This window comes from Schistocerca serialis, chromosome 8 (assembly GCF_023864345.2).
Source record: "Schistocerca serialis cubense isolate TAMUIC-IGC-003099 chromosome 8, iqSchSeri2.2, whole genome shotgun sequence".
In the NCBI taxonomy this organism is placed as follows: domain Eukaryota; kingdom Metazoa; phylum Arthropoda; class Insecta; order Orthoptera; family Acrididae; genus Schistocerca; species Schistocerca serialis.
Genome location: NC_064645.1, coordinates 54,376,349 through 54,448,437, shown reverse-complemented (window position 1 = coordinate 54,448,437; position 72,089 = coordinate 54,376,349).

The window sequence follows — 72,089 nt, the reverse complement described above, 5'->3', positions numbered from 1 at the left end:
TCGAAATTTGTGACATAAGCACGAGACATGTAGGTGATGAATGACACCACATGTATATGCTGTAACAGTGTGAATGTGGGACGTTCAAGAGATATGGTCAATACTGCATCGGCAAAATGTAGCTTCGAGACTACCTAACATCAGACTGTGACATGTGAATGCAAGAGGAAGCAGTAACGTTATTTCCAAGCGGAGAATACAGGACATCTGCAGTTATACAGAGTGAGTAATCGAAATTTGTGACATAAGCACGAGACATGTAGGTGATGAATGACACCACATGTATATGCTTTAACAGTGTAAATGTGGGACGTTCTAGAGATATGGTCAATACTGCATCGGCAAAATGTAGCTGTGAGACTACCTAACATCAGACTGTGACATGTGTATGCAAGAGGAAGCAGTAACGTTATTTCCAAGCGGAGAATACAGGACATCTGCAGTTATACAGAGTGAGTAATCGAAATTTGTGACATAAGCACGAGACATGTAGGTGATGAATGACACCACATGTATATGCTTTAACAGTGTAAATGTGGGACGTTCTAGAGATATGTTCAATACTGCATCGGCAAAATGTAGCTTCGAGACTACCTAACATCAGACTGTGACGTGTGTATGCAAGAGGAAGCAGTAACGTTATTTCCAAGCGGAGAATACAGGACATCTGCAGTTATACAGAGTGAGTAATCGAAATTTGTGACATAAGCACGAGACATGTGGGTGATGAATGACACCACATGTATACGCTTTAACAGTGTAAATGTGGGACGTTCTAGAGATATGGTCAATACTGCATCGGCAAAATGTAGCTTCGAGACTACCTAACATCAGACTGTGACATGTGTATGCAAGAGGAAGCAGTAACGTCATTTCCAACCGGAGAATACAGGACATCAGCAGTTACACAGAGTGAGTAATCGAAATTTGTGACATAAGCACGAGACATGTAGGTGATGAATGACACCACATGTATATGCTTTAACAGTGTAAATGTGGGACGTTCTAGAGATATGGTCAATACTGCATCGGCAAAATGTAGCTGTGAGACTACCTAACATCAGACTGTGACATCTGTATGCAAGAGGAAGCAGTAACGTTATTTCCAAGTGGAGAATACAGGACATCTGCAGTTATACAGAGTGAGTAATCGAAATTTGTGACATAAGCACGAGACATGTAGGTGATGAATGACACCACATGTATATGCTTTAACAGTGTAAATGTGGGACGTTCTAGAGATATGGTCGATACTGCATCGGCAAAATGTAGCTTCGAGACTACCTAACATCAGACTGTGACATGTGTATGCAAGAGGAAGCAGTAACGTTATTTCCAAGCGGAGAATACAGGACATCTGCAGTTATACAGAGTGAGTAATCGAAATTTGTGACATAAGCACGAGACATGTAGGTGATGAATGACACCACATGTATATGCTTTAACAGTGTAAATGTGGGACGTTCTAGAGATATGGTCAATACTGCATCGGCAAAATGTAGCTGTGAGACTACCTAACATCAGACTGTGACATCTGTATGCAAGAGGAAGCAGTAACGTTATTTCCAAGCGGAGAATACAGGACATCTGCAGTTATACAGAGTGAGTAATCGAAATTTGTGACATAAGCACGAGACATGTAGGTGATGAATGACACCACATGTATATGCTTTAACAGTGTAAATGTGGGACTTTCTAGAGATATGGTCAATACTGCATCGGCAAAATGTAGTTTCGAGACTACCTAACATCAGACTGTGACATGTGTATGCAAAAGGAAGCAGTAACGTTATTTCCAAGCGGAGAATACAGGACATCTGCAGTTATACAGAGTGAGTAATCGAAATTTGTGACATAAGCACGAGACATGTAGGTGATGAATGACACCACATGTATATGCTTTAACAGTGTAAATGTGGGACGTTCTAGAGATATGGTCAATACTGCATCGGCAAAATGTAGCTGTGAGACTACCTAACATCAGACTGTGCCATCTGTATGCAAGAGGAAGCAGTAACGTCATTTCCAACCGGAGAATACAGGACATCTGCAGTTATACAGAGTGAGTAATCGAAATTTGTGACATAAGCACGAGACATGTAGGTGATGAATGACACCACATGTATATGCTTTAACAGTGTAAATGTGGGACGTTGTCGAGATATGGTCAATACTGCATCGGCAAAATGTAGCTGTGAGACTACCTAACATCAGACTGTGACATGTGTATGCAAGAGGAAGCAGTAACGTTATTTCCAAGCGGAGAATACAGGACATCTGCAGTTATACAGAGTGAGTAATCGCAATTTGTGACATAAGCACGAGACATGTAGGTGATGAATGACACCACATGTATATGCTTTAACAGTGTAAATGTGGGACGTTCTAGAGATATGGTCAATACTGCATCGGCAAAATGTAGCTTCGAGACTACCTAACATCAGACTGTGACATCTGTATGCAAGAGGAAGCAGTAACGTTATTTCCAAGCGGAGAATACAGGACATCTGCAGTTATACAGAGAGAGGATTCGAAATTTGTGACATAAGCACGAGACATGTAGGTGATGAATGACACCACATGTATATGCTTTAACAGTGTAAATGTGGGACGTTCTAGAGATATGGTCAATACTGCATCGGCAAAATGTAGCTGCGAGACTACCTAACATCAGACTGTGACATCTGTATGCAAGAGGAAGCAGTAACGTTATTTCCAAGCGGAGAATACAGGACATCTGCAGTTATACAGAGTGAGTAATCGTAATTTGTGACATAAGCACGAGACATGTAGGTGATGAATGACACCACATGTATATGCTTTAACAGTGTAAATGTGGGACGTTCTAGAGATATGGTCAATACTGCATCGGCAAAATGTAGCTGTGAGACTACCTAACATCAGACTGTGACATGTGTATGCAAGAGGAAGCAGTAACGTTATTTCCAAGCGGAGAATACAGGACATCTGCAGTTATACAGAGTGAGTAATCGCAATTTGTGACATAAGCACGAGACATGTAGGTGATGAATGACACCACATGTATACGCTTTAACAGTGTAAATGTGGGACGTTCTAGAGATATGGTCAATACTGCATCGGCAAAATGTAGCTTCGAGACTACCTAACATCAGACTGTGACATCTGTATGCAAGAGGAAGCAGTAACGTTATTTCCAAGCGGAGAATACAGGACATCTGCAGTTATACAGAGTGAGTAATCGAAATTTGTGACATAAGCACGAGACATGTAGGTGATGAATGACACCACATGTATATGCTTTAACAGTGTAAATGTGGGACGTTCTAGAGATATGGTCAATACTGCATCGGCAAAATGTAGCTTCGAGACTACCTAACATCAGACTGTGACATCTGTATGCAAGAGGAAGTAGTAACGTTATTTCCAACCGGAGAATACAGGACATCTGCAGTTATACAGAGTGAGTAATCGAAATTTGTGACATAAGCACGAGACATGTAGGTGATGAATGACACCACATGTATATGCTTTAACAGTGTAAATGTGGGACGTTCTAGAGATATGGTCAATACTGCATCGGCAAAATGTAGCTGTGAGACTACCTAACATCAGACTGTGACATCTGTATGCAAGAGGAAGCAGTAACGTTATTTCCAAGCGGAGAATACAGGACATCTGCAGTTATACAGAGTGAGTAATCGAAATTTGTGACATAAGCACGAGACATGTAGGTGATGAATGACACCACATGTATATGCTTTAACAGTGTAAATGTGGGACGTTGTCGAGATATGGTCAATACTGCATCGGCAAAATGTAGCTTCGAGACTACCTAACATCAGACTGTGACATCTGTATGCAAGAGGAAGCAGTAACGTTATTTCCAAGCGGAGAATACAGGACATCTGCAGTTATACAGAGTGAGTAATCGAAATTTGTGACATAAGCACGAGACATGTAGGTGATGAATGACACCACATGTATATGCTTTAACAGTGTAAATGTGGGACGTTCTAGAGATATGGTCAATACTGCATCGGCAAAATGTAGCTTCGAGACTACCTAACATCAGACTGTGACATGTGTATGCAAGAGGAAGCAGTAACGTTATTTCCAAGCGGAGAATCCAGGACATCTGCAGTTATACAGAGTGAGTAATCGAAATTTGTGACATAAGCACGAGACATGTAGGTGATGAATGACACCACATGTATATGCTTTAACAGTGTAAATGTGGGACGTTCTAGAGATATGGTCAATACTGCATCGGCAAAATGTAGCTTCGAGACTACCTAACATCAGACTGTGACATGTGTATGCAAGAGGAAGCAGTAACGTTATTTCCAAGCGGAGAATCCAGGACATCTGCAGTTATACAGAGTGAGTAATCGAAATTTGTGACATAAGCACGAGACATGTAGGTGATGAATGACACCACATGTATATGCTTTAACAGTGTAAATGTGGGACGTTCTAGAGATATGGTCAATACTGCATCGGCAAAATGTAGCTTCGAGACTACCTAACATCAGACTGTGACATGTGTATGCAAGAGGAAGCAGTAACGTTATTTCCAAGCGGAGAATACAGGACATCTGCAGTTATACAGAGTGAGTAATCGAAATTTGTGACATAAGCACGAGTCATGTAGGTGATGAATGACACCACATGTATATGCTTTAACAGTGTAAATGTGGGACGTTCTAGAGATATGGTCAATACTGCATCGGCAAAATGTAGCTTCGAGACTACCTAACACCAGACTGTGACATCTGTATGCAAGAGGAAGCAGTAACGTTATTTCCAAGCGGAGAATACAGGACATCTGCAGTTATACAGAGTGAGTAATCGAAATTTGTGACATAAGCACAAGACATGTAGGTGATGAATGACACCACATGTATATGCTTTAACAGTGTAAATGTGGGACGTTCTAGAGATATGGTCAATACTGCATCGGCAAAATGTAGCTTCGAGACTACCTAACATCAGACTGTGACATGTGTATGCAAGAGGAAGCAGTAACGTTATTTCCATGCGGAGAATACAGGACATCTGCAGTTATACAGAGTGAGTAATCGAAATTTGTGACATAAGCACGAGACATGTAGGTGATGAATGACACCACATGTATATGCTTTAACAGTGTAAATGTGGGACGTTCTAGAGATATGGTCAATACTGCATCGGCAAAATGTAGCTTCGAGACTACCTAACATCAGACTGTGACATGTGTATGCAAGAGGAAGCAGTAACGTTATTTCCAAGCGGAGAATACAGGACATCTGCAGTTATACAGAGTGAGTAATCGAAATTTGTGACATAAGCACGAGACATGTAGGTGATGAATGACACCACATGTATATGCTTTAACAGTGTAAATGTGGGACGTTCTAGAGATATGGTCAATACTGCATCGGCAAAATGTAGCTTCGAGACTACCTAACATCAGACTGTGACATGTGTATGCAAGAGGAAGCAGTAACGTTATTTCCAAGCGGAGAATACAGGACATCTGCAGTTATACAGAGTGAGTAATCGAAATTTGTGACATAAGCACGAGACATGTAGGTGATGAATGACACCACATGTATATGCTTTAACAGTGTAAATGTGGGACGTTCTAGAGATATGGTCAATACTGCATCGGCAAAATGTAGCTTCGAGACTACCTAACATCAGACTGTGACATGTGTATGCAAGAGGAAGCAGTAACGTTATTTCCAAGCGGAGAATACAGGACATCTGCAGTTATACAGAGTGAGTAATCGAAATTTGTGACATAAGCACGAGACATGTAGGTGATGAATGACACCACATGTATATGCTTTAACAGTGTAAATGTGGGACGTTCTAGAGATATGGTCAATACTGCATCGGCAAAATGTAGCTTCGAGACTACCTAACATCAGACTGTGACATGTGTATGCAAGAGGAAGCAGTAACGTTATTTCCAAGCGGAGAATACAGGACATCTGCAGTTATACAGAGTGAGTAATCGAAATTTGTGACATAAGCACGAGACATGTAGGTGATGAATGACACCACATGTATATGCTTTAACAGTGTAAATGTGGGACGTTCTAGAGATATGGTCAATACTGCATCGGCAAAATGTAGCTTCGAGACTACCTAACATCAGACTGTGACATGTGTATGCAAGAGGAAGCAGTAACGATATTTCCAAGCGGAGAATACAGGACATCTGCAGTTATACAGAGTGAGTAATCGAAATTTGTGACATAAGCACGAGACATGTAGGTGATGAATGACACCACATGTATATGCTTTAACAGTGTAAATGTGGGACGTTCTAGAAATATGGTCAATACTGCATCAGCAAAATGTAGCTTCGAGACTACCTAACATCAGACTGTGACATGTGTATGCAAGAGGAAGCAGTAACGTTATTTCCAAGCGGAGAATACAGGACATCTGCAGTTATACAGAGTGAGTAATCGCAATTTGTGACATAAGCACGAGACATGTAGGTGATGAATGACACCACATGTATACGCTTTAACAGTGTAAATGTGGGACGTTCTAGAGATATGGTCAATACTGCATCGGCAAAATGTAGCTTCGAGACTACCTAACATCAGACTGTGACATCTGTATGCAAGAGGAAGCAGTAACGTTATTTCCAAGCGGAGAATACAGGACATCTGCAGTTATACAGAGTGAGTAATCGAAATTTGTGACATAAGCACGAGACATGTAGGTGATGAATGACACCACATGTATATGCTTTAACAGTGTAAATGTGGGACGTTCTAGAGATATGGTCAATACTGCATCGGCAAAATGTAGCTTCGAGACTACCTAACATCAGACTGTGACATCTGTATGCAAGAGGAAGTAGTAACGTTATTTCCAACCGGAGAATACAGGACATCTGCAGTTATACAGAGTGAGTAATCGAAATTTGTGACATAAGCACGAGACATGTAGGTGATGAATGACACCACATGTATATGCTTTAACAGTGTAAATGTGGGACGTTCTAGAGATATGGTCAATACTGCATCGGCAAAATGTAGCTGTGAGACTACCTAACATCAGACTGTGACATCTGTATGCAAGAGGAAGCAGTAACGTTATTTCCAAGCGGAGAATACAGGACATCTGCAGTTATACAGAGTGAGTAATCGAAATTTGTGACATAAGCACGAGACATGTAGGTGATGAATGACACCACATGTATATGCTTTAACAGTGTAAATGTGGGACGTTGTAGAGATATGGTCAATACTGCATCGGCAAAATGTAGCTTCGAGACTACCTAACATCAGACTGTGACATCTGTATGCAAGAGGAAGCAGTAACGTTATTTCCAAGCGGAGAATACAGGACATCTGCAGTTATACAGAGTGAGTAATCGAAATTTGTGACATAAGCACGAGACATGTAGGTGATGAATGACACCACATGTATATGCTTTAACAGTGTAAATGTGGGACGTTCTAGAGATATGGTCAATACTGCATCGGCAAAATGTAGCTTCGAGACTACCTAACATCAGACTGTGACATGTGTATGCAAGAGGAAGCAGTAACGTTATTTCCAAGCGGAGAATCCAGGACATCTGCAGTTATACAGAGTGAGTAATCGAAATTTGTGACATAAGCACGAGACATGTAGGTGATGAATGACACCACATGTATATGCTTTAACAGTGTAAATGTGGGACGTTCTAGAGATATGGTCAATACTGCATCGGCAAAATGTAGCTTCGAGACTACCTAACATCAGACTGTGACATGTGTATGCAAGAGGAAGCAGTAACGTTATTTCCAAGCGGAAAATACAGGACATCTGCAGTTATACAGAGTGAGTAATCGAAATTTGTGACATAAGCACGAGACATGTAGGTGATGAATGACACCACATGTATATGCTTTAACAGTGTAAATGTGGGACGTTCTAGAGATATGGTCAATACTGCATCGGCAAAATGTAGCTTCGAGACTACCTAACATCAGACTGTGACATGTGTATGCAAGAGGAAGCAGTAACGTTATTTCCAAGCGGAGAATACAGGACATCTGCAGTTATACAGAGTGAGTAATCGAAATTTGTGACATAAGCACGAGTCATGTAGGTGATGAATGACACCACATGTATATGCTTTAACAGTGTAAATGTGGGACGTTCTAGAGATATGGTCAATACTGCATCGGCAAAATGTAGCTTCGAGACTACCTAACATCAGACTGTGACATCTGTATGCAAGAGGAAGCAGTAACGTTATTTCCAAGCGGAGAATACAGGACATCTGCAGTTATACAGAGTGAGTAATCGAAATTTGTGACATAAGCACGAGACATGTAGGTGATGAATGACACCACATGTATATGCTTTAACAGTGTAAATGTGGGACGTTCTAGAGATATGGTCAATACTGCATCGGCAAAATGTAGCTTCGAGACTACCTAACATCAGACTGTGACATGTGTATGCAAGAGGAAGCAGTAACGTTATTTCCAAGCGGAGAATACAGGACATCTGCAGTTATACAGAGTGAGTAATCGAAATTTGTGACATAAGCACGAGACATGTAGGTGATGAATGACACCACATGTATATGCTTTAACAGTGTAAATGTGGGACGTTCTAGAGATATGGTCAATACTGCATCGGCAAAATGTAGCTGTGAGACTACCTAACATCAGACTGTGACATCTGTATGCAAGAGGAAGCAGTAACGTTATTTCCAAGCGGAGAATACAGGACATCTGCAGTTATACAGAGTGAGTAATCGAAATTTGTGACATAAGCACGAGACATGTAGGTGATGAATGACACCACATGTATATGCTTTAACAGTGTAAATGTGGGACGTTCTAGAGATATGGTCAATACTGCATCGGCAAAATGTAGCTTCGAGACTACCTAACATCAGACTGTGACATGTGTATGCAAGAGGAAGCAGTAACGTTATTTCCAAGCGGAGAATACAGGACATCTGCAGTTATACAGAGTGAGTAATCGAAATTTGTGACATAAGCACGAGACATGTAGGTGATGAATGACACCACATGTATATGCTTTAACAGTGTAAATATGGGACGTTCTAGAGATATGGTCAATACTGCATCGGCAAAATGTAGCTTCGAGACTACCTAACATCAGACTGTGACATGTGTATGCAAGAGGAAGCAGTAACGTTATTTCCAAGCGGAGAATACAGGACATCTGCAGTAATACAGAGTGAGTAATCGAAATTTGTGACATAAGCACGAGACATGTAGGTGATGAATGACACCACATGTATATGCTTTAACAGTGTAAATGTGGGACGTTCTAGAGATATGGTCAATACTGCATCGGCAAAATGTAGCTTCGAGACTACCTAACATCAGACTGTGACATGTGTATGCAAGAGGAAGCAGTAACGTTATTTCCAAGCGGAGAATACAGGACATCTGCAGTTATACAGAGTGAGTAATCGAAATTTGTGACATAAGCACGAGACATGTAGGTGATGAATGACACCACATGTATATGCTTTAACAGTGTAAATGTGGGACGTTCTAGAGATATGGTCAATACTGCATCGGCAAAATGTAGCTTCGAGACTACCTAACATCAGACTGTGACATGTGTATGCAAGAGGAAGCAGTAACGATATTTCCAAGCGGAGAATACAGGACATCTGCAGTTATACAGAGTGAGTAATCGAAATTTGTGACATAAGCACGAGACATGTAGGTGATGAATGACACCACATGTATATGCTTTAACAGTGTAAATGTGGGACGTTCTAGAAATATGGTCAATACTGCATCAGCAAAATGTAGCTTCGAGACTACCTAACATCAGACTGTGACATCTGTATGCAAGAGGAAGCAGTAACGTTATTTCCAACCGGAGAATACAGGACATCTGCAGTTATACAGAGTGAGTAATCGAAATTTGTGACATAAGCACGAGACATGTAGGTGATGAATGACACCACATGTATATGCTTTAACAGTGTAAATGTGGGACGTTCTAGAGATATGGTCAATACTGCATCGGCAAAATGTAGCTTCGAGACTACCTAACATCAGACTGTGACATGTGTATGCAAGAGGAAGCAGTAACGTTATTTCCAAGCGGAGAATACAGGACATCTGCAGTTATACAGAGTGAGTAATCGAAATTTGTGACATAAGCACGAGACATGTAGGTGATGAATGACACCACATGTATATGCTTTAACAGTGTAAATGTGGGACGTTCTAGAGATATGGTCAATACTGCATCGGCAAAATGTAGCTTCGAGACTACCTAACATCAGACTGTGACATCTGTATGCAAGAGGAAGCAGTAACGTTATTTCCAAGCGGAGAATACAGGACATCTGCAGTTATACAGAGTGAGTAATCGAAATTTGTGACATAAGCACGAGACATGTAGGTGATGAATGACACCACATGTATATGCTTTAACAGTGTAAATGTGGGACGTTCTAGAGATATGGTCAATACTGCATCGGCAAAATGTAGCTTCGAGACTACCTAACATCAGACTGTGACATGTGTATGCAAGAGGAAGCAGTAACGTTATTTCCAAGCGGAGAATACAGGACATCTGCAGTTATACAGAGTGAGTAATCGAAATTTGTGACATAAGCACGAGACATGTAGGTGATGAATGACACCACATGTATATGCTTTAACAGTGTAAATGTGGGACGTTCTAGAGATATGGTCAATACTGCATCGGCAAAATGTAGCTTCGAGACTACCTAACATCAGACTGTGACATGTGTATGCAAGAGGAAGCAGTAACGTTATTTCCAAGCGGAGAATACAGGACATCTGCAGTTATACAGAGTGAGTAATCGAAATTTGTGACATAAGCACGAGACATGTAGGTGATGAATGACACCACATGTATATGCTTTAACAGTGTAAATGTGGGACGTTCTAGAGATATGGTCAATACTGCATCGGCAAAATGTAGCTTCGAGACTACCTAACATCAGACTGTGACATCTGTATGCAAGAGGAAGCAGTAACGTTATTTCCAACCGGAGAATACAGGACATCTGCAGTTATACAGAGTGAGTAATCGAAATTTGTGACATAAGCACGAGACATGTAGGTGATGAATGACACCACATGTATATGCTTTAACAATGTAAATGTGGGACGTTCTAGAGATATGGTCAATACTGCATCGGCAAAATGTAGCTTCGAGACTACCTAACATCAGACTGTGACATCTGTATGCAAGAGGAAGCAGTAACGTTATTTCCAAGCGGAGAATACAGGACATCTGCAGTTATACAGAGTGAGTAATCGAAATTTGTGACATAAGCACGAGACATGTAGGTGATGAATGACACCACATGTATATGCTTTAACAGTGTAAATGTGGGACGTTCTAGAGATATGGTCAATACTGCATCGGCAAAATGTGGCTGTGAGACTACCTAACATCAGACTGTGACATGTGTATGCAAGAGGAAGCAGTAACGTTATTTCCAAGCGGAGAATACAGGACATCTGCAGTTATACAGAGTGAGTAATCGCAATTTGTGACATAAGCACGAGACATGTAGGTGATGAATGACACCACATGTATATGCTTTAACAGTGTAAATGTGGGATGTTCTAGAGATATGGTCAATACTGCATCGGCAAAATGTAGCTTCGAGACTACCTAACATCAGACTGTGACATCTGTATGCAAGAGGAAGCAGTAACGTTATTTCCAAGCGGAGAATACAGGACATCTGCGGTTATACAGAGTGAGTAATCGAAATTTGTGACATAAGCACGAGACATGTAGGTGATGAATGACACCACATGTATATGCTTTAACAGTGTAAATGTGGGACGTTCTAGAGATATGGTCAATACTGCATCGGCAAAATGTAGCTGTGAGACTACCTAACATCAGACTGTGACATGTGTATGCAAGAGGAAGCAGTAACGTTATTTCCAAGCGGAGAATACAGGACATCTGCAGTTATACAGAGTGAGTAATCGAAATTTGTGACATAAGCACGAGACATGTAGGTGATGAATGACACCACATGTATATGCTTTAACAGTGTAAATGTGGGACGTTCTAGAGATATGGTCAATACTGCATCGGCAAAATGTAGCTTCGAGACTACCTAACATCAGACTGTGACATCTGTATGCAAGAGGAAGCAGTAACGTTATTTCCAACCGGAGAATACAGGACATCTGCAGTTATACAGAGTGAGTAATCGAAATTTGTGACATAAGCACGAGACATGTAGGTGATGAATGACACCACATGTATATGCTTTAACAGTGTAAATGTGGGACGTTCTAGAGATATGGTCAATACTGCATCGTCAAAATGTAGCTGTGAGACTACCTAACATCAGACTGTGACATGTGTATGCAAGAGGAAGCAGTAACGTTATTTCCAACCGGAGAATACAGGACATCTGCAGTTATACAGAGTGAGTAATCGCAATTTGTGACATAAGCACGAGACATGTAGGTGATGAATGACACCACATGTATATGCTTTAACAGTGTAAATGTGGGACGTTCTAGAGATATGGTCAATACTGCATCGGCAAAATGTAGCTTCGAGACTACCTAACATCAGACTGTGACATCTGTATGCAAGAGGAAGCAGTAACGTTATTTCCAAGCGGAGAATACAGGACATCTGCAGTTATACAGAGTGAGTAATCGGAATTTGTGACATAAGCACGAGACATGTAGGTGATGAATGACACCACATGCATATGCTTTAACAGTGTAAATGTGGGACGTTCTAGAGATATGGTCAATACTGCATCGGCAAAATGTAGCTGTGAGACTACCTAACATCAGACTGTGACATCTGTATGCAAGAGGAAGCAGTAACGTTATCTCCAAGCGGAGAATACAGGACATCTGCAGTTATACAGAATGAGTAATCGAAATTTGTGACATAAGCACGAGACATGTAGGTGATGAATGACACCACATGTATATGCTTTAACAGTGTAAATGTGGGACGTTCTAGAGATATGGTCAATACTGCATCGGCAAAATGTAGCTTCGAGACTACCTAACATCAGACTGTGACATCTGTATGCAAGAGGAAGCAGTATCGTTATTTCCAACCGGAGAATACAGGACATCTACAGTTATACAGAGTGAGTAATCGAAATTTGTGACATAAGCACGAGACATGTAGGTGATGAATGACACCACATGTATATGCTTTAACAGTGTAAATGTGGGACGTTCTAGAGATATGGTCAATACTGCATCGGCAAAATGTAGCTGTGAGACTACCTAACATCAGACTGTGACATGTGTATGCAAGAGGAAGCAGTAACGTTATTTCCAAGCGGAGAATACAGGACATCTGCAGTTATACAGAGTGAGTAATCGCAATTTGTGACATAAGCACGAGACATGTAGGTGATGAATGACACCACATGTATATGCTTTAACAGTGTAAATGTGGGACGTTCTAGAGATATGGTCAATACTGCATCGGCAAAATGTAGCTTCGACACTACCTAACATCAGACTGTGACATCTGTATGCAAGAGGAAGCAGTAACGTTATTTCCAACCGGAGAATACAGGACATCTGCAGTTATACAGAGTGAGTAATCGAAATTTGTGACATAAGCACGAGACATGTAGGTGATGAATGACACCACATGTATATGCTTTAACAGTGTAAATGTGGGACGTTCTAGAGATATGGTCAATACTGCATCGGCAAAATGTAGCTGTGAGACTACCTAACATCAGACTGTGACATCTGTATGCAAGAGGAAGCAGTAACGTTATTTCCAAGCGGAGAATACAGGACATCTGCAGTTATACAGAGTGAGTAATCGAAATTTGTGACATAAGCACGAGACATGTAGGTGATGAATGACACCACATGTATATGCTTTAACAGTGTAAATGTGGGACGTTCTAGAGATATGGTCAATACTGCATCGGCAAAATGTAGCTGTGAGACTACCTAACATCAGACTGTGACATGTGTATGCAAGAGGAAGCAGTAACGTTATTTCCAAGCGGAGAATACAGGACATCTGCTGTTATACAGAGTGAGTAATCGAAATTTGTGACATAAGCACGAGACATGTAGGTGATGAATGACACCACATGTATATGCTTTAACAGTGTAAATGTGGGACGTTCTAGAGATATGGTCAATACTGCATCGGCAAAATGTAGCTTCGAGACTACCTAACATCAGACTGTGACATCTGTATGCAAGAGGAAGCAGTAACGTTATTTCCAAGCGGAGAATACAGGACATCTGCAGTTATACAGAGTGAGTAATCGAAATTTGTGACATAAGCACGAGACATGTAGGTGATGAATGACACCACATGTATATGCTTTAACAGTGTAAATGTGGGACGTTCTAGAGATATGGTCAATACTGCATTGGCAAAATGTAGCTGTGAGACTACCTAACATCAGACTGTGACATGTGTATGCAAGAGGAAGCAGTAACGTTATTTCCAAGCGGAGAATACAGGACATCTGCAGTTATACAGAGTGAGTAATCGAAATTTGTGACATAAGCACGAGACATGTAGGTGATGAATGACACCACATGTATATGCTTTAACAGTGTAAATGTGGGACGTTCTAGAGATATGGTCAATACTGCATCGGCAAAATGTAGCTTCGAGACTACCTAACATCAGACTGTGACATCTGTATGCAAGAGGAAGCAGTAACGTTATTTCCAAGCGGAGAATACAGGACATCTGCAGTTATACAGAGTGAGTAATCGAAATTTGTGACATAAGCACGAGACATGTAGGTGATGAATGACACCACATGTATATGCTTTAACAGTGTAAATGTGGGACATTTTAGAGATATGGTCAATACTGCATCGGCAAAATGTAGCTGTGAGACTACCTAACATCAGACTGTGACATGTGTATGCAAGAGGAAGCAGTAACGTTTTTTCCAAGCGGAGAATACAGGACATCTGCAGTTATACAGAGTGAGTAATCGAAATTTGTGACATAAGCACGAGACATGTAGGTGATGAATGACACCACATGTATATGCTTTAACAGTGTAAATGTGGGACATTCTAGAGATATGGTCAATACTGCATCGGCAAAATGTAGCTGTGAGACTACCTAACATCAGACTGTGACATGTGTATGCAAGAGGAAGCAGTAACGTTATTTCCAAGCGGAGAATACAGGACATCTGCAGTTATACAGAGTGAGTAATCGCAATTTGTGACATAAGCACGAGACATGTAGGTGATGAATGACACCACATGCATATGCTTTAACAGTGTAAATGTGGGACGTTCTAGAGATATGGTCAATACTGCATCGGCAAAATGTAGCTTCGAGACTACCTAACATCAGACTGTGACATCTGTATGCAAGAGGAAGCAGTAACGTTATTTCCAAGCGGAGAATACAGGACATCTGCAGTTATACAGAGTGAGTAATCGAAATTTGTGACATAAGCACGAGACATGAAGGTGATGAATGACACCACATGTATATGCTTTAACAGTGTAAATGTGGGACGTTCTAGAGATATGGTCAATACTGCATCGGCAAAGTGTAGCTGTGAGACTACCTAACATCAGACTGTGACATGTGTATGCAAGAGGAAGCAGTAACCTTATTTCCAAGCGGAGAATACAGGACATCTGCAGTTATACAGAGTGAGTAATCGAAATTTGTGACATAAGCACGAGACATGTAGGTGATGAATGACACCACATGTATATGCTTCAACAGTGTAAATGTGGGACGTTCTAGAGATATGGTCAATACTGCATCGGCAAAATGTAGCTTCGACACTACCTAACATCAGACTGTGACATCTGTATGCAAGAGGAAGCAGTAACGTTATTTCCAACCGGAGAATACAGGACATCTGCAGGTATACAGAGTGAGTAATCGAAATTTGTGACATAAGCACGAGACATGTAGGTGATGAATGACACCACATGTATATGCTTTAACAGTGTAAATGTGGGACGTTCTAGAGATATGGTCGATACTGCATCGGCAAAATGTAGCTTCGAGACTACCTAACATCAGACTGTGACATCTGTATGCGAGAGGAAGCAGTAACGTTATTTCCAAGCGGAGAATACAGGACATCTGCAGTTATACAGAGTGAGTAATCGCAATTTGTGACATAAGCACGAGACATGTAGGTGATGAATGACACCACATGTATATGCTTTAACAGTGTAAATGTGGGACGTTCTAGAGATATGGTCAATACTGCATCGGCAAAATGTAGCTGTGAGACTACCTAACATCAGACTGTGACATGTGTATGCAAGAGGAAGCAGTAACGTTATTTCCAAGCGGAGAATACAGGACATCTGCAGTTATACAGAGTGAGTAATCGCAATTTGTGACATAAGCACGAGACATGTAGGTGATGAATGACACCACATGTATATGCTTTAACAGTGTAAATGTGGGACGTTCTAGAGATATGATCAATACTGCATCGGCAAAATGTAGCTTCGAGACTACCTAACATCAGACTGTGACATCTGTATGCAAGAGGAAGCAGTAACGTTATTTCCAAGCGGAGAATACAGGACATCTGCAGTTATACAGAGTGAGTAATCGAAATTTGTGACATAAGCACGAGACATGTAGGTGATGAATGACACCACATGTATATGCTTTAACAGTGTAAATGTGTCACGTTCTAGAGATATGGTCAATACTGCATCGGCAAAATGTAGCTGTGAGACTACCTAACATCAGACTGTGACATCTGTATGCAAGAGGAAGCAGTAACGTTATTTCCAACCGGAGAATACAGGACATCTGCAGTTATACAGAGTGAGTAACCGAAATTTGTGACATAAGCACGAGACATGTAGGTGATGAATGACACCACATGTATATGCTTTAACAGTGTAAATGTGGGATGTTCTAGAGATATGGTCAATACTGCATCGGCAAAATGTAGCTTCGAGACTACCTAACATCAGACTGTGACATCTGTATGCAAGAGGAAGCAGTAACGTTATTTCCAAGCGGAGAATACAGGACATCTGCAGTTATACAGAGTGAGTAATCGAAATTTGTGACATAAGCACGAGACATGTAGGTGATGAATGACACCACATGTATATGCTTTAACAGTGTAAATGTGGGACGTTCTAGAGATATGGTCAATACTGCATCGGCAAAATGTAGCTGTGAAACTACCTAACATCAGACTGTGACATGTGTATGCAAGAGGAAGCAGTAACATTATTTCCAAGCGGAGAATACAGGACATCTGCAGTTATACAGAGTGAGTAATCGAAATTTGTGACATAAGCACGAGACATGTAGGTGATGAATGACACCACATGTATATGCTTTAACAGTGTAAATGTGGGACGTTCTAGAGATATGGTCAATACTGCATCGGCAAAATGTAGCTGTGAGACTACCTAACATCAGACTGTGACATCTGTATGCAAGAGGAAGCAGTAACGTTATTTCCAACCGGAGAATACAGGACATCTGCAGTTATACAGAGTGAGTAATCGAAATTTGTGACATAAGCACGAGACATGTAGGTGATGAATGACACCACATGTATATGCTTTAACAGTGTAAATGTGGGACGTTCTAGAGATATGGTCAATACTGCATCGGCAAAATGTAGCTGTGAGACTACCTAACATCAGACTGTGACATCTGTCTGCAAGAGGAAGCAGTAACATTATTTCCAAGCGGAGAATACAGGACATCTGCAGTTATACAGAGTGAGTAATCGAAATTTGTGACATAAGCACGAGACATGTAGGTGATGAATGACACCACATGTATATGCTTTAACAGTGTAAATGTGGGACGTTCTAGAGATATGGTCAATACTGCATCGGCAAAATGTAGCTGTGAGACTACCTAACATCAGACTGTGACATCTGTATGCAAGAGGAAGCAGTAACATTATTTCCAAGCGGAGAATACAGGACATCTGCAGTTATACAGAGTGAGTAATCGAAATTTGTGACATAAGCACGAGACATGTAGGTGATGAATGACACCACATGTATATGCTTTAACAGTGTAAATGTGGGACGTTCTAGAGATATGGTCAATACTGCATCGGCAAAATGTAGCTGTGAGACTACCTAACATTAGACTGTGACATCTGTATGCAAGAGGAAGCAGTAACGTTATTTCCAACCGGAGAATACAGGACATCTGCAGTTATACATAGTGAGTAATCGAAATTTGTGACATAAGCACGAGACATGTAGGTGATGAATGACACCACATGTATATGCTTTAACAGTGTAAATGTGGGACGTTCTAGAGATATGGTCAATACTGCATCGGCAAAATGTAGCTTCGAGACTACCTAACATCAGACTGTGACATCTGTATGCAAGAGGAAGCAGTAACGTTATTTCCAACCGGAGAATACAGGACATCTGCAGTTATACAGAGTGAGTAATCGAAATTTGTGACATAAGCACGAGACATGTAGGTGATGAATGACACCACATGTATATGCTTTAACAGTGTAAATGTGGGACGTTCTAGAGATATGGTCAATACTGCATCGGCAAAATGTAGCTGTGAGACTACCTAACATCAGACTGTGACATCTGTATGCAAGAGGAAGCAGTAACGTTATTTCCAACCGGAGAATACACGACATCTGCAGTTATACAGAGTGAGTAATCGAAATTTGTGACATAAGCACGAGACATGTAGGTGATGAATGACACCACATGTATATGCTTTAACAGTGTAAATGTGGGACGTTCTAGAGATATGGTCAATACTGCATCGGCAAAATGTAGCTGCGAGACTACCTAACATCAGACTGTGACATCTGTATGCAAGAGGAAGCAGTAACATTATTTCCAAGCGGAGAATACAGGACATCTGCAGTTATACAGAGTGAGTAATCGAAATTTGTGACATAAGCACGAGACATGTAGGTGATGAATGACACCACATGTATATGCTTTAACAGTGTAAATGTGGGACGTTCTAGAGATATGGTCAATACTGCATCGGCAAAATGTAGCTGTGAGACTACCTAACATCAGACTGTGACATCTGTATGCAAGAGGAAGCAGTAACGTTATTTCCAACCGGAGAATACAGGACATCTGCAGTTATACAGAGTGAGTAATCGAAATTTGTGACATAAGCACGAGACATGTAGGTGATGAATGACACCACATGTATATGCTTTAACAGTGTAAATGTGGGACGTTCTACAGATATGGTCAATACTGCATCGGCAAAATGTAGCTGTGAGACTACCTAACATCAGACTGTGACATCTGTATGCAAGAGGAAGCAGTAACGTTATTTCCAACCGGAGAATACAGGACATCTGCAGTTATACAGAGTGAGTAATCGAAATTTGTGACATAAGCACGAGACATGTAGGTGATGAATGACACCACATGTATATGCTTTAACAGTGTAAATGTGGGACGTTCTAGAGATATGGTCAATACTGCATCGGCAAAATGTAGCTGTGAGACTACCTAACATCAGACTGTGACATCTGTATGCAAGAGGAAGCAGTAACGTTAATTCCAACCGGAGAATACAGGACATCTGCAGTTATACAGAGTGAGTAATCGAAATTTGTGACATAAGCACGAGACATGTAGGTGATGAATGACACCACATGTATATGCTTTAACAGTGTAAATGTGGGACGTTCTAGAGATATGGTCAATACTGCATCGGCAAAATGTAGCTGCGAGACTACCTAACATCAGACTGTGACATCTGTATGCAAGAGGAAGCAGTAACGTTATTTCCAACTGGAGAATACAGGACATCTGCAGTTATACAGAGTGAGTAATCGAAATTTGTGACATAAGCACGAGACATGTAGGTGATGAATGACACCACATGTATATGCTTTAACAGTGTAAATGTGGGACGTTCTAGAGATATGGTCAATACTGCATCGGCAAAATGTAGCTGTGAGACTACCTAACATCAGACTGTGACATCTGTATGCAAGAGGAAGCAGTAACGTTATTTCCAACCGGAGAATACAGGACATCTGCAGTTATACAGAGTGAGTAATCGAAATTTGTGACATAAGCACGAGACATGTAGGTGATGAATGACACCACATGTGTATGCTTTAACAGTGTAAATGTGGGACGTTCTAGAGATATGGTCAATACTGCATCGGCAAAATGTAGCTGTGAGACTACCTAACATCAGACTGTGACATCTGTAAGCAAGAGGAAGCAGTAACGTTATTTCCAACCGGAGAATACAGGACATCTGCAGTTATACAGAGTGAGTAATCGAAATTTGTGACATAAGCACGAGACATGTAGGTGATGAATGACACCACATGTATATGCTTTAACAGTGTAAATGTGGGACGTTCTAGAGATATGGTCAATACTGCATCGGCAAAATGTAGCTGTGAGACTACCTAACATCAGACTGTGACATCTGTATGCAAGAGGAAGCAGTAACGTTAATTCCAAGCGGAGAATACAGGACATCTGCAGTTATACAGAGTGAGTAATCGAAATTTGTGACATAAGCACGAGACATGTAGGTGATGAATGACACCACATGTATATGCTTTAACAGTGTAAATGTGGGACGTTCTAGAGATATGGTCAATACTGCATCGGCAAAATGTAGCTGTGAGACTACCTAACATCAGACTGTGACATCTGTATGCAAGAGGAAGCAGTAACGTTATTTCCAACCGGAGAATACAGGACATCTGCAGTTATACAGAGTGAGTAATCGAAATTTGTGACATAAGCACGAGACATGTAGGTGATGAATGACACCACATGTATATGCTTTAACAGTGTAAATGTGGGACGTTCTACAGATATGGTCAATACTGCATCGGCAAAATGTAGCTGTGAGACTACCTAACATCAGACTGTGACATCTGTATGCAAGAGGAAGCAGTAACGTTATTTCCAACCGGAGAATACAGGACATCTGCAGTTATACAGAGTGAGTAATCGAAATTTGTGACATAAGCACGAGACATGTAGGTGATGAATGACACCACATGTATATGCTTTAACAGTGTAAATGTGGGACGTTCTAGAGATATGGTCAATACTGCATCGGCAAAATGTAGCTGTGAGACTACCTAACATCAGACTGTGACATCTGTATGCAAGAGGAAGCAGTAACGTTAATTCCAACCGGAGAATACAGGACATCTGCAGTTATACAGAGTGAGTAATCGAAATTTGTGACATAAGCACGAGACATGTAGGTGATGAATGACACCACATGTATATGCTTTAACAGTGTAAATGTGGGACGTTCTAGAGATATGGTCAATACTGCATCGGCAAAATGTAGCTGCGAGACTACCTAACATCAGACTGTGACATCTGTATGCAAGAGGAAGCAGTAACGTTATTTCCAACTGGAGAATACAGGACATCTGCAGTTATACAGAGTGAGTAATCGAAATTTGTGACATAAGCACGAGACATGTAGGTGATGAATGACACCACATGTATATGCTTTAACAGTGTAAATGTGGGACGTTCTAGAGATATGGTCAATACTGCATCGGCAAAATGTAGCTGTGAGACTACCTAACATCAGACTGTGACATCTGTATGCAAGAGGAAGCAGTAACGTTATTTCCAACCGGAGAATACAGGACATCTGCAGTTATACAGAGTGAGTAATCGAAATTTGTGACATAAGCACGAGACATGTAGGTGATGAATGACACCACATGTGTATGCTTTAACAGTGTAAATGTGGGACGTTCTAGAGATATGGTCAATACTGCATCGGCAAAATTTAGCTGTGAGACTACCTAACATCAGACTGTGACATCTGTAAGCAAGAGGAAGCAGTAACGTTATTTCCAACCGGAGAATACAGGACATCTGCAGTTATACAGAGTGAGTAATCGAAATTTGTGACATAAGCACGAGACATGTAGGTGATGAATGACACCACATGTATATGCTTTAACAGTGTAAATGTGGGACGTTCTAGACATATGGTCAATACTGCATCGGCAAAATGTAGCTGTGAGACTACCTAACATCAGACTGTGACATCTGTATGCAAGAGGAAGCAGTAACGTTAATTCCAAGCGGAGAATACAGGACATCTGCAGTTATACAGAGTGAGTAATCGAAATTTGTGACATAAGCACGAGACATGTAGGTGATGAATGACACCACATGTATATGCTTTAACAGTGTAAATGTGGGACGTTCTAGAGATATGGTCAATACTGCATCGGCAAAATGTAGCTGCGAGACTACCTAACATCAGACTGTGACATCTGTATGCAAGAGGAAGCAGTAACGTTATTTCCAACCGGAGAATACAGGACATCTGCAGTTATACAGAGTGAGTAATCGAAATTTGTGACATAAGCACGAGACATGTAGGTGATGAATGACACCACATGTATATGCTTTAACAGTGTAAATGTGGGACGTTCTAGAGATATGGTCAATACTGCATCGGCAAAATGTAGCTGCGAGACTACCTAACATCAGACTGTGACATCTGTATGCAAGAGGAAGCAGTAACGTTATTTCCAACCGGAGAATACAGGACATCTGCAGTTATACAGAGTGAGTAATCGAAATTTGTGACATAAGCACGAGACATGTAGGTGATGAATGACACCACATGTATATGCTTTAACAGTGTAAATGTGGGACGTTCTAGAGATATGGTCAATACTGCATCGGCAAAATGTAGCTGTGAGACTACCTAACATCAGACTGTGACATCTGTATGCAAGAGGAAGCAGTAACGTTATTTCCAACCGGAGAATACAGGACATCTGCAGTTATACAGAGTGAGTAATCGAAATTTGTGACATAAGCACGAGACATGTAGGTGATGAATGACACCACATGTATATGCTTTAACAGTGTAAATGTGGGACATTCTAGAGATATGGTCAATACTGCATCGGCAAAATGTAGCTGTGAGACTACCTAACATCAGACTGTGACATCTGTATGCAAGAGGAAGCAGTAACGTTATTTCCAAGCGGAGAATACAGGACATCTGCAGTTATACAGAGTGAGTAATCGAAATTTGTGACATAAGCACGAGACATGTAGGTGATGAATGACACCACATGTATATGCTTTAACACTGTAAATGTGGGACGTTCTAGAGATATGGTCAATACTGCATCGGCAAAATGTAGCTGTGAGACTACCTAACATCAGACTGTGACATGTGTATGCAAGAGGAAGCAGTAACGTTAATTCCAAGCGGAGAATACAGGACATCTGCAGTTATACAGAGTGAGTAATCGAAATTTGTGACATAAGCACGAGACATGTAGGTGATGAATGACACCACATGTATATGCTTTAACAGTGTAAATGTGGGACGTTCTAGAGATATGGTCAATACTGCATCGACAAAATGTAGCTGTGAGACTACCTAACATCAGACTGTGACATCTGTATGCAAGAGGAAGCAGTAACATTATTTCCAAGCGGAGAATACAGGACATCTGCAGTTATACAGAGTGAGTAATCGAAATTTGTGACATAAGCACGAGACATGTAGGTGATGAATGACACTACATGTATATGCTTTAACAGTGTAAATGTGGGACGTTCTAGAGATATGGTCAATACTGCATCGGCAAAATGTAGCTGTGAGACTACCTAACATCAGACTGTGACATGTGTATGCAAGAGGAAGCAGTAACATTATTTCCAAGCGGAGAATACAGGACATCTGCAGTTATACAGAGTGAGTAATCGAAATTTGTGACATAAGCACGAGACATGTAGGTGATGAATGACACCACATGTATATGCTTTAACAGTGTAAATGTGGGACGTTCTAGAGATATGGTCAATACTGCATCGGCAAAATGTAGCTGCGAGACTACCTAACATCAGACTGTGACATCTGTATGCAAGAGGAAGCAGTAACATTATTTCCAAGCGGAGAATACAGGACATCTGCAGTAATACAGAGTGAGTAATCGAAATTTGTGACATAAGCACGAGACATGTAGGTGATGAATGACACCACATGTATATGCTTTAACAGTGTAAATGTGGGACGTTCTAGAGATATGGTCAATACTGCATCGGCAAAATGTAGCTGTGAGACTACCTAACATCAGACTGTGACATCTGTATGCAAGAGGAAGCAGTAACGTTAATTCCAAGCGGAGAATACAGGACATCTGCAGTTATACAGAGTGAGTAATCGAAATTTGTGACATAAGCACGAGACATGTAGGTGATGAATGACACCACATGTATATGCTTTAACAGTGTAAATGTGGGACGTTCTAGAGATATGGTCAATACTGCATCGGCAAAATGTAGCTGTGAGACTACCTAACATCAGACTGTGACATCTGTATGCAAGAGGAAGCAGTAACGTTAATTCCAACCGGAGAATACAGGACATCTGCAGTTATACAGAGTGAGTAATCGAAATTTGTGACATAAGCACGAGACATGTAGGTGATGAATGACACCACATGTATATGCTTTAACAGTGTAAATGTGGGACGTTCTAGAGATATGGTCAATACTGCATCGGCAAAATGTAGCTGCGAGACTACCTAACATCAGACTGTGACATCTGTATGCAAGAGGAAGCAGTAACGTTATTTCCAACTGGAGAATACAGGACATCTGCAGTTATACAGAGTGAGTAATCGAAATTTGTGACATAAGCACGAGACATGTAGGTGATGAATGACACCACATGTATATGCTTTAACAGTGTAAATGTGGGACATTCTAGAGATATGGTCAATACTGCATCGGCAAAATGTAGCTGTGACACTACCTAACATCAGACTGTGACATCTGTATGCAAGAGGAAGCAGTAACGTTATTTCCAACCGGAGAATACAGGACATCTGCAGTTATACAGAGTGAGTAATCGAAATTTGTGACATAAGCACGAGACATGTAGGTGATGAATGACACCACATGTATATGCTTTAACAGTGTAAATGTGGGACGTTCTAGAGATATGGTCAATACTGCATCGGCAAAATGTAGCTGTGAGACTACCTAACATCAGACTGTGACATCTGTATGCAAGAGGAAGCAGTAACGTTATTTCCAACCGGAGAATACAGGACATCTGCAGTTATACAGAGTGAGTAATCGAAATTTGTGACATAAGCACGAGACATGTAGGTGATGAATGACACCACATGTATATGCTTTAACAGTGTAAATGTGGGACGTTCTAGAGATATGGTCAATACTGCATCGGCAAAATGTAGCTGTGAGACTACCTAACATCAGACTGTGACATCTGTATGCAAGAGGAAGCAGTAACGTTAATTCCAAGCGGAGAATACAGGACATCTGCAGTTATACAGAGTGAGTAATCGAAATTTGTGACATAAGCACGAGACATGTAGGTGATGAATGACACCACATGTATATGCTTTAACAGTGTAAATGTGGGACGTTCTAGAGATATGGTCAATACTGCATCGGCAAAATGTAGCTGCGAGACTACCTAACATCAGACTGTGACATCTGTATGCAAGAGGAAGCAGTAACGTTATTTCCAACCGGAGAATACAGGACATCTGCAGTTATACAGAGTGAGTAATCGAAATTTGTGACATAAGCACGAGACATGTAGGTGATGAATGACACCACATGTATATGCTTTAACAGTGTAAATGTGGGACGTTCTAGAGATATGGTCAATACTGCATCGGCAAAATGTAGCTGTGAGACTACCTAACATCAGACTGTGACATCTGTATGCAAGAGGAAGCAGTAACGTTAATTCCAAGCGGAGAATACAGGACATCTGCAGTTATACAGAGTGAGTAATCGAAATTTGTGACATAAGCACGAGACATGTAGGTGATGAATGACACCACATGTATATGCTTTAACAGTGTAAATGTGGGACGTTCTAGAGATATGGTCAATACTGCATCGGCAAAATGTAGCTGTGAGACTACCTAACATCAGACTGTGACATCTGTATGCAAGAGGAAGCAGTAACATTATTTCCAAGCGGAGAATACAGGACATCTGCAGTTATACAGAGTGAGTAATCGAAATTTGTGACATAAGCACGAGACATGTAGGTGATGAATGACACCACATGTATATGCTTTAACAGTGTAAATGTGGGACGTTCTAGAGATATGGTCAATACTGCATCGGCAAAATGTAGCTGTGAGACTACCTAACATCAGACTGTGACATGTGTATGCAAGAGGAAGCAGTAACATTATTTCCAAGCGGAGAATACAGGACATCTGCAGTTATACAGAGTGAGTAATCGAAATTTGTGACATAAGCACGAGACATGTAGGTGATGAATGACACCACATGTATATGCTTTAACAGTGTAAATGTGGGACGTTCTAGAGATATGGTCAATACTGCATCGGCAAAATGTAGCTGTGAGACTACCTAACATCAGACTGTGACATCTGTATGCAAGAGGAAGCAGTAACGTTATTTCCAACCGGAGAATACAGGACATCTGCAGTTATACAGAGTGAGTAATCGAAATTTGTGACATAAGCACGAGACATGTAGGTGATGAATGACACCACATGTATATGCTTTAACAGTGTAAATGTGGGACGTTCTAGAGATATGGTCAATACTGCATCGGCAAAATGTAGCTGTGAGACTACCTAACATCAGACTGTGACATCTGTATGCAAGAGGAAGCAGTAACATTATTTCCAAGCGGAGAATACAGGACATCTGCAGTTATACAGAGTGAGTAATCGAAATTTGTGACATAAGCACGAGACATGTAGGTGATGAATGACACCACATGTATATGCTTTAACAGTGTAAATGTGGGACGTTCTAGAGATATGGTCAATACTGCATCGGCAAAATGTAGCTGTGAGACTACCTAACATCAGACTGTGACATGTGTATGCAAGAGGAAGCAGTAACATTATTTCCAAGCGGAGAATACAGGACATCTGCAGTTATACAGAGTGAGTAATCGAAATTTGTGACATAAGCACGAGACATGTAGGTGATGAATGACACCACATGTATATGCTTTAACAGTGTAAATGTGGGACGTTCTAGAGATATGGTCAATACTGCATCGGCAAAATGTAGCTGCGAGACTACCTAACATCAGACTGTGACATCTGTATGCAAGAGGAAGCAGTAACGTTATTTCCAACCGGAGAATACAGGACATCTGCAGTTATACAGAGTGAGTAATCGAAATTTGTGACATAAGCACGAGACATGTAGGTGATGAATGACACCACATGTATATGCTTTAACAGTGTAAATGTGGGACGTTCTAGAGATATGGTCAATACTGCATCGGCAAAATGTAGCTGTGAGACTACCTAACATCAGACTGTGACATCTGTATGCAAGAGGAAGCAGTAACGTTATTTCCAACCGGAGAATACAGGACATCTGCAGTTATACAGAGTGAGTAATCGAAATTTGTGACATAAGCACGAGACATGTAGGTGATGAATGACACCACATGTATATGCTTTAACAGTGTAAATGTGGGACGTTCTAGAGATATGGTCAATACTGCATCGGCAAAATGTAGCTGTGAGACTACCTAACATCAGACTGTGACATCTGTATGCAAGAGGAAGCAGTAACGTTAATTCCAAGCGGAGAATACAGGACATCTGCAGTTATACAGAGTGAGTAATCGAAATTTGTGACATAAGCACGAGACATGTAGGTGATGAATGACACCACATGTATATGCTTTAACAGTGTAAATGTGGGACGTTCTAGAGATATGGTCAATACTGCATCGGCAAAATGTAGCTGTGAGACTACCTAACATCAGACTGTGACATCTGTATGCAAGAGGAAGCAGTAACATTATTTCCAAGCGGAGAATACAGGACATCTGCAGTTATACAGAGTGAGTAATCGAAATTTGTGACATAAGCACGAGACATGTAGGTGATGAATGACACCACATGTATATGCTTTAACAGTGTAAATGTGGGACGTTCTAGAGATATGGTCAATACTGCATCGGCAAAATGTAGCTGTGAGACTACCTAACATCAGACTGTGACATGTGTATGCAAGAGGAAGCAGTAACATTATTTCCAAGCGGAGAATACAGGACATCTGCAGTTATACAGAGTGAGTAATCGAAATTTGTGACATAAGCACGAGACATGTAGGTGATGAATGACACCACATGTATATGCTTTAACAGTGTAAATGTGGGACGTTCTAGAGATATGGTCAATACTGCATCGGCAAAATGTAGCTGTGAGACTACCTAACATCAGACTGTGACATCTGTATGCAAGAGGAAGCAGTAACGTTATTTCCAACCGGAGAATACAGGACATCTGCAGTTATACAGAGTGAGTAATCGAAATTTGTGACATAAGCACGAGACATGTAGGTGATGAATGACACCACATGTATATGCTTTAACAGTGTAAATGTGGGACGTTCTAGAGATATGGTCAATACTGCATCGGCAAAATGTAGCTGTGAGACTACCTAACATCAGACTGTGACATCTGTATGCAAGAGGAAGCAGTAACGTTAATTCCAAGCGGAGAATACAGGACATCTGCAGTTATACAGAGTGAGTAATCGAAATTTGTGACATAAGCACGAGACATGTAGGTGATGAATGACACCACATGTTTATGCTTTAACAGTGTAAATGTGGGACGTTCTAGAGATATGGTCAATACTGCATCGGCAAAATGTAGCTGTGAGACTACCTAACATCAGACTGTGACATCTGTATGCAAGAGGAAGCAGTAACGTTATTTCCAACCGGAGAATACAGGACATCTGCAGTTATACAGAGTGAGTAATCGAAATTTGTGACATAAGCACGAGACATGTAGGTGATGAATGACACCACATGTATATGCTTTAACAGTGTAAATGTGGGACGTTCTAGAGATATGGTCAATACTGCATCGGCAAAATGTAGCTGCGAGACTACCTAACATCAGACTGTGACATCTGTATGCAAGAGGAAGCAGTAACGTTATTTCCAACCGGAGAATACAGGACATCTGCAGTTATACAGAGTGAGTAATCGAAATTTGTGACATAAGCACGAGACATGTAGGTGATGAATGACACCACATGTATATGCTTTAACAGTGTAAATGTGGGACGTTCTAGAGATATGGTCAATACTGCATCGGCAAAATGTAGCTGTGAGACTACCTAACATCAGACTGTGACATCTGTATGCAAGAGGAAGCAGTAACGTTATTTCCAACCGGAGAATACAGGACATCTGCAGTTATACAGAGTGAGTAATCGAAATTTGTGACATAAGCACGAGACATGTAGGTGATGAATGACACCACATGTATATGCTTTAACAGTGTAAATGTGGGACGTTCTAGAGATATGGTCAATACTGCATCGGCAAAATGTAGCTGTGAGACTACCTAACATCAGACTGTGACATCTGTATGCAAGAGGAAGCAGTAACGTTAATTCCAAGCGGAGAATACAGGACATCTGCAGTTATACAGAGTGAGTAATCGAAATTTGTGACATAAGCACGAGACATGTAGGTGATGAATGACACCACATGTATATGCTTTAACAGTGTAAATGTGGGACGTTCTAGAGATATGGTCAATACTGCATCGGCAAAATGTAGCTGTGAGACTACCTAACATCAGACTGTGACATCTGTATGCAAGAGGAAGCAGTAACATTATTTCCAAGCGGAGAATACAGGACATCTGCAGTTATACAGAGTGAGTAATCGAAATTTGTGACATAAGCACGAGACATGTAGGTGATGAATGACACCACATGTATATGCTTTAACAGTGTAAATGTGGGACGTTCTAGAGATATGGTCAATACTGCATCGGCAAAATGTAGCTGTGAGACTACCTAACATCAGACTGTGACATGTGTATGCAAGAGGAAGCAGTAACATTATTTCCAAGCGGAGAATACAGGACATCTGCAGTTATACAGAGTGAGTAATCGAAATTTGTGACATAAGCACGAGACATGTAGGTGATGAATGACACCACATGTATATGCTTTAACAGTGTAAATGTGGGACGTTCTAGAGATATGGTCAATACTGCATCGGCAAAATGTAGCTGTGAGACTACCTAACATCAGACTGTGACATCTGTATGCAAGAGGAAGCAGTAACGTTATTTCCAACCGGAGAATACAGGACATCTGCAGTTATACAGAGTGAGTAATCGAAATTTGTGACATAAGCACGAGACATGTAGGTGATGAATGACACCACATGTATATGCTTTAACAGTGTAAATGTGGGACGTTCTAGAGATATGGTCAATACTGCATCGGCAAAATGTAGCTGTGAGACTACCTAACATCAGACTGTGACATCTGTATGCAAGAGGAAGCAGTAACGTTAATTCCAAGCGGAGAATACAGGACATCTGCAGTTATACAGAGTGAGTAATCGAAATTTGTGACATAAGCACGAGACATGTAGGTGATGAATGACACCACATGTATATGCTTTAACAGTGTAAATGTGGGACGTTCTAGAGATATGGTCAATACTGCATCGGCAAAATGTAGCTGTGAGACTACCTAACATCAGACTGTGACATCTGTATGCAAGAGGAAGCAGTAACGTTATTTCCAACCGGAGAATACAGGACATCTGCAGTTATACAGAGTGAGTAATCGAAATTTGTGACATAAGCACGAGACATGTAGGTGATGAATGACACCACATGTATATGCTTTAACAGTGTAAATGTGGGACGTTCTAGAGATATGGTCAATACTGCATCGGCAAAATGTAGCTGCGAGACTACCTAACATCAGACTGTGACATCTGTATGCAAGAGGAAGCAGTAATGTTATTTCCAACCGGAGAATACAGGACATCTGCAGTTATACAGAGTGAGTAATCGAAATTTGTGACATAAGCACGAGACATGTAGGTGATGAATGACACCACATGTATATGCTTTAACAGTGTAAATGTGGGACGTTCTAGAGATATGGTCAATACTGCATCGGCAAAATGTAGCTGTGAGACTACCTAACATCAGACTGTGACATCTGTATGCAAGAGGAAGCAGTAACGTTATTTCCAACCGGAGAATACAGGACATCTGCAGTTATACAGAGTGAGTAATCGTAATTTGTGACATAAGCACGAGACATGTAGGTGATGAATGACACCACATGTATATGCTTTAACAGTGTAAATGTGGGACGTTCTAGAGATATGGTCAATACTGCATCGGCAAAATGTAGCTGTGAGACTACCTAACATCAGACTGTGACATCTGTATGCAAGAGGAAGCAGTAACGTTATTTCCAACCGGAGAATACAGGACATCTGCAGTTATACAGTGAGTAATCGAAATTAGTGACATAAGCACGAGACATGTAGGTGATGCATGACACCACATGTATATGCTTTAACAGTGTAAATGTGGGACGTTCTAGAGATATGGTCAATACTGCATCGGCAAAATGTAGCTGTGAGACTACCTAACATCAGACTGTGACATCTGTATGCAAGAGGAAGCAGTAACGTTAATTCCAAGCGGAGAATACAGGACATCTGCAGTTATACAGAGTGAGTAATCGAAATTTGTGACATAAGCACGAGACATGTAGGTGATGAATGACACCACATGTATATGCTTTAACAGTGTAAATGTGGGACGTTCTAGAGATATGGTCAATACTGCATCGGCAAAATGTAGCTGTGAGACTACCTAACATCAGACTGTGACATGTGTATGCAAGAGGAAGCAGTAACATTATTTCCAAGCGGAGAATACAGGACATCTGCAGTTATACAGAGTGAGTAATCGAAATTTGTGACATAAGCACGAGACATGTAGGTGATGAATGACACCACATGTATATGCTTTAACAGTGTAAATGTGGGACGTTCTAGAGATATGGTCAATACTGCATCGGCAAAATGTAGCTGCGAGACTACCTAACATCAGACTGTGACATCTGTATGCAAGAGGAAGCAGTAACGTTATTTCCAACCGGAGAATACAGGACATCTGCAGTTATACAGAGTGAGTAATCGAAATTTGTGACATAAGCACGAGACATGTAGGTGATGAATGACACCACATGTATATGCTTTAACAGTGTAAATGTGGGACGTTCTAGAGATATGGTCAATACTGCATCGGCAAAATGTAGCTTCGAGACTACCTAACATCAGACTGTGACATCTGTATGCAAGAGGAAGCAGTAACGTTATTTCCAAGCGGAGAATACAGGACATCTGCAGTTATACAGAGTGAGTAATCGAAATTTGTGACATAAGCACGAGACATGTAGGTGATGAATGACACCACATGTATATGCTTTAACAGTGTAAATGTGGGACGTTCTAGAGATATGGTCAATACTGCATCGGCAAAATGTAGCTGTGAGACTACCTAACATCAGACTGTGACATGTGTATGCAAGAGGAAGCAGTAACATTATTTCCAAGCGGAGAATACAGGACATCTGCAGTTATACAGAGTGAGTAATCGCAATTTGTGACATAAGCACGAGACATGTAGGTGATGAATGACACCACATGTATATGCTTTAACAGTGTAAATGTGGGACGTTCTAGAGATATGGTCAATACTGCATCGGCAAAATGTAGCTTCGAGACTACCTAACATCAGACTGTGACATCTGTATGCAAGAGGAAGCAGTAACGTTATTTCCAAGCGGAGAATACAGGACATCTGCAGTTATACAGAGTGAGTAATCGAAATTTGTGACATAAGCACGAGACATGTAGGTGATGAATGACACCACATGTATATGCTTTAACAGTGTAAATGTGGGACGTTCTAGAGATATGGTCAATACTGCATCGGCAAAATGTAGCTTCGAGACTACCTAACATTAGACTGTGACATCTGTATGCAAGAGGAAGCAGTAACGTTATTTCCAAGCGGAGAATACAGGACATCTGCAGTTATACAGAGTGAGTAATCGAAATTTGTGACATAAGCACCAGACATGTAGGTGATGAATGACACCACATGTATATGCTTTAACAGTGTAAATGTGGGACGTTCTAGAGATATGGTCAATACTGCATCGGCAAAATGTAGCTGTGAGACTACCTAACATCAGACTGTGACATGTGTATGAAAGAGGAAGCAGTAACGTTATTTCCAAGCGGAGAATACAGGACATCTGCAGTTATACAGAGTGAGTAATCGAAATTTGTGACATAAGCACGAGACATTTAGGTGATGAATGACACCACATGTATATGCTTTAACAGTGTAAATGTGGGACGTTCTAGAGATATGGTCAATACTGCATCGGCAAAATGTAGCTGTGAGACTACCTAACATCAGACTGTGACATGTGTATGCAAGAGGAAGCAGTAACGTTATTTCCAAGCGGAGAATACAGGACATCTGCAGTTATACAGAGTGAGTAATCGCAATTTGTGACATAAGCACGAGACATGTAGGTGATGAATGACACCACATGTATATGCTTTAACAGTGTAAATGTGGGACGTTCTAGAGATATGGTCAATACTGCATCGGCAAAATGTAGCTGTGAGACTACCTAACATCAGACTGTGACATGTGTATGCAAGAGGAAGCAGTAACGTTATTTCCAAGCGGAGAATACAGGACATCTGCAGTTATACAGAGTGAGAATTCGCAATTTGTGACATAAGCACGAGACATGTAGGTGATGAATGACACCACATGTATATGCTTTAACAGTGTAAATGTGGGACGTTCTAGAGATATGATCAATACTGCATCGGCAAAATGTAGCTTCGAGACTACCTAACATCAGACTGTGACATCTGTATGCAAGAGGAAGCAGTAACGTTATTTCCAAGCGGAGAATACAGGACATCTGCAGTTATACAGAGTGAGTAATCGAAATTTGTGACATAAGCACGAGACATGTAGGTGATGAATGACACCACATGTATATGCTTTAACAGTGTAAATGTAGGACGTTCTAGAGATATGGTCAATACTGCATCGGCAAAATGTAGCTGTGAGACTACCTATCATCAGACTGTGACATCTGTATGCAAGAGGAAGCAGTAACGTTATTTCCAAGCGGAGAATACAGGACATCTGCAGTTATACAGAGTGAGTAATCGAAATTTGTGACATAAGCACAAGACAAGTAGGTGATGAATGACACCACATGTATATGCTTTAACAGTGTAAATGTGGGACGTTCTAGAGATATGGTCAATACTGCATCTTCAAAATGTAGCTCTGAGACTACCTAACATCAGACTGTGACATCTGTATGCAAGAGGAAGCAGTAACGTTATTTCCAACCGGAGAATACAGGACATCTGCAGTTATACAGAGTGAGTAATCGAAATTTGTGACATAAGCACGAGACATGTAGGTGATGAATGACACCACATGTATATGCTTTAACAGTGTAAATGTGGGACGTTCTAGAGATATGGTCAATACTGCATCGGCAAAATGTAGCTGTGAGACTACCTAACATCAGACTGTGACATCTGTATGCAAGAGGAAGCAGTAACGTTATTTCCAACCGGAGAATACAGGACATCTGCAGTTATACAGAGTGAGTAATCGCAATTTGTGACATAAGCACGAGACATGTAGGTGATGAATGACACCACATGTATATGCTTTAACAGTGTAAATGTGGGACGTTCTAGAGATATGGTCAATACTGCATCGGCAAAATGTAGCTGTGAGACTACCTAACATCAGACTGTGACATGTGTATGCAAGAGGAAGCAGTAACGTTATTTCCAAGCGGAGAATACAGGACATCTGCAGTTATACAGAGTGAGTAATCGAAATTTGTGACATAAGCACGAGACATGTAGGTGATGAATGACACCACATGTATATGCTTTAACAGTGTAAATGTGGGACGTTCTACAGATATGGTCAATACTGCATCGGCAAAATGTAGCTGTGAGACTACCTAACATCAGACTGTGACATGTGTATGCAAGAGGAAGCAGTAACGTTATTTCCAAGCGGATAATACAGGACATCTGCAGTTATACAGAGTGAGTAATCGAAATTTGTGACATAAGCACGAGACATGTAGGTGATGAATGACACCACATGTATATGCTTTAACAGTGTAAATGTGGGACGTTCTAGAGATATGGTCAATACTGCATCGCCAAAATGTAGCTTCGAGACTACCTAACATCAGACTGTGACATCTGTATGCAAGAGGAAGCAGTAACGTTATTTCCAAGCGGAGAATACAGGACATCTGCAGTTATACAGAGTGAGTAATCGAAATTTGTGACATAAGCACGAGACATGTAGGTGATGAATGACCCCACATGTATATGCTTTAACAGTGTAAATGTGGGACGTTCTAGAGATATGGTCAATACTGCAACGGCAAAATGTAGCTGTGAGACTACCTAACATCAGACTGTGACATCTGTATGCAAGAGGAAGCAGTAACGTTATTTCCAACCGAAGAATACAGGACATCTGCAGTTATACAGAGTGAGTAATCGAAATTTGTGACATAAGCACGAGACATGTAGGTGATGAATGACACCACATGTATATGCTTTAACAGTGTAAATGTGGGACGTTCTAGAGATATGGTCAATACTGCATCGGCAAAATGTAGCTTCGAGACTACCTAACATCAGACTGTGACATCTGTATGCAAGAGGAAGCAGTAACGTTATTTCCAAGCGGAGAATACAGGACATCTGCAGTTATACAGAGTGAGTAATCGAAATTTGTGACATAAGCACGAGACATGTAGGTGATGAATGACACCACATGTATATGCTTTAACAGTGTAAATGTGGGACGTTCTAGAGATATGGTCAATACTTCATCGGCAAAATGTAGCTGTGAGACTACCTAACATCAGACTGTGACATGTGTATGCAAGAGGAAGCAGTAACGTTATGTCCAAGCGGAGAATACAGGACATCTGCAGTTATACAGAGTGAGTAATCGAAATTTGTGACATAAGCACGAGACATTTAGGTGATGAATGACACCACATGTATATGCTTTAACAGTGTAAATGTGGGACGTTCTAGAGATATGGTCAATACTGCATCGGCAAAATGTAGCTGTGAGACTACCTAACATTAGACTGTGACATGTGTATGCAAGAGGAAGCAGTAACGTTATTTCCAAGCGGAGAATACAGGACATCTGCAGTTATACAGAGTGAGTAATCGAAATTTGTGACATAAGCACGAGACATGTAGGTGATGAATGACACCACATGTATATGCTTTAACAGTGTAAATGTGGGACGTTCTAGAAATATGGTCAATACTGCATCGGCAAAATGTAGCTGTGAGACTACCTAACATCAGACTGTGACATCTTTATGCAAGAGGAAGCAGTAACGTTATTTCCAAGCGGAGAATACAGGACATCTGCAGTTATACAGAGTGAGTAATCGAAATTTGTGACATAAGCACGAGACATGTAGGTGATTAATGATACCACATGTATATGCTTTAACAGTGTAAGTGTGGGACGTTCTAGAGATATGGTCAATACTGCATCGGCAAAATGTAGCTTCGAGACTACCTAACATCAGACTGTGACATCTGTATGCAAGAGGAAGCAGTAACGTTATTTCCAAGCGGAGAATACAGGACATCTGCAGTTATACAGAGTGAGTAATCGAAATTTGTGACATAAGCACGAGACATGTAGGTGATGAATGACACCACATGTATATGCTTTAACAGTGTAAATGTGAGACGTTCTAGAGATATGGTCAATACTGCATCGGCAAAATGTAGCTGTGAGACTACCTAACATCAGACTGTGACATCTGTATGCAAGAGGAAGCAGTAACGTTATTTCCAAGCGGAGAATACAGGACATCTGCAGTTATACAGAGTGAGTAATCGAAATTTGTGACGTAAGAACGAGACATGTAGGTGATGAATGACACCACATGTATATGCTTTAACACTGTAAATGTGGGACGTTCAGAGATATGGTCAATACTGCATCGGCAAAATGTAGCTGTGAGACTACCTAACATCAGACTGTGACATCTGTATGCAAGAGGAAGCAGTAACGTTATTTCCAAGCGGAGAATACAGGACATCTGCAGTTATACAGAGTGAGTAATCGAAATTTGTGACATAAGCACGAGACATGTAGGTGATGAATGACACCACATGTATATGCCTTAACAGTGTAAATGTGGGACGTTCTAGAGATATGGTCAATACTGCATCAGCAAAATGTAGCTGTGAGACTACCTAACATCAGACTGTGACATCTGTATGCAAGAGGAAGCAGTAACGTTATTTCCAAGCGGAGAATACAGGACATCTGCAGTTATACAGAGTGAGTAATGGAAATTTGTGACATAAGCACGAGACATGTAGGTGATGAATGACACCACATGTATATGCTTTAACAGTGTAAATGTGGGACGTTCTAGAGATATGGTCAATACTGCATCGGCAAAATGTAGCTGTGAGACTACCTAACATCAGACTGTGACATCTGTATGCAAGAGGAAGCAGTAACGTTATTTCCAAGCGGAGAATACAATACATCTGCAGTTATACAGAGTGAGTAATCGAAATTTGTGACATAAGCACGAGACATGTAGGTGATGAATGACACCACATGTATATGCTTTAACACTGTAAATGTGGGACGTTCTAGAGATATGGTCAATACTGCATCGGCAAAATGTAGCTGTGAGACTACCTAACATCAGACTGTGACATCTGTATGCAAGAGGAAGCAGTAACGTTATTTCCAAGCGGAGAATACAGGACATCTGCAGTTATACAGAGTGAGTAATCGAAATTTGTGACATAAGCACGAGACATGTAGGTGATGAATGACACCACATGTATATGCTTTAACAGTGTAAATGTGGGACGTTCTAGAGATATGGTCAATACTGCATCGGCAAAATGTAGCTGTGAGACTACCTAACATCAGACTGTGACATCTGTATGCAAGAGGAAGCAGTAACGTTATTTCCAAGCGGAGAATACAATACATCTGCAGTTATACAGAGTGAGTAATCGAAATTTGTGACATAAGCACGAGACATGTAGGTGATGAATGACACCACATGTATATGCTTTAACAGTGTAAATGTGGGACGTTCTAGAGATATGGTCAATACTGCATCGGCAAAATGTAGCTGTTAGACTGCCTAACATCAGACTGTGACATCTGTCTGCAAGAGGAAGCAGTAACGTTATTTCCAAGCGGAGAATACAGGACATCTGCAGTTATACAGAGTGAGTAATCGAAATTTGTGACATAAGCACGAGACATGTAGGTGATGAATGACACCACATGTATATGCTTTAACAGTGTAAATGTGGGACGTTCTAGAGATATGGTCAATACTGCATCGGCAAAATGTAGCTGTGAGACTACCTAACATCAGACTGTGACATCTGTATGCAAGAGGAAGCAGTAACGTTATTTCCAAGCGGAGAATACAGGACATCTGCAGTTATACAGAGTGAGTAATCGAAATTTGTGACATAAGCACGAGACATGTAGGTGATGAATGACACCACATGTATATGCTCTAACAGTGTAAATGTGGGACGTTCTAGAGATATGGTCAATACTGCATCGGCAAAATGTAGCTGTGAGACTACCTAACATCAGACTGTGACATGTGTATGCAAGAGGAAGCAGTAACGTTACTTCCAAGCGGAGAATACAGGACATCTGCAGTTATACAGAGTGAGTAATCGAAATTTGTGACATAAGCACGAGACATGTAGGTGATGAATGACACCACATGTATATGCTTTAACAGTGTAAATGTGGGACGTTCTAGAGATATGGTCAATACTGCATCGGCAAAATGTAGCTGTGAGACTACCTAACATCAGACTGTGACATCTGTATGCAAGAGGAAGCAGTAACGTTACTTCCAAGCGGAGAATACAGGACATCTGCAGTTATACAGAGTGAGTAATCGAAATTTGTGACATAAGCACGAGACATGTAGGTGATGAATGATACCACATGTATATGCTTTAACAGTGTAAATGTGGGACGTTCTAGAGATATGGTCAATACTGCATCGGCAAAATGTAGCTGTGAGACTACCTAACATCAGACTGTGACATCTGTATGCAAGAGGAAGCAGTAACGTTATTTCCAAGCGGAGAATACAATACATCTGCAGTTATACAGAGTGAGTAATCGAAATTTGTGACATAAGCACGAGACATGTAGGTGATGAATGACACCACATGTATATGCTCTAACAGTGTAAATGTGGGACGTTCTAGAGATATGGTCAATACTGCATCGGCAAAATGTAGCTGTGAGACTACCTAACATCAGACTGTGACATCTGTATGCAAGAGGAAGCAGTAACGTTATTTCCAAGCGGAGATTACAGGACATCTGCAGTTATACAGAGTGAGTAATCGAAATTTGTGACATAAGCACGAGACATGTAGGTGATGAATGACACCACATGTATATGCTTTAACAGTGTAAATGTGGGACGTTCTAGAGATATGGTCAATACTGCATCGGCAAAATGTAGCTGTGAGACTACCTAACATCAGACTGTGACATGTGTATGCAAGAGGAAGCAGTAACGTTACTTCCAAGCGGAGAATACAGGACATCTGCAGTTATACAGAGTGAGTAATCGAAATTTGTGACATAAGCACGAGACATGTAGGTGATGAATGACACCACATGTATATGCTTTAACACTGTAAATGTGGGACGATCTAGAGATATGGTCAATACTGCATCGGCAAAATGTAGCTGTGAGACTACCTAACATCAGACTGTGACATCTGTATGCAAGAGGAAGCAGTAACGTTATTTCCAACCGGAGAATACAGGACATCTGCAGTTATACAGAGTGAGTAATCGAAATTTGTGACATAAGCACGAGACATGTAGGTGATGAATGACACCACATGTACATGCTTTAACAGTGTAAATGTGGGACGTTCTAGAGATATGGTCAATACTGCATCGGCAAAATGTAGCTGTGAGACTACCTAACATCAGACTGTGACATGTGTATGCAAGAGGAAGCAGTAACGTTATTTCCAAGCGGAGAATACAGGACATCTGCAGTTATACAGAGTGAGTAATCGAAATTTGTGACATAAGCACGAGACATGTAGGTGATGAATGACACCACATGTATATGCTTTAACACTGTAAATGTGGGACGTTCTAGAGATATGGTCAATACTGCATCGGCAAAATGTAGCTGTGAGACTACCTAACATCAGACTGTGACATCTGTATGCAAGAGGAAGCAGTAACGTTATTTCCAAGCGGAGATTACAATACATCTGCAGTTATACAGAGTGAGTAATCGAAATTTGTGACATAAGCACGAGACATGTAGGTGATGAATGACACCACATGTATATGCTTTAACACTGTAAATGTGGGACGTTCTAGAGATATGGTCAATACTGCATCGGCAAAATGTAGCTGTGAGACTACCTAACATCAGACTGTGACATCTGTATGCAAGAGGAAGCAGTAACGTTATTTCCAAGCGGAGAATACAGGACATCTGCAGTTATACAGAGTGAGTAATCGAAATTTGTGACATAAGCACGAGACATGTAGGTGATGAATGACACCACATGTATATGCTTTAACAGTGTAAATGTGGGACGTTCTAGAGATATGGTCAATACTGCATCGGCAAAATGTAGCTGTGAGACTACCTAACATCAGACTGTGACATCTGTATGCAAGAGGAAGCAGTAACGTTATTTCCAAGTGGAGATTACAATACATCTGCAGTTATACAGAGTGAGTAATCGAAATTTGTGACATAAGCACGAGACATGTAGGTGATGAATGACACCACATGTATATGCTTTAACAGTGTAAATGTGGGACGTTCTAGAGATATGGTCAATACTGCATCGGCAAAATGTAGCTGTGAGGCTACCTAACATCAGACTGTGACATCTGTATGCAAGAGGAAGCAGTAACGTTATTTCCAAGCGGAGAATACAATACATCTGCAGTTATACAGAGTGAGTAATCGAAATTTGTGACATAAGCACGAGACATGTAGGTGATGAATGACACCACATGTATATGCTTTAACACTGTAAATGTGGGACGTTCTAGAGATATGGTCAATACTGCATCGGCAAAATGTAGCTGTGAGACTACCTAACATCAGACTGTGACATCTGTATGCAAGAGGAAGCAGTAACGTTATTTCCAAGCGGAGAATACAATACATCTGCAGTTATACAGAGTGAGTAATCGAAATTTGTGACATAAGCACGAGACATGTAGGTGATGAATGACACCACATGTATATGCTTTAACAGTGTAAATGTGGGACGTTCTAGAGATATGGTCAATACTGCATCGGCAAAATGTAGCTGTGAGACTACCTAACATCAGACTGTGACATCTGTATGCAAGAGGAAGCAGTAACGTTATTTCCAAGCGGAGATTACAATACATCTGCAGTTATACAGAGTGAGTAATCGAAATTTGTGACATAAGCACGAGACATGTAGGTGATGAATGACACCACATGTATATGCTTTAACACTGTAAATGTGGGACGTTCTAGAGATATGGTCAATACTGCATCGGCAAAATGTAGCTGTGAGACTACCTAACATCAGACTGTGACATCATTATGCAAGAGGAAGCAGTAACGTTATTTCCAAGCGGAGAATACAGGACATCTGCAGTTATACAGAGTGAGTAATCGAAATTTGTGACATAAGCACGAGACATGTAGGTGATGAATGACACCACATGTATATGCTTTAACAGTGTAAATGTGGGACGTTCTAGAGATATGGTCAATACTGCATCGGCAAAATGTAGCTGTGAGACTACTTAACATCAGACTGTGACATCTGTATGCAAGAGGAAGCAGTAACGTTATTTCCAAGCGGAGAATACAATACATCTGCAGTTATACAGAGTGAGTAATCGAAATTTGTGACATAAGCACGAGACATGTAGGTGATGAATGACACCACATGTATATGCTTAAACAGTGTAAATGTGGGACGTTCTAGAGATATGGTCAATACTGCATCGGCAAAATGTAGCTGTGAGACTACCTAACATCAGACTGTGACATCTGTATGCAAGAGGAAGCAGTAACGTTATTTCCAAGCGGAGAATACAGGACATCTGCAGTTATACAGAGTGAGTAATCGAAATTTGTGACATAAGCACGAGACATGTAGGTGATGAATGACACCACATGTATATGCTTTAACAGTGTAAATGTGGGACGTTCTAGAGATATGGTCAATACTGCATCGGCAAAATGTAGCTTCGAGACTACCTAACATCAGACTGTGACATCTGTATGCAAGAGGAAGCAGTAACGTTATTTCCAAGCGGAGAATACAGGACATCTGCAGTTATACAGAGTGAGTAATCGAAATTTGTGACATAAGCACGAGACATGTAGGTGATGAATGACACCACATGTATATGCTCTAACAGTGTAAATGTGGGACGTTCTAGAGATATGGTCAATACTGCATCGGCAAAATGTAGCTGTGAGACTACCTAACATCAGACTGTGACATCTGTATGCAAGAGGAAGCAGTAACGTTATTTCCAAGCGGAGAATACAGGACATCTGCAGTTATACAGAGTGAGTAATCGAAATTTGTGACATAAGCACGAGACATGTAGGTGATGAATGACACCACATGCATATGCTTTAACAGTGTAAATGTGGGACGTTCTAGAGATATGGTCAATACTGCATCGGCAAAATGTAGCTGTGAGACTACCTAACATCAGACTGTGACATGTGTATGCAAGAGGAAGCAGTAACGTTACTTCCAAGCGGAGAATACAGGACATCTGCAGTTATACAGAGTGAGTAATCGAAATTTGTGACATAAGCACGAGACATGTAGGTGATGAATGACACCACATGTATATGCTTTAACACTGTAAATGTGGGACGTTCTAGAGATATGGTCAATACTGCATCGGCAAAATGTAGCTGTGAGACTACCTAACATCAGACTGTGACATCTGTATGCAAGAGGAAGCAGTAACGTTATTTCCAAGCGGAGAATACAGGACATCTGCAGTTATACAGAGTGAGTAATCGAAATTTGTGACATAAGCACGAGACATGTAGGTGATGAATGACACCACATGTATATGCTTTAACAGTGTAAATGTGGGACGTTCTAGAGATATGGTCAATACTGCATCGGCAAAATGTAGCTGTGAGACTACCTAACATCAGACTGTGACATCTGTATGCAAGAGGAAGCAGTAACGTTATTTCCAAGCGGAGATTACAATACATCTGCAGTTATACAGAGTGAGTAATCGAAATTTGTGACATAAGCACGAGACATGTAGGTGATGAATGACACCACATGTATATGCTTTAACACTGTAAATGTGGGACGTTCTAGAGATATGGTCAATACTGCATCGGCAAAATGTAGCTGTGAGACTACCTAACATCAGACTGTGACATCTGTATGCAAGAGGAAGCAGTAACGTTATTTCCAAGCGGAGAATACAATACATCTGCAGTTATACAGAGTGAGTAATCGAAATTTGTGACATAAGCACGAGACATGTAGGTGATGAATGACACCACATGTATATGCTTTAACAGTGTAAATGTGGGACGTTCTAGAGATATGGTCAATACTGCATCGGCAAAATGTAGCTGTGAGACTACCTAACATCAGACTGTGACATCTGTATGCAAGAGGAAGCAGTAACGTTATTTCCAAGCGGAGAATACAGGACATCTGCAGTTATACAGAGTGAGTAATCGAAATTTGTGACATAAGCACGAGACATGTAGGTGATGAATGACACCACATGTATATGCTTTAACACTGTAAATGTGGGACGTTCTAGAGATATGGTCAATACTGCATCGGCAAAATGTAGCTGTGAGACTACCTAACATCAGACTGTGACATCTGTATGCAAGAGGAAGCAGTAACGTTATTTCCAAGCGGAGAATACAGGACATCTGCAGTTATACAGAGTGAGTAATCGAAATTTGTGACATAAGCACGAGACATGTAGGTGATGAATGACACCACATGTATATGCTTTAACAGTGTAAATGTGGGACGTTCTAGAGATATGGTCAATACTGCATCGGCAAAATGTAGCTGTGAGACTACCTAACATCAGACTGTGACATCTGTATGCAAGAGGAAGCAGTAACGTTATTTCCAAGCGGAGAATACAGGACATCTGCAGTTATACAGAGTGAGTAATCGAAATTTGTGACATAAGCACGAGACATGTAGGTGATGAATGACACCACATGTATATGCTTTAACAGTGTAAATGTAGGACGTTCTAGAGTTATGGTCAATACTGCATCGGCAAAATGTAGCTGTGAGACTACCTAACATCAGACTGTGACATCTGTATGCAAGAGGAAGCAGTAACGTTATTTCCAAGCGGAGAATACAATACATCTGCAGTTATACAGAGTGAGTAATCGAAATTTGTGACATAAGCACGAGACATGTAGGTGATGAATGACACCACATGTATATGCTTTAACACTGTAAATGTGGGACGTTCTAGAGATATGGTCAATACTGCATCGGCAAAATGTAGCTGTGAGACTACCTAACATCAGACTGTGACATCTGTATGCAAGAGGAAGCAGTAACGTTATTTCCAAGCGGAGAATACAGGACATCTGCAGTTATACAGAGTGAGTAATCGAAATTTGGACATAAGCACGAGACATGTAGGTGATGAATGACACCACATGTATATGCTTTAACACTGTAAATGTGGGACGTTCTAGAGATATGGTCAATACTGCATCGGCAAAATGTAGCTGTGAGACTACCTAACATCAGACTGTGACATCTGTATGCAAGAGGAAGCAGTAACGTTATTTCCAAGCGGAGAATACAGGACATCTGCAGTTATACAGAGTGAGTAATCGAAATTTGTGACATAAGCACGAGACATGTAGGTGATGAATGACACCACATGTATATGCTTTAACACTGTAAATGTGGGACGTTCTAGAGATATGGTCAATACTGCATCGGCAAAATGTAGCTGTGAGACTACCTAACATCAGACTGTGACATCTGTATGCAAGAGGAAGCAGTAACGTTATTTCCAAGCGGAGAATACAGGACATCTGCAGTTATACAGAGTGAGTAATCGAAATTTGTGACATAAGCACGAGACATGTAGGTGATGAATGACACCACATGTATATGCTGTAACAGTGTAAATGTGGGACGTTCTAGAGATATGGTCAATACTGCATCGGCAAAATGTAGCTGTGAGACTACCTAACATCAGACTGTGACATCTGTATGCAAGAGGAAGCAGTAACGTTATTTCCAAGCGGAGAATACAGGACATCTGCAGTTATACAGAGTGAGTAATCGAAATTTGTGACATAAGCACGAGACATGTAGGTGATGAATGACACCACATGTATATGCTTTAACAGTGTAAATGTAGGACGTTCTAGAGATATGGTCAATACTGCATCGGCAAAATGTAGCTGTGAGACTACCTAACATCAGACTGTGACATCTGTATGCAAGAGGAAGCAGTAACGTTATTTCCAAGCGGAGAATACAATACATCTGCAGTTATACAGAGTGAGTAATCGAAATTTGTGACATAAGCACGAGACATGTAGGTGATGAATGACACCACATGTATATGCTTTAACAGTGTAAATGTGGGACGTTCTAGAGATATGGTCAATACTGCATCGGCAAAATGTAGCTGTGAGACTACCTAACATCAGACTGTGACATCTGTATGCAAGAGGAAGCAGTAACGTTATTTCCAACCGGAGAATACAGGACATCTGCAGTTATACAGAGTGAGTAATCGAAATTTGTGACATAAGCACGAGACATGTAGGTGATGAATGACACCACATGTATATGCTTTAACAGTGTAAATGTGGGACGTTCTAGAGATATGGTCAATACTGCATCGGCAAAATGTAGCTGTGAGACTACCTAACATCAGACTGTGACATCTGTATGCAAGAGGAAGCAGTAACGTTATTTCCAAGCGGAGAATACAGGACATCTGCAGTTATACAGAGTGAGTAATCGAAATTTGTGACATAAGCACGAGACATGTAGGTGATGAATGACACCACATGTATATGCTTTAACAGTGTAAATGTGGGACGTTCTAGAGATATGGTCAATACTGCATCGGCAAAATGTAGCTGTGAGACTACCTAACATCAGACTGTGACATCTGTATGCAAGAGGAAGCAGTAACGTTATTTCCAAGCGGAGAATACAGGACATCTGCAGTTATACAGAGTGAGTAATCGAAATTTGTGACATAAGCACGAGACATGTAGGTGATGAATGACACCACATGTATATGCTTTAACACTGTAAATGTGGGACGTTCTAGAGATATGGTCAATACTGCATCGGCAAAATGTAGCTGTGAGACTACCTAACATCAGACTGTGACATCTGTATGCAAGAGGAAGCAGTAACGTTATTTCCAAGCGGAGAATACAGGACATCTGCAGTTATACAGAGTGAGTAATCGAAATTTGTGACATAAGCACGAGACATGTAGGTGATGAATGACACCACATGTATATGCTTTAACACTGTAAATGTGGGACGTTCTAGAGATATGGTCAATACTGCATCGGCAAAATGTAGCTGTGAGACTACCTAACATCAGACTGTGACATCTGTATGCAAGAGGAAGCAGTAACGTTATTTCCAAGCGGAGAATACAGGACATCTGCAGTTATACAGAGTGAGTAATCGAAATTTGTGACATAAGCACGAGACATGTAGGTGATGAATGACACCACATGTATATGCTTTAACACTGTAAATGTGGGACGTTCTAGAGATATGGTCAATACTGCATCGGCAAAATGTAGCTGTGAGACTACCTAACATCAGACTGTGACATCTGTATGCAAGAGGAAGCAGTAACGTTATTTCCAAGCGGAGAATACAGGACATCTGCAGTTATACAGAGTGAGTAATCGAAATTTGTGACATAAGCACGAGACATGTAGGTGATGAATGACACCACATGTATATGCTTTAACAGTGTAAATGTGGGACGTTCTAGAGATATGGTCAATACTGCATCGGCAAAATGTAGCTGTGAGACTACCTAACATCAGACTGTGACATCTGTATGCAAGAGGAAGCAGTAACGTTATTTCCAAGCGGAGAATACAGGACATCTGCAGTTATACAGAGTGAGTAATCGAAATTTGTGACATAAGCACGAGACATGTAGGTGATGAATGACACCACATGTATATGCTTTAACACTGTAAATGTGGGACGTTCTAGAGATATGGTCAATACTGCATCGGCAAAATGTAGCTGTGAGACTACCTAACATCAGACTGTGACATCTGTATGCAAGAGGAAGCAGTAACGTTATTTCCAACCGGAGAATACAGGACATCTGCAGTTATACAGAGTGAGTAATCGAAATTTGTGACATAAGCACGAGACATGTAGGTGATGAATGACACCACATGTATATGCTTTAACAGTGTAAATGTGGGACGTTCTAGAGATATGGTCAATACTGCATCGGCAAAATGTAGCTGTGAGACTACCTAACATCAGACTGTGACATCTGTATGCAAGAGGAAGCAGTAACGTTATTTCCAAGCGGAGAATACAATACATCTGCAGTTATACAGAGTGAGTAATCGAAATTTGTGACATAAGCACGAGACATGTAGGTGATGAATGACACCACATGTATATGCTTTAACAGTGTAAATGTGGGACGTTCTAGAGATATGGTCAATACTGCATCGGCAAAATGTAGCTGTGAGACTACCTAACATCAGACTGTGACATCTGTATGCAAGAGGAAGCAGTAACGTTATTTCCAAGCGGAGAATACAGGACATCTGCAGTGATACAGAGTGAGTAATCGAAATTTGTGACATAAGCACGAGACATGTAGGTGATGAATGACACCACATGTATATGCTGTAACAGTGTAAATGTGGGACGTTCTAGAGATATGGTCAATACTGCATCGGCAAAATGTAGCTATGAGACTACCTAACATCAGACTGTGACATCTGTATGCAAGAGGAAGCAGTAACGTTATTTCCAAGCGGAGATTACAATACATCTGCAGTTATACAGAGTGAGTAATCGAAATTTGTGACATAAGCACGAGACATGTAGGTGATGAATGACACCACATGTATATACTTTAACAGTGTAAATGTGGGACGTTCTAGAGATATGGTCAATACTGCATCGGCAAAATGTAGCTGTGAGACTACCTAACATCAGACTGTGACATCTGTATGCAAGAGGAAGCAGTAACGTTATTTCCAAGCGGAGAATACAATACATCTGCAGTTATACAGAGTGAGTAATCGAAATTTGTGACATAAGCACGAGACATGTAGGTGATGAATGACACCACATGTATATGCTTTAACAGTGTAAATGTGGGACGTTCTAGAGATATGGTCAATACTGCATCGGCAAAATGTAGCTGTGAGACTACCTAACATCAGACTGTGACATCTGTATGCAAGAGGAAGCAGTAACGTTATTTCCAAGCGGAGAATACAGGACATCTGCAGTTATACAAAGTGAGTAATCGAAATTTGTGACATAAGCACGAGACATGTAGGTGATGAATGACACCACATGTATATGCTTTAACAGTGTAAATGTGGGACGTTCTAGAGATATGGTCAATACTGCATCGGCAAAATGTAGCTGTGAGACTACCTAACATCAGACTGTGACATCTGTATGCAAGAGGAAGCAGTAACGTTATTTCCAAGCGGAGAATACAATACATCTGCAGTTATACAGAGTGAGTAATCGAAATTTGTGACATAAGCACGAGACATGTAGGTGATGAATGACACCACATGTATATGCTTTAACACTGTAAATGTGGGACGTTCTAGAGATATGGTCAATACTGCATCGGCAAAATGTAGCTGTGAGACTACCTAACATCAGACTGTGACATCTGTATGCAAGAGGAAGCAGTAACGTTATTTCCAAGCGGAGAATACAGGACATCTGCAGTTATACAGAGTGAGTAATCGAAATTTGTGACATAAGCACGAGACATGTAGGTGATGAATGACACCACATGTATATGCTTTAACACTGTAAATGTGGGACGTTCTAGAGATATGGTCAATACTGCATCGGCAAAATGTAGCTGTGAGACTACCTAACATCAGACTGTGACATCTGTATGCAAGAGGAAGCAGTAACGTTATTTCCAAGCGGAGAATACAATACATCTGCAGTTATACAGAGTGAGTAATCGAAATTTGTGACATAAGCACGAGACATGTAGGTGATGAATGACACCACATGTATATGCTTTAACACTGTAAATGTGGGACGTTCTAGAGATATGGTCAATACTGCATCGGCAAAATGTAGCTGTGAGACTACCTAACATCAGACTGTGACATCTGTATGCAAGAGGAAGCAGTAACGTTATTTCCAAGCGGAGAATACAGGACATCTGCAGTTATACAGAGTGAGTAATCGAAATTTGTGACATAAGCACGAGACATGTAGGTGATGAATGACACCACATGTATATGCTTTAACAGTGTAAATGTGGGACGTTCTAGAGATATGGTCAATACTGCATCGGCAAAATGTAGCTGTGAGACTACCTAACATCAGACTGTGACATCTGTATGCAAGAGGAAGCAGTAACGTTATTTCCAACCGGAGAATACAGGACATCTGCAGTTATACAGAGTGAGTAATCGAAATTTGTGACATAAGCACGAGACATGTAGGTGATGAATGACACCACATGTATATGCTTTAACAGTGTAAATGTGGGACGTTCTAGAGATATGGTCAATACTGCATCGGCAAAATGTAGCTGTGAGACTACCTAACATCAGACTGTGACATCTGTATGCAAGAGGAAGCAGTAACGTTATTTCCAAGCGGAGAATACAATACATCTGCAGTTATACAGAGTGAGAAATCGAAATTTGTGACATAAGCACGAGACATGTAGGTGATGAATGACACCACATGTATATGCTTTAACAGTGTAAATGTGGGACGTTCTAGAGATATGGTCAATACTGCATCGGCAAAATGTAGCTGTGAGACTACCTAACATCAGACTGTGACATCTGTATGCAAGAGGAAGCAGTAACGTTATTTCCAAGCGGAGAATACAGGACATCTGCAGTTATACAAAGTGAGTAATCGAAATTTGTGACATAAGCACGAGACATGTAGGTGATGAATGACACCACATGTATATGCTTTAACAGTATAAATGTGGGACGTTCTAGAGATATGGTCAATACTGCATCGGCAAAATGTAGCTGTGAGACTACCTAACATCAGACTGTGACATCTGTATGCAAGAGGAAGCAGTAACGTTATTTCCAAGCGGAGAATACAGTACATCTGCAGTTATACAGAGTGAGTAATCGAAATTTGTGACATAAGCACGAGACATGTAGGTGATGAATGACACCACATGTATATGCTTTAACAGTGTAAATGTGGGACGTTCTAGAGATATGGTCAATACTGCATCGGCAAAATGTAGCTGTGAGACTACCTAACATCAGACTGTGACATCTGTATGCAAGAGGAAGCAGTAACGTTATTTCCAAGCGGAGAATACAGGACATCTGCAGTTATACAGAGTGAGTAATCGAAATTTGTGACATAAGCACGAGACATGTAGGTGATGAATGACACCACATGTATATGCTTTAACAGTGTAAATGTGGGACGTTCTAGAGATATGGTCAATACTGCATCGGCAAAATGTAGCTGTGAGACTACCTAACATCAGACTGTGACATCTGTATGCAAGAGGAAGCAGTAACGTTATTTCCAAGCGGAGATTACAATACATCTGCAGTTATACAGAGTGAGTAATAGAAATTTGTGACATAAGCACGAGACATGTAGGTGATGAATGACACCACATGTATATGCTTTAACAGTGTAAATGTGGGACGTTCTAGAGATATGGTCAATACTGCATCGGCAAAATGTAGCTGTGAGACTATCTAACATCAGACTGTGACATCTGTATGCAAGAGGAAGCAGTAACGTTATTTCCAAGCGGAGATTACAATACATCTGCAGTTATACAGAGTGAGTAATCGAAATTTGTGACATAAGCACGAGACTTGTAGGTGATGAATGACACCACATGTATATGCTTTAACACTGTAAATGTGGGTCGTTCTAGAGATATGGTCAATACTGCATCGGCAAAATGTAGCTGTGAGACTACCTAACATCAGACTGTGACATCTGTATGCAAGAGGAAGCAGTAACGTTATTTCCAAGCGGAGAATACAATACATCTGGAGTTATACAGAGTGAGTAATCGAAATTTGTGACATAAGCACGAGACATGTAGGTGATGAATGACACCACATGTATATGCTTTAACAGTGTAAATGTGGGACGTTCTAGAGGTATGGTCAATACTGCATCGGCAAAATGTAGCTGTGAGACTACCTAACATCAGACTGTGACATCTGTATGCAAGAGGAAGCAGTAACGTTATTTCCAAGCGGAGAATACAGGACATCTGCAGTTATACAGAGTGAGTAATCGAAATTTGTGACATAAGCACGAGACATGTAGGTGATGAATGACACCACATGTATATGCTTTAACCGTGTAAATGTGGGACGTTCTAGAGATATGGTCAATACTGCATCGGCAAAATGTAGCTGTGAGACTACCTAACATCAGAATGTGACATCTGTATGCAAGAGGAAGCAGTAACGTTATTTCCAAGCGGAGAATACAGGACATCTGCAGTTATACAGAGTGAGTAATCGAAATTTGTGACATAAGCACGAGACATGTAGGTGATGAATGACACCACATGTATATGCTTTAACACTGTAAATGTGGGACGTTCTAGAGATATGGTCAATACTGCATCGGCAAAATGTAGCTGTGAGACTACCTAACATCAGACTGTGACATCTGTATGCAAGACGAAGCAGTAACGTTATTTCCAAGCGGAGAATACAGGACATCTGCAGTTATACAGAGTGAGTAATCGAAATTTGTGACATAAGCACGAGACATGTAGGTGATGAATGACACCACATGTATATGCTTTAACACTGTAAATGTGGGACGTTCTAGAGATATGGTCAATACTGCATCGGCAAAATGTAGCTGTGAGACTACCTAACATCAGACTGTGACATCTGTATGCAAGAGGAAGCAGTAACGTTATTTCCAAGCGGAGAATACAGGACATCTGCAGTTATACAGAGTGAGTAATCGAAATTTGTGACATAAGCACGAGACATGTAGGTGATGAATGACACCACATGTATATGCTTTAACAGTGTAAATGTGGGACGTTCTAGAGATATGGTCAATACTGCATCGGCAAAATGTAGCTGTGAGACTACCTAACATCAGACTGTGACATCTGTATGCAAGAGGAAGCAGTAACGTTATTTCCAAGCGGAGAATACAATACATCTGCAGTTATACAGAGTGAGTAATCGAAATTTGTGACATAAGCACGAGACATGTAGGTGATGAATGACACCACATGTATATGCTTTAACAGTGTAAATGTGAGACGTTCTAGAGATATGGTCAATACTGCATCGGCAAAATGTAGCTGTGAGACTACCTAACATCAGACTGTGACATCTGTATGCAAGAGGAAGCAGTAACGTTATTTCCAAGCGGAGAATACAATACATCTGCAGTTATACAGAGTGAGTAATCGAAATTTGTGACATAAGCACGAGACATGTAGGTGATGAATGACACCACATGTATATGCTTTAACAGTGTAAATGTGGGACGTTCTAGAGATATGGTCAATACTGCATCCGCAAAATGTAGCTGTGAGACTACCTAACATCAGACTGTGACATCTGTATGCAAGAGGAAGCAGTAACGTTATTTCCAAGCGGAGAATACAGGACATCTGCAGTTATACAGAGTGAGTAATCGAAATTCGTGACATAAGCACGAGACATGTAGGTGATGAATGACACCACATGTATATGCTTTAACAGTGTAAATGTGGGACGTTCTAGAGATATGGTCAATACTGCATGGGCAAAATGTAGCTGTGAGACTACCTAACATCAGACTGTGACATCTGTATGCAAGAGGAAGCAGTAACGTTATTTCCAAGCGGAGAATACAATACATCTGCAGTTATACAGAGTGAGTAATCGAAATTTGTGACATAAGCACGAGACATGTAGGTGATGAATGACACCACATGTATATGCTTTAACAGTGTAAATGTGGGACGTTCTAGAGATATGGTCAATACTGCATCGGCAAAATGTAGCTGTGAGACTACCTAACATCAGACTGTGACATCTGTATGCAAGAGGAAGCAGTAACGTTATTTCCAACCGGAGAATACAGGACATCTGCAGTTATACAGAGTGAGTAATCGAAATTTGTGACATAAGCACGAGACATGTAGGTGATGAATGACACCACATGTATATGCTTTAACAGATTAAATGTGGGACGTTCTAGAGATATGGTCAATACTGCATCGGCAAAATGTAGCTGTGAGACTACCTAACATCAGACTGTGACATCTGTATGCAAGAGGAAGCAGTAACGTTATTTCCAAGCGGAGAATACAGGACATCTGCAGTTATACAGAGTGAGTAATCGAAATTTGTGACATAAGCACGAGACATGTAGGTGATGAATGACACCACATGTATATGCTTTAACACTGTAAATGTGGGACGTTCTAGAGATATGGTCAATACTGCATCGGCAAAATGTAGCTGTGAGACTACCTAACATCAGACTGTGACATCTGTATGCAAGAGGAAGCAGTAACGTTATTTCCAAGCGGAGAATACAGGACATCTGCAGTTATACAGAGTGAGTAATCGAAATTTTTGACATAAGCACGAGACATGTAGGTGATGAATGACACCACATGTATATGCTTTAACAGTGTAAATGTGGGACGTTCTAGAGATATGGTCAATACTGCATCGGCAAAATGTAGCTGTGAGACTACCTAACATCAGACTGTGACATCTGTATGCAAGAGGAAGCAGTAACGATATTTCCAAGCGGAGAATACAGGACATCTGCAGTTATACAGAGTGAGTAATCGAAATTTGTGACATAAGCACGAGACATGTAGGTGATGAATGACACCACATGTATATGCTTTAACAGTGTAAATGTGGGACGTTCTAGAGATATGGTCAATACTGCATCGGCAAAATGTAGCTGTGAGACTACCTAACATCAGACTGTGACATCTGTATGCAAGAGGAAGCAGTAACGTTATTTCCAAGCGGAGAATACAGGACATCTGCAGTTATACAGAGTGAGTAATCGAAATTTGTGACATAAGCACGAGACATGTAGGTGATGAATGACACCACATGTATATGCTTTAACAGTGTAAATGTGGGACGCTCTAGAGATATGGTCAATACTGCATCGGCAAAATGTAGCTGTGAGACTACCTAACATCAGACTGTGACATCTGTATGCAAGAGGAAGCAGTAACGTTATTTCCAAGCGGAGAATGCAGGACATCTGCAGTTATACAGAGTGAGTAATCGAAATTTGTGACATAAGCACGAGACATGTAGGTGATGAATGACACCACATGTATATGCTTTAACAGTGTAAATGTGGGACGTTCTAGAGATATGGTCAATACTGCATCGGCAAAATGTAGCTGTGAGACTACCTAACATCAGACTGTGACATCTGTATGCAAGAGGAAGCAGTAACGTTATTTCCAAGCGGAGAATACAATACATCTGCAGTTATACAGAGTGAGTAATCGAAATTTGTGACATAAGCACGAGACATGTAGGTGATGAATGACACCACATGTATATGCTTTAACAGTGTAAATGTGGGACGTTCTAGAGATATGGTCAATACTGCATCGGCAAAATGTAGCTGTGAGACTACCTAACATCAGACTGTGACATCTGTATGCAAGAGGAAGCAGTAACGTTATTTCCAAGCGGAGAATACAGGACATCTGCAGTTATACAGAGTGAGTAATCGAAATTTGTGACATAAGCACGAGACATGTAGGTGATGAATGACGCCACATGTATATGCTTTAACACTGTAAATGTGGGACGTTCTAGAGATATGGTCAATACTGCATCGGCAAAATGTAGCTGTGAGACTACCTAACATCAGACTGTGACATCTGTATGCAAGAGGAAGCAGTAACGTTATTTCCAAGCGGAGATTACAATACATCTGCAGTTATACAGAGTGAGTAATCGAAATTTGTGACATAAGCACGAGACATGTAGGTGATGAATGACACCACATGTATATGCTTTAACAGTGTAAATGTGGGACGTTCTAGAGATATGGTCAATACTGCATCGGCAAAATGTAGCTGTGAGACTACCTAACATCAGACTGTGACATCTGTATGCAAGAGGAAGCAGTAACGTTATTTCCAAGCGGAGAATACAGGACATCTGCAGTTATACAGAGTGAGTAATCGAAATTTGTGACATAAGCACGAGACATGTAGGTGATGAATGACGCCACATGTATATGCTTTAACACTGTAAATGTGGGACGTTCTAGAGATATGGTCAATACTGCATCGGCAAAATGTAGCTGTGAGACTACCTAACATCAGACTGTGACATCTGTATGCAAGAGGAAGCAGTAACGTTATTTCCAAGCGGAGATTACAATACATCTGCAGTTATACAGAGTGAGTAATCGAAATTTGTGACATAAGCTCGAGACATGTAGGTGATGAATGACACCACATGTATATGCTTTAACACTGTAAATGTGGGACGTTCTAGAGATATGGTCAATACTGCATCGGCAAAATGTAGCTGTGAGACTACCTAACATCAGACTGTGACATCTGTATGCAAGAGGAAGCAGTAACGTTATTTCCAAGCGGAGAATACAATACATCTGCAGTTATACAGAGTGAGTAATCGAAATTTGTGACATAAGCACGAGACATGTTGGTGATGAATGACACCACATGTATATGCTTTAACAGTGTAAATGTGGGACGTTCTAGAGATATGGTCAATACTGCATCGGCAAAATGTAGCTGTGAGACTACCTAACATCAGACTGTGACATCTGTATGCAAGAGGAAGCAGTAACGTTATTTCCAAGCGGAGAATACAATACATCTGCAGTTATACAGAGTGAGTAATCGAAATTTGTGACATAAGCACAAGACATGTAGGTGATGAATGACACCACATGTATATGCTTTAACAGTGTAAATGTGGGACGTTCTAGAGATATGGTCAATACTGCATCGGCAAAATGTAGCTGTGAGACTACCTAACATCAGACTGTGACATCTGTATGCAAGAGGAAGCAGTAACGTTATTTCCAAGCGGAGAATACAGGACATCTGCAGTTATACAGAGTGAGTAATCGAAATTTGTGACATAAGCACGAGACATGTAGGTGATGAATGATGCCACATGTATATGCTTTAACACTGTAAATGTGGGACGTTCTAGAGATATGGTCAATAGTGCATCGGCAAAATGTAGCTGTGAGACTACCTAACATCAGACTGTGACATCTGTATGCAAGAGGAAGCAGTAACGTTATTTCCAAGCGGAGATTACAATACATCTGCAGTTATACAGAGTGAGTAATCGAAATTTGTGACATAAGCACGAGACATGTAGGTGATGAATGACACCACATGTATATGCTTTAACAGTGTAAATGTGGGACGTTCTAGAGATATGGTCAATACTGCATCGGCAAAATGTAGCTGTGAGACTACCTAACATCAGACTGTGACATCTGTATGCAAGAGGAAGCAGTAACGTTATTTCCAAGCGGAGAATACAGGACATCTGCAGTTATACAGAGTGAGTAATCGAAATTTGTGACATAAGCACGAGACATGTTGGTGATGAATGACACCACATGTATATGCTTTAACACTGTAAATGTGGGACGTTCTAGAGATATGGTCAATACTGCATCGGCAAAATGTAGCTGTGAGACTACCTAACATCAGACTGTGACATCTGTATGCAAGAGGAAGCAGTAACGTTATTTCCAAGCGGAGATTAAAATACATCTGCAGTTATACAGAGTGAGTAATCGAAATTTGTGACATAAGCACGAGACATGTAGGTGATGAATGACACCACATGTATATGCTTTAACACTGTAAATGTGGGACGTTCTAGAGATATGGTCAATACTGCATCGGCAAAATGTAGCTGTGAGACTACCTAACATCAGACTGTGACATCTGTTTGCAAGAGGAAGCAGTAACGTTATTTCCAAGCGGAGAATGCAATACATCTGCAGTTATACAGAGTGAGTAATCGAAATTTGTGACATAAGCACGAGACATGTTTGTGATGAATGACACCACATGTATATGCTTTAACAGTGTAAATGTGGGACGTTCTAGAGATATGGTCAATACTGCATCGGCAAAATGTAGCTGTGAGACTACCTAACATCAGACTGTGACATCTGTATTTAAGAGGAAGCAGTAACGTTATTTCCAAGCGGAGAATACAGGACATCTGCAGTTATACAGAGTGAGTAATCGAAATTTGTGACATAAGCACGAGACATGTAGGTGATGAATGACACCACATGTATATGCTTCAACAGTGTAAATGTGGGACGTTCTAGAGATATGGTCAATACTGCATCGGCAAAATGTAGCTGTGAGACTACCTAACATCAGACTGTGACATCTGTATGCAAGAGGAAGCAGTAACGTTATTTCCAAGCGGAGAATACAGGACATCTGCAGTTATACAGAGTGAGTAATCGAAATTTGTGACATAAGCACGAGACATGTAGGTGATGAATGACACCACATGTATATGCTTTAACAGTGTAAATGTGGGACGTTCTAGAGATATGGTCAATACTGCATCGGCAAAATGTAGCTGTGAGACTACCTAACATCAGACTGTGACATCTGTATGCAAGAGGAAGCAGTAACGTTATTTCCAAGCGGAGAATACAATACATCTGCAGTTATACAGAGTGAGTAATCGAAATTTGTGACATAAGCACGAGACATGTAGGTGATGAATGACACCACATGTATATGCTTTAACAGTGTAAATGTGGGACGTTCTAGAGATATGGTCAATACTGCATCGGCAAAATGTAGCTGTGAGACTACCTAACATCAGACTGTGACATCTGTATGCAAGAGGAAGCAGTAACGTTATTTCCAAGCGGAGAATACAGGACATCTGTAGTTAGACAGAGTGAGTAATCGAAATTTGTGACATAAGCACGAGACATGTAGGTGATGAATGACACCACATGTATATGCTTTAACAGTGTAAATGTGGGACGTTCTAGAGATATGGTCAATACTGCATCGGCAAAATGTAGCTGTGAGACAACCTAACATCAGACTGTGACATCTGTATGCAAGAGGAAGCAGTAACGTTATTTCCAAGCGGAGATTACAATACATCTGCAGTTATACAGAGTGAGTAATCGAAATTTGTGACATAAGCACGAGACATGTAGGTGATGAATGACACCACATGTATATGCTTTAACAGTGTAAATGTGGGACGTTCTAGAGATATGGTCAATACTGCATCGGCAAAATGTAGCTGTGAGACTACCTAACATCAGACTGTGACATCTGTATGCAAGAGGAAGCAGTAACGTTATTTCCAAGCGGAGATTACAATACATCTGCAGTTATACAGAGTGAGTAATCGAAATTTGTGACATAAGCACGAGACTTGTAGGTGATGAATGACACCACATGTATATGCTTTAACACTGTAAATGTGGGACGTTCTAGAGATATGGTCAATACTGCATCGGCAAAATGTAGCTGTGAGACTACCTAACATCAGACTGTGACATCTGTATGCAAGAGGAAGCAGTAACGTTATTTCCAAGCGGAGAATACAATACATCTGCAGTTATACAGAGTGAGTAATCGAAATTTGTGACATAAGCACGAGACATGTAGGTGATGAATGACACCACATGTATATGCTTTAACAGTGTAAATGTGGGACGTTCTAGAGATATGGTCAATACTGCATCGGCAAAATGTAGCTGTGAGACTACCTAACATCAGACTGTGACATCTGTATGCAAGAGGAAGCAGTAACGTTATTTCCAAGCGGAGAATACAGGACATCTGCAGTTATACAGAGTGAGTAATCGAAATTTGTGACATAAGCACGAGACATGTAGGTGATGAATGACACCACATGTATATGCTTTAACAGTGTAAATGTGGGACGTTCTAGAGATATGGTCAATACTGCATCGGCAAAATGTAGCTGTGAGACTACCTAACATCAGACTGTGACATCTGTATGCAAGAGGAAGCAGTAACGTTATTTCCAAGCGGAGAATACAGGACATCTGCAGTTATACAGAGTGAGTAATCGAAATTTGTGACATAAGCACGAGACATGTAGGTGATGAATGACACCACATGTATATGCTTTAACAGTGTAAATGTGGGACGTTCTAGAGATATGGTCAATACTGCATCAGCAAAATGTAGCTGTGAGACTACCTAACATCAGACTGTGACATCTGTATGCAAGAGGAAGCAGTAACGTTATTTCCAAGCGGAGAATACAGTACATCTGCAGTTATACAGAGTGAGTAATCGAAATTTGTGACATAAGCACGAGACATGTAGGTGATGAAAGACACCACATGTATATGCTTTAACACTGTAAATGTGGGACGTTCTAGAGATATGGTCAATACTGCATCGGCAAAATGTAGCTGTGAGACTACCTAACATCAGACTGTGACATCTGTATGCAAGAGGAAGCAGTAACGTTATTTCCAAGCGGAGAATACAGGACATCTGCAGTTATACAGAGTGAGTAATCGAAATTTGTGACATAAGCACGAGACATGTAGGTGATGAATGACACCACATGTATATGCTTTAACAGTGTAAATGTGGGACGTTCTAGAGATATGGTCAATACTGCATCGGCAAAATGTAGCTGTGAGACTACCTAACATCAGACTGTGAAATCTGTATGCAAGAGGAAGCAGTAACGTTATTTCCAAGCGGAGAATACAGGACATCTGCAGTTATACAGAGTGAGTAATCGAAATTTGTGACATAAGCACGAGACATGTAGGTGATGAATGACACCACATGTATATGCTTTAACAGTGTAAATGTGGGACGTTCTAGAGATATGGTCAATACTGCATCGGCAAAATGTAGCTGTGAGACTACTTAACATCAGACTGTGACATCTGTATGCAAGAGGAAGCAGTAACGTTATTTCCAAGCGGAGAATACAGGACATCTGCAGTTATACAGAGTGAGTAATCGAAATTTGTGACATAAGCACGAGACATGTAGGTGATGAATGACACCACATGTATATGCTTTAACAGTGTAAATGTGGGACGTTCTAGAGATATGGTCAATACTGCATCGGCAAAATGTAGCTGTGAGACTACCTAACATCAGACTGTGACATCTGTATGCAAGAGGAAGCAGTAACGTTATTTCCAAGCGGAGAATACAATACATCTGCAGTTATACAGAGTGAGTAATCGAAATTTGTGACATAAGCACGAGACATGTAGGTGATGAATGACACCACATGTATATGCTTATCAGTGTAAATGTGGGACGTTCTAGAGATATGGTCAATACTGCATCGGCAAAATGTAGCTGTGAGACTACCTAACATCAGACTGTGACATCTGTATGCAAGAGGAAGCAGTAACGTTATTTCCAAGCGGAGAATACAGGAAATCTGCGGTTATACAGAGTGAGTAATCGAAATTTGTGACATAAGCACGAGACATGTAGGTGATGAATGACACCACATGTATATGCTTTAACAGTGTAAATGTGGGAAGTTCTAGAGATATGGTCAATACTGCATCGGCAAAATGTAGCTGTGAGACTACCTAACATCAGACTGTGACATCTGTATGCAAGAGGAAGCAGTAACGTTATTTCCAAGCGGAGAATACAGGACATCTGCAGTTATACAGAGTGAGTAATCGAAATTTGTGACATAAGCACGAGACATGTAGGTGATGAATGACACCACATGTATATGCTTTAACACTGTAAATGTGGGACGTTCTAGAGATATGGTCAATACTGCATCGGCAAAATGTAGCTGTGAGACTACCTAACATAAGACTGTGACATCTGTATGCAAGAGGAAGCAGTAACGTTATTTCCAAGCGGAGAATACAGGACATCTGCAGTTATACAGAGTGAGTAATCGAAATTTGTGACATAAGCACGAGACATGTAGGTGATGAATGACACCACATGTATATGCTTTAACACTGTAAATGTGGGACGTTCTAGAGATATGGTCAATACTGCATCGGCAAAATGTAGCTGTGAGACTACCTAACATCAGACTGTGACATCTGTATGCAAGAGGAAGCAGTAACGTTATTTCCAAGCGGAGATTACAATACATCTGCAGTTATACAAAGTGAGTAATCGAAATTTGTGACATAAGCACGAGACATGTAGGTGATGAATGACACCACATGTATATGCTTTAACAGTGTAAATGTGGGACGTTCTAGAGATATGGTCAATACTGCATCGGCAAAATGTAGCTGTGAGACTACCTAACATCAGACTGTGACATCTGTATGCAAGAGGAAGCAGTAACGTTATTTCCAAGCGGAGAATACAATACATCTGCAGTTATACAGAGTGTGTAATCGAAATTTGTGACATAAGCACGAGACATGTAGGTGATGAATGACACCACATGTATATGCTTTAACACTGTAAATGTGGGACGTTCTAGAGATATGGTCAATACTGCATCGGCAAAATGTAGCTGTGAGACTACCTAACATCAGACTGTGACGTCTGTATGCAAGAGGAAGCAGTAACGTTATTTCCAAGCGGAGATTACAATACATCTGCAGTTATACAAAGTGAGTAATCGAAATTTGTGACATAAGCACGAGACATGTAGGTGATGAATGACACCACATGTATATGCTTTAACACTGTAAATGTGGGACGTTCTAGAGATATGGTCAATACTGCATCGGCAAAATGTAGCTGTGAGACTACCTAACATCAGACTGTGACATCTGTATGCAAGAGGAAGCAGTAACGTTATTTCCAAGCGGAGATTACAATACATCTGCAGTTATACAGAGTGAGTAATCGAAATTTGTGACATAAGCACGAGACATGTAGGTGATGAATGACACCACATGTATATGCTTTAACAGTGTAAATGTGGGACGTTCTAGAGATATGGTCAATACTGCATCGGCAAAATGTAGCTGTGAGACTACCTAACATCAGACTGTGACATCTGTATGCAAGAGGAAGCAGTAACGTTATTTCCAAGCGGAGATTACAATACATCTGCAGTTATACAGAGTGAGTAATCGAAATTTGTGACATAAGCACGAGACATGTAGGTGATGAATGACACCACATGTATATGCTTTAACACTGTAAATGTGGGACGTTCTAGAGATATGGTCAATACTGCATCGGCAAAATGTAGCTGTGAGACTACCTAACATCAGACTGTGACATCTGTATGCAAGAGGAAGCAGTAACGTTATTTCCAAGCGGAGAATACAATACATCTGCAGTTATACAGAGTGAGTAATCGAAATTTGTGACATAAGCACGAGACATGTAGGTGATGAATGACACCACATGTATATGCTTTAACACTGTAAATGTGGGACGTTCTAGAGATATGGTCAATACTGCATCGGCAAAATGTAGCTGTGAGACTACCTAACATCAGACTGTGACATCTGTATGCAAGAGGAAGCAGTAACGTTATTTCCAAGCGGAGAATACAGGACATCTGCAGTTATACAGAGTGAGTAATCGAAATTTGTGACATAAGCACGAGACATGTAGGTGATGAATGACACCACATGTATATGCTTTAACAGTGTAAATGTGGGACGTTCTAGAGATATGGTCAATACTGCATCGGCAAAATGTAGCTGTGAGACTACCTAACATCAGACTGTGACATCTGTATGCAAGAGGAAGCAGTAACGTTATTTCCAAGCGGAGAATACAGGACATCTGCAGTTATACAGAGTGAGTAATCGAAATTTGTGACATAAGCACGAGACATGTAGGTGATGAATGACACCACATGTATATGCTTTAACACTGTAAATGTGGGACGTTCTAGAGATATGGTCAATACTGCATCGGCAAAATGTAGCTGTGAGACTACCTAACATCAGACTGTGACATCTGTATGCAAGAGGAAGCAGTAACGTTATTTCCAAGCGGAGAATACAGGACATCTGCAGTTATACAGAGTGAGTAATCGAAATTTGTGACATAAGCACGAGACATGTAGGTGATGAATGACACCACATGTATATGCTTTAACACTGTAAATGTGGGACGTTCTAGAGATATGGTCAATACTGCATCGGCAAAATGTAGCTGTGAGACTACCTAACATCAGACTGTGACATCTGTATGCAAGAGGAAGCAGTAACGTTATTTCCAAGCGGAGAATACAGGACATCTGCAGTTATACAGAGTGAGTAATCGAAATTTGTGACATAAGCACGAGACATGTAGGTGATGAATGACACCACATGTATATGCTTTAACACTGTAAATGTGGGACGTTCTAGAGATATGGTCAATACTGCATCGGCAAAATGTAGCTGTGAGACTACCTAACATCAGACTGTGACATGTGTATGCAAGAGGAAGCAGTAACGTTATTTCCAAGCGGAGAATACAATACATCTGCAGTTATACAGAGTGAGTAATCGAAATTTGTGACATAAGCACGAGACATGTAGGTGATGAATGACACCACATGTATATGCTTTAACACTGTAAATGTGGGACGTTCTAGAGATATGGTCAATACTGCATCGGCAAAATGTAGCTGTGAGACTACCTAACATCAGACTGTGACATCTGTATGCAAGAGGAAGCAGTAACGTTATTTCCAAGCGGAGAATACAGGACATCTGCAGTTATACAGAGTGGGTAATCGAAATTTGTGACATAAGCACGAGACATGTAGGTGATGAATGACACCACATGTATATGCTTTAACAGTGTAAATGTGGGACGTTCTAGAGATATGGTCAATACTGCATCGGCAAAATGTAGCTGTGAGACTACCTAACATCAGACTGTGACATCTGTATGCAAGAGGAAGCAGTAACGTTATTTCCAAGCGGAGAATACAATACAACTGCAGTTATACAGAGTGAGTAATCGAAATTTGTGACATAAGCACGAGACATGTAGGTGATGAATGACACCACATGTATATGCTTTAACACTGTAAATGTGTGACGTTCTAGAGATATGGTCAATACTGCATCGGCAAAATGTAGCTGTGAGACTACCTAATATCAGACTGTGACATCTGTATGCAAGAGGAAGCAGTAACGTTATTTCCAAGCGGAGAATACAGGACATCTGCAGTTATACAGAGTGAGTAATCGAAATTTGTGACATAAGCACGAGACATGTAGGTGATGAATGACACCACATGTATATGCTTTAACAGTGTAAATGTGGGACGTTCTAGAGATATGGTCAATACTGCATCGGCAAAATGTAGCTGTGAGACTACCTAACATCAGACTGTGACATCTGTATGCAAGAGGAAGCAGTAACGTTATTTCCAAGCGGAGAATACAGGACATCTGCAGTTATACAGAGTGAGTAAACGAAATTTGTGACATAAGCACGAGACATGTAGGTGATGAATGACACCACATGTATATGCTTTAACAGTGTAAATGTGGGACGTTCTAGAGATATGGTCAATACTGCATCGGCAAAATGTAGCTGTGAGACTACCTAACATCAGACTGTGACATCTGTATGCAAGAGGAAGCAGTAACGTTATTTCCAAGCGGAGAATACAGGACATCTGCAGTTATACAGAGTGAGTAATCGAAATTTGTGACATAAGCACGAGACATGTAGGTGATGAATGACACCACATGTATATGCTTTAACAGTGTAAATGTGGGACGTTCTAGAGATATGGTCAATACTGCATCGGCAAAATGTAGCTGTGAGACTACCTAACATCAGACTGTGACATCTGTATGCAAGAGGAAGCAGTAACGTTATTTCCAAGCGGAGAATACAGGACATCTGCAGTTATACAGAGTGAGTAATCGAAATTTGTGACATAAGCACGAGACATGTAGGTGATGAATGACACCACATGTATATGCTTTAACAGTGTAAATGTGGGACGTTCTAGAGATATGGTCAATACTGCATCGGCAAAATGTAGCTGTGAGACTACCTAACATCAGACTGTGACATCTGTATGCAAGAGGAAGCAGTAACGTTATTTCCAAGCGGAGAATACAGGACATCTGCAGTTATACAGAGTGAGTAATCGAAATTTGTGACATAAGCACGAGACATGTAGGTGATGAATGACACCACATGTATATGCTTTAACAGTGTAAATGTGGGACGTTCTAGAGATATGGTCAATACTGCATCGGCAAAATGTAGCTGTGAGACTACCTAACATCAGACTGTGACATCTGTATGCAAGAGGAAGCAGTAACGTTATTTCCAAGCGGAGAATACAGGACATCTGCAGTTATACAGAGTGAGTAATCGAAATTTGTGACATAAGCACGAGACATGTAGGTGATGAATGACACCACATGTATATGCTTTAACAGTGTAAATGTGGGACGTTCTAGAGATATGGTCAATACTGCATCGGCAAAATGTAGCTGTGAGACTACCTAACATCAGACTGTGACATCTGTATGCAAGAGGAAGCAGTAACGTTATTTCCAAGCGGAGAATACAGGACATCTGCAGTTATACAGAGTGAGTAATCGAAATTTGTGACATAAGCACGAGACATGTAGGTGATGAATGACACCACATGTATATGCTTTAACAGTGTAAATGTGGTACGTTCTAGAGATATGGTCAATACTGCATCGGCAAAATGTAGCTGTGAGACTACCTAACATCAGACTGTGAAATCTGTATGCAAGAGGAAGCAGTAACGTTATTTCCAAGCGGAGAATACAGGACATCTGCAGTTATACAGAGTGAGTAATCGAAATTTGTGACATAAGCACGAGACATGTAGGTGATGAATGACACCACATGTATATGCTTTAACACTGTAAATGTGGGACGTTCTAGAGATATGGTCAATACTGCATCGGCAAAATGTAGCTGTGAGACTACCTAACATCAGACTGTGACATCTGTATGCAAGAGGAAGCAGTAACGTTATTTCCAAGCGGAGAATACAGGACATCTGCAGTTATACAGAGTGAGTAATCGAAATTTGTGACATAAGCACGAGACATGTAGGTGATGAATGACACCACATGTATATGCTTTAACAGTGTAAATGTGGGACGTTCTAGAGATATGGTCAATACTGCATCGGCAAAATGTAGCTGTGAGACTACCTAACATCAGACTGTGACATCTGTATGCAAGAGGAAGCAGTAACGTTATTTCCAAGCGGAGAATACAGGACATCTGCAGTTATACAGAGTGAGTAATCGAAATTTGTGACATAAGCACGAGACATGTAGGTGATGAATGACACCACATGTATATGCTTTAACAGTGTAAATGTGGGACGTTCTAGAGATATGGTCAATACTGCATCGGCAAAATGTAGCTGTGAGACTACCTAACATCAGACTGTGTCATCTGTATGCAAGAGGAAGCAGTAACGTTATTTCCAAGCGGAGAATACAGGACATCTGCAGTTATACAGAGTGAGTAATCGAAATTTGTGACATAAGCACGAGACATGTAGGTGATGAATGACACCACATGTATATGCTTTAACACTGTAAATGTGGGACGTTCTAGAGATATGGTCAATACTGCATCGGCAAAATGTAGCTGTGAGACTACCTAACATCAGACTGTGACATCTGTATGCAAGAGGAAGCAGTAACGTTATTTCCAATCGGAGAATACAATACATCTGCAGTTATACAGAGTGAGTAATCGAAATTTGTGACATAAGCACGAGACATGTAGGTGATGAATGACACCACATGTATATCCTTTAACACTGTAAATGTGGGACGTTCTAGAGATATGGTCAATACTGCATCGGCAAAATGTAGCTGTGAGACTACCTTACATCAGACTGTGACATCTGTATGCAAGAGGAAGCAGTAACGTTATTTCCAAGCGGAGAATACAGGACATCTGCAGTTATACAGAGTGAGTAATCGAAATTTGTGACATAAGAACGAGACATGTAGGTGATGAATGACACCACATGTATATGCTTTAACACTGTAAATGTGGGACGTTCTAGAGATATGGTCAATACTGCATCGGCAAAATGTAGCTGTGAGACTACCTAACATCAGACTGTGACATCTGTATGCAAGAGGAAGCAGTAACGTTATTTCCAAGCGGAGAATACAGGACATCTGCAGTTATACAGAGTGAGTAATCGAAATTTGTGACATAAGCTCGAGACATGTAGGTGATGAATGACACCACATGTATATGCTTTACCACTGTAAATGTGGGACGTTCTAGAGATATGGTCAATACTGCTTCGGCAAAATGTAGCTGTGAGACTACCTAACATCAGACTGTGACATCTGTATGCAAGAGGAAGCAGTAACGTTATTTCCAAGCGGAGAATACAGGACATCTGCAGTTATACAGAGTGAGTAATCGAAATTTGTGACATAAGCACGAGACATGTAGGTGATGAATGACACCACATGTATATGCTTTAACACTGTAAATGTGGGACGTTCTAGAGATATGGTCAATACTGCATCGGCAAAATGTAGCTGTGAGACTACCTAACATCAGACTGTGACATCTGTATGCAAGAGGAAGCAGTAACGTTATTTCCAACCGGAGAATACAGGACATCTGCAGTTATACAGAGTGAGTAATCGAAATTTGTGACATAAGCACGAGACATGTAGGTGATGAATGACACCACATGTATATGCTTTAACACTGTAAATGTGGGACGTTCTAGAGATATGGTCAATACTGCTTCGGCAAAATGTAGCTGTGAGACTACCTAACATCAGACTGTGACATCTGTATGCAAGAGGAAGCAGTAACGTTATTTCCAAGCGGAGAATACAGGACATCTGCAGTTATACAGAGTGAGTAATCGAAATTTGTGACATAAGCACGAGACATGTAGGTGATGAATGACACCACATGTATATGCTTTAACACTGTAAATGTGGGACGTTCTAGAGATATGGTCAATACTGCATCGGCAAAATGTAGCTGTGAGACTACCTAACATCAGACTGTGACATCTGTATGCAAGAGGAAGCAGTAACGTTATTTCCAAGCGGAGAATACAGGACATCTGCAGTTATACAGAGTGAGTAATCGAAATTTGTGACATAAGCACGAGACATGTAGGTGATGAATGACACCACATGTATATGCTTTACCACTGTAAATGTGGGACGTTCTAGAGATATGGTCAATACTGCTTCGGCAAAATGTAGCTGTGAGACTACCTAACATCAGACTGTGACATCTGTATGCAAGAGGAAGCAGTAAAGTTATTTCCAAGCGGAGAATACAGGACATCTGCAGTTATACAGAGTGAGTAATCGAAATTTGTGACATAAGCACGAGACATGTAGGTGATGAATGACACCACATGTATATGCTTTAACGCTGTAAATGTGGGACGTTCTAGAGATATGGTCAATACTGCATCGGCAAAATGTAGCTGTGAGACTACCTAACATCAGACTGTGACATCTGTATGCAAGAGGAAGCAGTAACGTTATTTCCAAGCGGAGAATACAGGACATCTGCAGTTATACAGAGTGAGTAATCGAAATTTGTGACATAAGCACGAGACATGTAGGTGATGAATGACACCACATGTATATGCTTTAACACTGTAAATGTGGGACGTTCTAGAGATATGGTCAATACTGCATCGGCAAAATGTAGCTGTGAGACTACCTAACATCAGACTGTGACATCTGTATGCAAGAGGAAGCAGTAACGTTATTTCCAAGCGGAGAATACAGGACATCTGCAGTTATACAGAGTGAGTAATCGAAATTTGTGACATAAGCACGAGACATGTAGGTGATGAATGACACCACATGTATATGCTTTAACACTGTAAATGTGGGACGTTCTAGAGATATGGTCAATACTGCATCGGCAAAATGTAGCTGTGAGACTACCTAACATCAGACTGTGACATCTGTATGCAAGAGGAAGCAGTAACGTTATTTCCAAGCGGAGAATACAGGACATCTGCAGTTATACAGAGTGAGTAATCGAAATTTGTGACATAAGCACGAGACATGTAGGTGATGAATGACACCACAAGTATATGCTTTAACAGTGTAAATGAGGGACGTTCTAGAGATATGGTCAATACTGCATCGGCAAAATGTAGCTGTGAGACTACCTAACACCAGACTGTGACATCTGTATGCAAGAGGAAGCAGTAACGTTATTTCCAAGCGGAGAATACAGGACATCTGCAGTTATACAGAGTGAGTAATCGAAATTTGTGACATAAGCTCGAGACATGTAGGTGATGAATGACACCACATGTATATGCTTTACCACTGTAAATGTGGGACGTTCTAGAGATATGGTCAATACTGCTTCGGCAAAATGTAGCTGTGAGACTACCTTACATCAGACTGTGACATCTGTATGCAAGAGGAAGCAGTAACGTTATTTCCAAGCGGAGAATACAGGACATCTGCAGTTATACAGAGTGAGTAATCGAAATTTGTGACATAAGCACGAGACATGTAGGTGATGAATGACACCACATGTATATGCTTTAACAGTGTAAATGAGGGACGTTCTAGAGATATGGTCAATACTGCTTCGGCAAAATGTAGCTGTGAGACTACCTAACATCAGACTGTGACATCTGTATGCAAGAGGAAGCAGTAACGTTATTTCCAAGCGGAGAATACAATACATCTGCAGTTATACAGAGTGAGTAATCGAAATTTGTGACATAAGCACGAGACATGTAGGTGATGAATGACACCACATGTATATGCTTTAACACTGTAAATGTGGGACGTTCTAGAGATATGGTCAATACTGCTTCGGCAAAATGTAGCTGTGAGACTACCTTACATCAGACTGTGACATCTGTATGCAAGAGGAAGCAGTAACGTTATTTCCAAGCGGAGAATACAGGACATCTGCAGTTATACAGAGTGAGTAATCGAAATTTGTGACATAAGCTCGAGACATGTAGGTGATGAATGACACCACATGTATATGCTTTAACACTGTAAATGTGGGACGTTCTAGAGATATGGTCAATACTGCATCGGCAAAATGTAGCTGTGAGACTACCTAACATCAGACTGTGACATCTGTATGCAAGAGGAAGCAGTAACGTTATTTCCAAGCGGAGAATACAGGACATCTGCAGTTATACAGAGTGAGTAATCGAAATTTGTGACATAAGCTCGAGACATGTAGGTGATGAATGACACCACATGTATATGCTTTACCACTGTAAATGTGGGACGTTCTAGAGATATGGTCAATACTGCATCGGCAAAATGTAGCTGTGAGACTACCTAACATCAGACTGTGACATCTGTATGCAAGAGGAAGCAGTAACGTTATTTCCAAGCGGAGAATACAGGACATCTGCAGTTATACAGAGTGAGTAATCGAAATTTGTGACATAAGCACGAGACATGTAGGTGATGAATGACACCACAAGTATATGCTTTAACAGTGTAAATGAGGGACGTTCTAGAGATATGGTCAATACTGCATCGGCAAATTGTAGCTGTGAGACTACCTAACACCAGACTGTGACATCTGTATGCAAGAGGAAGCAGTAACGTTATTTCCAAGCGGAGAATACAGGACATCTGCAGTTATACAGAGTGAGTAATCGAAATTTGTGACATAAGCTCGAGACATGTAGGTGATGAATGACACCACATGTATATGCTTTACCACTGTAAATGTGGGACGTTCTAGAGATATGGTCAATACTGCTTCGGCAAAATGTAGCTGTGAGACTACCTTACATCAGACTGTGACATCTGTATGCAAGAGGAAGCAGTAACGTTATTTCCAAGCGGAGAATACAGGACATCTGCAGTTATACAGAGTGAGTAATCGAAATTTGTGACATAAGCACGAGACATGTAGGTGATGAATGACACCACATGTATATGCTTTAACAGTGTAAATGAGGGACGTTCTAGAGATATGGTCAATACTGCATCGGCAAAATGTAGCTGTGAGACTACCTAACATCAGACTGTGACATCTGTATGCAAGAGGAAGCAGTAACGTTATTTCCAAGCGGAGAATACAATACATCTGCAGTTATACAGAGTGAGTAATCGAAATTTGTGACATAAGCACGAGACATGTAGGTGATGAATGACACCACATGTATATGCTTTAACACTGTAAATGTGGGACGTTCTAGAGATATGGTCAATACTGCTTCGGCAAAATGTAGCTGTGAGACTACCTTACATCAGACTGTGACATCTGTATGCAAGAGGAAGCAGTAACGTTATTTCCAAGCGGAGAATACAGGACATCTGCAGTTATACAGAGTGAGTAATCGAAATTTGTGACATAAGCTCGAGACATGTAGGTGATGAATGACACCACATGTATATGCTTTAACACTGTAAATGTGGGACGTTCTAGAGATATGGTCAATACTGCATCGGCAAAATGTAGCTGTGAGACTACCTAACATCAGACTGTGACATCTGTATGCAAGAGGAAGCAGTAACGTTATTTCCAAGCGGAGAATACAGGACATCTGCAGTTATACAGAGTGAGTAATCGAAATTTGTGACATAAGCTCGAGACATGTAGGTGATGAATGACACCACATGTATATGCTTTACCACTGTAAATGTGGGACGTTCTAGAGATATGGTCAATACTGTTCGGCAAAATGTAGCTGTGAGACTACCTAACATCAGACTGTGACATCTGTATGCAAGAGGAAGCAGTAACGTTATTTCCAAGCGGAGAATACAGGACATCTGCAGTTATACAGAGTGAGTAATCGAAATTTGTGACATAAGCACGAGACATGTAGGTGATGAATGACACCACATGTATATGCTTTAACAGTGTAAATGTGGGACGTTCTAGAGATATGGTCAATACT